We start from the raw sequence: 60,948 nt of genomic DNA, 5'->3' as shown, positions 1-60,948 counted from the left end.
TTTTTAGTCTATCCAACGTGATATTTATAGCATGTCTCTTCTCTAGAGCATAGTCTTAAGTTCAGCATTTAAATTCTCAGCATTAGAAAAATTATTTCTCAGTGCACTAATGTGCTCAGCCAATTTTGGATTCCTGCTAATCAAACTTTTTTCCAGGTGTATCATACTTGCTCATGACTTAACATCAGATAAATCAGAACCAGGGCTTTTCTAGACTGTAAAATGGATAGTGGCACTGTTTGCAATAGTCAAAAATAGAACATTTTGCATAGGATAGGATAGGAGAGGGACAGGCCTGACTTCCTAGGCCACACATATCTAAGGAAGAGGGAAGACTACGCTTGTCTGAAACTCCAGTTTGACCAGGACAATCAGCTTCTGCTGTAAGATACTAAAAAAAAAATAATTTATTGCTGTGTCAAATCTTTCCCATCCAGGTAAGCCTGGAAGCATTTAGCCTCTTTACAGAAAGAGTATGACAGATATTATCTCTCTGCCTGCTCCATAGTTGTGACTAATCTGCTTAACTGAAAGACTGCACTGTTTTGTGAATTGGAAAATTAATTCTAAAATGTTTGCTTGCCATTGAGGATTTAGATCAGATTAGGCCAATGCTTTGACTAAGCAGCTGCAGTCTTAGGTCTTCCTTCTCCTCACTCATAAAAGGAGTGACTCTTTACCACTCCTGTCCAGTCTTACAGCTGCCACTGACTTCTGGGTATATTCCCTTGGAACTCTATACCTTGTTTCTCTATTGGTGTGTTTCCCACAGAAATTATATTGTGAAGAATTACCAGTTTCCCTGTCCTTGAACCCTTTTTATTAAGTAAAAACCTTTCTAGTGTTCCTTTTTGCATTTACCAACCCCTGCCAGCACATAGGTCAGGTTTACAGAAGAGGGACAATTTTGCATGGAGCTTGGTGGGAACTACCAATGCATTTGGTGCTCACACAGCACCACACACCTTGTGGGGTTTGAGGAGTAATTCACTTCCTCCTTCTGAAAGCCCCAGAGATGGCCCCTGCAGCTGGCAGGGCTCATACCTTCATCAAGTCATCAAGCACTTGCTGCCAGTGACTTCACACACTCAGCACCTTCCAGACAGCCCTGGAGAGCCCAAATGCCAGCCCCGGACTCTTAAGTGACTACCCAGATCTGTTGCTGCTGCCTGCAGGTGGATTTTAGCCTATGCTAAAGCTGTGTTGAACCCAGCAGCCCTCTGAGACTTGATGCTGCCTAACCATGCACAGAGCAGCTGAACACTTCAACAATATCAGGCCTCAGAGAGCTGGATTTCTGCCTCCAAAGAAACTTTAAACTAATAGAACTTGGGGTAGACAGTCCCTTTCCTCTTCTCAGGGATGTCACCTATAGGGAAAAATACTAAATTGTCATCTACCTTCATCTAGGCACATTGCCTGTGCCCTTATACTTTGCATATGAACCAACACCTTTACAGGCCCAAGCCGCATTTTCTAATTTTGTGATTCGAATACTTCAGTAAAGGAAAGGAGCTGAAATTGCTCTTGAGGTCAATTCAGATTAAGGATCACCCTTATATTGGTAGTTCATCTATTCCCCCTTCTTTGCCTCAGGGTGAAGTTTGGCTGCTGGAAGATACTATTTGCAAACTGGGCTCCATCTTCTCCTACTGGAAAATGACACCGAACATCTGCTAATTTCCTGACCGTGTATGTTACTAGATCTATGGCTTAGACCTCAGAGGATAATGAAGTTCTTCCACCCAAACCACTGGGAATGCTTCATATCCAAACCTCACTGCCTCTGCTCCAGCACGTGTGTCACAGCTGCTAAACGGGACAGAGCATTGCTAAGAGGAGGGACTCTCTGCTCATCTCTGATGTCACCAAGGACCAGGCTCTGAAACGCCCGTGTCTTCTGAGCATTGCAAGACCAAAACCAGCTGTCATCTAACACAGCTTGTGTTCTCACTAAAGCATATGCCCGTTGTCACGGCATCTTCAATAATGAGGCATTTCTCCTCATGCCTTGACCTGGATTAAACACGAACCAGTCACTGCATTGTGCTGTGGAGAAATGAAGTCTGCCCCAAGTCGAAGAAAATGCTGCAGGACATTTGGCTACAGCTGACATTCTCTCACCAGCACTTTGCAAATTCTGCTCCCACTCATTTTGAGAGGGTGCCCAGCACCTTACAGCTGCCTACCAAGGAGGAGCCGATGCCAAGGCTCTCCTGCGTCCATCCACACCAAGTAAAGCAGAGACCAAACCCATGCTTCTTACAAACAGATTTATTTGCATTTTGACTGGAGCACAGATTCTAGATACAGATTTCTTCTGCACAACAGTACAAGAGCCAGTGCAAAATATGCTTTTTTCTTTTTTTTTTTTTTTTTAATTCATGTACAAAAAAACCCAAAAACAAAACAAAAAAAGACAAAGAGTGTGGCAGTATTTACTCACAACTGGTAACGCCTCAGCCTCCCATCGACCCACCTCCACTCGCCCTTGCCCGTCATGCCAACTTTGTGGTCAGCATCGCCTGCCTCGAACGGCTGCACTGTCAGTGAAGAGAGGTAACTCCCCGGCCCTTTGAAAGATAAACACTCACTCCAAGCAAACTGGGACAACACCAGGCTACTTAAAGAAGTTGAATACACCATCTACTCACCAGGGAGCAGAATTTTGAGGGAATGGCAAAAAAAAAAAAAAAAAAAAAAAAGGTATAAATCAAAAATGCAAAAAAAATTTAGGCACTAGCTTAACCCATTTGTTAGAGAAAAGCAAGGATGTCAGATACAGTCTGCCTTCTCATATTCACCCACGGTAGTGATGATCAAAGCCAAACACTCCCCACTCTGAGTACCCTGTGCTGTCAAACAGATTATAATCTTATGAAAATATTTCTATTAGTACCATAAAGTTAAACCATTTCATAACTGGAGGAGAAAGAGGAGCTACAGTCTGAATATAAGCATTTCTTTGAGAAGTCAAAAAAGCCCAAAACAGATACAGACAAAAAAACCTGTCCCAGTCACCCACGAGATGATTGTTAGAATTACAGCCAATGCTTAAGCAATACAACATCGAGCTAGGAAAAGTCATCGTATGGTTGTTGTGCTTAGGGAGTAGCCTTACTAGTTCACAAAGCGTTGGGCAATCTATTTCTCTGTTATTCTAACTAATTTTCAGAAGCTGCAATATAGAACTGCAGTGTTAGTGCAACAATATGCTCTTCTTCACCAAGGCCTGGGATTTATATTGCAGAAATTCACCAAATTTACATCACTCCAAGTGTACTGTGTCCAAATCACCTAGAGTCGCTATTATGGACTTTTACACTTCTACCCAAGGAATGGTTGGGTTTTGAAGCTTGGTCAACCAGTGTCTTTTACACTGAACTGCAGTTAAACAAAGCAGAGTACCAGTTAAAGCCAAAGAACACATGTACTCAGCACAAATATGTGTTGATACAGTACAGTATGTATGTGGATATATATATATATATATGCATATATATGTATATGTTACATTATAAGGAGAGTGCCATTCAGGGCTTCTCCACTGCAAGAATCCTTTTACCACATCCAAGCCTTGAAACTTCAGCCTGTTAAATTTCGCACTAAGACAATGAGAACTCCAATGTTTTCCAGATTGAATGATTATTTTAGCCAATTAACCATGCAGGGCCAGCTGAAAGAACAGCTTTCATTTTAAAAGCACCAGTCCTGACACCTCAGTCAGATGGCCAAATTTTTATCACCAGATTATTTGCCCCTTCGGTTGTGTATCATGGGCATTTCTGTGGGTTCTCAGGACATCACCAGAGTCATACTAACTGATCTGTATCAATTTACTCAGTTGATAGAGAAAATGCCACAATTCATGAAATCGTTTCGAACAGACAATACAGATCTGATGAGAACATGGGTTTATACTTTGTAGTACTGGCTGCAGTATTGGTATAAATCACATGATGATTCTGCCTTTTCATTCCTAGCAAACCCACTTCTACTCATAGTGGCTGTCATCATAAATACAACTGAAGAGCTGGACAGTTTGGGAAACCATATCATTCACTGTTATCCTAAAACCCAGTCCGTATAAAGGTCTGCTGTACAAATTTCACATATAGCTGAAAAAAGTCTCATTTAAACCACTTTGAGCAAGTTTCGTTTGTTGCTTTTTAAAAAAGAAATAGGAGCAACAGCAACAACAAAAAAGCAAAAATAAGTGTAACAGACACTTAGGAGCAAAGTAAATGCAGAACTCTTTTGGATGTTTAGATGAGCGGGAGCTACTCACCTCCCTTGCCTTTAACCTATCTAGAATTTAGGTGTCTATCCCAGACTAATCATTTGTGCTTCCTCCAGTCTTGAGGAAACAAAAGCTTCCTTCTGGAGCTTGTCACATCCACAAACAATTCAAAGGAGTTCGTCCAGGGGCAGCAGACCCTCTGCAGCCACAGGGAGGGTCTCACCTAGCACTTCCACAGGTGAGACAAGTCTCTCTCTCTCTCATTCCTCACATAAGCCACTAAAATAAATCCTGAAGGCTTTGTGTGGTTCCTGCATGGACAAACTCAGTTTCAACAGGGCAAGGGTTTGTTTTTATGATTTTGGGAAGCAGAGGGGAAGGTTCCTCAGCAGTCCAGTCTCACACCAACATTGCCCTGACCACGTGCACCAACCCCTCAGCCACAAGTGGCCAGTTTGCCCCTGTAAAACAACCGGCTGGTTACGCAGCATCATGGAAAAAGGGCAAAGGGTGCAACATGTTTTCCTGACACCCAGAGATATAACACATTCTGCACCTTCCTCAAGGGGGCAGTGAAGGGGGAGATCCTGATCTACTCAATCAGGACCAGCAATAGGATGTGAGGGAATGGAATGAAGCTGGAGTTCAGATTGGACACTGGAGAAAAGTTCTTCCCTGAGAGGGTGGTCAGTCACTAGAACAGTCTCCCCAGGGACTTTTCTTGCCCTTGATCATGGTACAAAGCCTGCCAGAGTCCAAGAAGCAAGTATGCTCTGGATACATGCGGTTTAGTTTTGGGTACTCCTGTAGGGAGCAGGGCATTGGACTCTATGATGCTTATGGGTCCCTTTCAACTCAAGATATTCTACAATTCTAAGTTGAAGTAATTCAACATCCTCCTAGACACCAAAACAGCTGTGCTATGTCTTCATGGGTGTGTATGTTACTTGACCACAAACCTTCAAATTTCTGCTGTGACTACAGAGGTTCAACAAGGACTAGAACTACCCTGTCAAGGGCATGTAGATATTACACACACATTAAAGCTATACAGCTTAACAAGAGGCTAACACAGATAAAACAGTAGAGCCCACCCAGTAGGACAGTGTTTATAATCTATGGGACTGTTTGCTCTGTTATACCTTCTTAGAGCATAGAAAGAAAAGCAAGATATATTGTCAAATTCACCCTCATATCAGTATAAAAGTTTATTTTTAAAAATCTAAATACAGCAAGGCCCTAACAGACTTATTTTTGTTCAAAATTGATCAAGCAAGTGCTAATGAAACACTATAAGGGCTTTTGCATATAATTCCTTAGGGAAAGAGGTTTTTTAAAAAGAATCAAGAGGTCAGACTTTTTAAAATAAGCAAAGAGATCTCAGTTTCTAACTCTGGGAGCAAAGCTACCTCTATCCTTTCTTCACTCTGCTGTGTTTCAGTATTGCTGTGTTCCCTCAATTACAGGGCTACCCCATCTAAGTGGATATGATACAGACTGCACTCCTGGCAACTTCAAGGTGTATTTTAAAGAGTTCTCATGAGGTCAGATTCACCTGAGTCACATGCCAATAACAGCCATAGCCTGTATTGGGCCAATATTACAGAACAGGATGAAAAAGCACAGCGAACAGACATCTTCAACAGCACTTTCTACAACATAAACCAAACAGCCTCTGGTACACGGGAGCACATTGGTCCTGTATACTCACAAAAACATCTGGAATTTATTCACTGTTTTGGAAGGCAGTTGTAACTGTGTGGCCACCACCTGGAAGCCCCAGTGTCCATGGCCAGGAGCTCCTCCTCACCTACACAACCTGGTCCTCAACCAAGATGCTTCGATTCCTTGACTTCAGAGGGAAGAATCACCATGTCCCAGAGCCTAGGCATAGTTTTTGGAGAAACACTACAATTCATGGAGCATCCAGGACAGCCAGTTTAGCAAGATCGTGCCTAAGTAGGCACTGTTACTCAATTAGCTGAGTTGGCTGAAGGTTTTCCCATTGTAACACGACTTTTCTATTCTAGTATTATTTTCGGTGCAAAAAAAAAAAAAAAAAAGAAAAAAATCAGTGGGGATGGGTGGGGGTTTTGCGCAAAAACTGTTGCTTTTAATGAAAAAAAGGTTGCTTTTCTCAATATTTTGCTGTTTATTTCTGTTGGGAAAACTTGAAACACATAATTTTTGTCAGAAAAATATCAGTTCACGTCTGTCCGAATTCCTCTAGTGTCAGTTGGGAGCTATAATTCAAGGGTTCCATGGTCCCCTCTTTCCCTGGGCACCTCTCCAGCCTTCATGACGCATTCTGTGTTTGACTAACCCATGGTAAGAGCATCATGGGATCTGTAATTCAGCCAAAGAGCTCATCCCCAAGGCGGACACAGCGCGCAAAACACTTGAATGAGAATTTCTGAGGGCTGCAACAGTAGCTCAAACTGATGCTGCTTTAAGGGCCAAATGGATTTAATTAAATGTTTCCATTTCAAAAGGCTGGAACATTTTATTCAGTGTTTTCCAGCTGACAATTTCTCATTTTTTGAAAAATTTCCATTCCAGGAAAATGTTTGGTATTTCAGCTTTCCATGTCAATTCAGGATGAAATTAAATATTCAAGAATATTCAAGATTTTGATGCTATATAGACATTCAGTTTGGGAAACAGCCTTATTACTTAGCTATCAAAAATGAAATGGCTTCATCCATGCAAGAAAGGTGTGATCCAGTTTGCCTCTGACATCAGTGGAAGCCACTTTTTTAGCTTAATGGAGCCTGGATAGCATCCCAAAAGGCCAAGGAAGGGTGAAGTTGATCATAGTTACATGTATTGGAAACAGGAGTCAAGAGTGAAAGAGCAAGGATATAAGAAGCAGCAACTAAGATGATCTGTTACCTGCACTTGATCAAAACTCAGTTTTACTTTAGTAAGTAATAGGAAGAAAATTCATTAAGATTATAAAACCTAATTCCCAGTTGCAGTAAAGACAGCAGTCGATCACTACCTTGTAGAGTAGAATAAATCCACAGTATGAATTTGTCATGAGCACTATAACTTTCAATGTTCAAAGCATTTCCTCAGAAAACATTCATAGACTCCATTCAGGGAGACTACTCTAAGATAATGGTATGCTACTGAACTGCTTGCCTCAGGTTGTCTGTGCTCCTTTGAAACCCCCCAAAACTGTTCTGTTGGATTGGCATTACAGAAGCTCTGTCAGGGGGGACCAGGGTCTCTGGACTTTGAGCACATCTGCAGGTGATCAGCTAAGTGTGGGCTTCCAGAGCTGACACTTTGGGTGAAGACTGTGCACCAAATCCATCCTCTGTATTGCCCAAACTGGTTTTGGATGTAGCCCCAAGCCTTCCACTTCACGGAGTTAAAGAGGACCCCCAGGGAGTCTACATCCATCAGCAACAGGGTGTATGTTGAAAGCAAGAGAGCACTCAGAACAGTAAGTAAATCAATTTGCTCAACCATGAGGGTTCTAGAGAATTGGGATTTGTTTATCTTTCATTTCCCTTACTACAAGGCAGATGTTTCTAAGTAATAAGCAGAAACCTCTACAACTTTTAAAACTGAAGAGGAAGGGAGGGAGGAAGAAACATGTACAAGCTTTAAGGATGTTCTCTGCTCCAGCTTAAAAAAAAAAAAGCAAAACCAAAATCACACACCACAAAAAATGTATATCTGTAAAAGCAAGTTTTTCCTTAAGCTGTTTGGTAATTCTTAGTTCACAGGAGCATTTATCCAGAAGGTTCTTCATGTTTCCAGTCTAGGTTGTAGCAATCTCAGTGAGGCACTAAAATTTTAGGCTGTTAAAGTCTCTCTGTGCAGCACGGTCATTTTAAAATGATGTGGTAGCCATCATTGCTTTCAGCTGTAACAAAGAAATGCAAAATGAGTTTTCATTGCTTTTAGGAAACATCAGAGGTACAGAACTTCAGATTTTCTTCCTAGGTAGTCAATACAATACAATAGTTTCTACTCTTGGTCCACAACCCACCCATGAAAATCAATGCTGAGCATCTAGGTCAAATAATTTACATTAAAAAACCCACATACTGTCATCTTTTATAATTTTACCATAAGTTTTTTTGCTTATTTATGTCAGTGGTATCAATGAATTTATGATATTTTTATAATACTAACTGAGAGGAAAGCATAAGATCAATCAGTCTATCATAATGCAGTCAACACCTCGACTTACACTAAATTAGATTATCTTTTCAGGATAACAGCACTGAGTTTGTGATAACATTTAGTGCAATTGAAAGCATGGATTATCTTTAGAGCCACAGGTAATAGCAGCAGCAATACATACCTTTTAATGTGCTGATAACAAAACAAGATTCATCTTGGAAGTTTTGCACCATCTGAAGGGCAGAAGCAAAAAAGCCAACACAACATATTTTTAGCAATTAAACTCAAGTTTCTTTCAGTATCAGTATAGACTTGGAGGAGAGGTATCAAACAGCATTTGGTGTCTAGTCCTACACAGTCCTGAGTAACCCTGCCCATGAGATTATTACAGTACACGGCTGATTAATTAAGGTCCTTGCAGTTGCTAGTGTGTTTAAGAGAAGCTCATGCTAGAAGTGCTTGCCTGAAGCTGATCTAGCTTATTCAGCATTTTACCACCCTCTTTGCAGCTCTTGATCCTGCAGGTTCTTATACCACTCCAGTTATTCTATTAAAGATCATGCTCTTAATTGCCTTCAGTGAAGCTGTTCTAGTTCAAACTGGATGAAGACAGACTCTTTCCTAAGATCTAACAGTGGTAATTACACATTCAGCTAAACTATGGAGCTCACCTGAGCTTACATTAGCATTTAAGTAACATGTAGAGGTGGGTAAGCTCCAGGAAATGGACTCCTTGCTGAATAAAGGAATTGCAACTGAAAAGCCATCTCAGCAGTGTCCACCTGGTTACTTTGACCAGACACTAGTACAGATGCTGTGCTTGCAGGAGCCATTTACTTGTTTGTATTTCATCAAGGAACAGGAATCTTAGTGAAACTACCATAAGAGGCAAGGCAAATCACAGGAAGAAAGATTAGAACCTAAAGCTATTTGAGTTATTCATGAGAAACAACTGGATTTTCAGAACAGGTGCAGGTTCTAGAGACGTCTCTAAATAAAGAGGTGAGTTAAGAAATTCAGATTACTTCAGATCCAACATGAAAAGCCCATTTAAGCTTCATCCTTAGTCAATGGTTCCTCCCATCTTAGAGTAGTCACACGGGACAGAGGACGTGAACTACCTTCAGGAGGTGTCTCATACAGTTGAAGCAGATGCTGGACACAACTTGAAAGGAGGGAGATGTGACCAGATCCTGTCTGATGAGCTCATAAAATCCAGCTTTAAGAAAAAGCCTTCTCCTAGATACTGAACAGCATTCAAGCAGTGCACTTTCCAGCTCTAAGTTCTCACACCAAAATACTGTTTTCAACTTAGACTAATCCCTCTGTTCTCTTTTGGGTTTAACATCCAGACCCTGCTCCTGCAAATCAAACTTCACTGGATAGTTTGTGTTTTTCTGCCTAACGATGCATGAAGTACACTCACAGAGTGCCTCACTCTTGCTGCTATAGTACTAAAACAAGAAAAAAAATATTTAAAAAGCCATAGACATTGTTAATAATTGACTTAAACAAATACTTTAAGCCTTATACCCAAGCTGGTTCATGCAATTCCCCTACCAAGTGTTGCCTCCAAGCACTTTGCATCCATAAAGCATCAAAGTTTCAGATTTAATCAGGCTGGAATAGCAAGGAGACTTCAGAAATAAGCATTACAGCCTTCAGTTTAGGCTCCAGTTGAGACCTATGCTCTGCTTCATTTGTTTTAACAATGCTTCTTATAAATGAAGTTCCTTAAGTGATTCTGGTGCATGAATAAGTAATTTAGTAGTGGGAAAAGAGGAAGAAGGGCAATTCACTATTAACCTCCAAGTTAATGGAATGGACTACATTAAGCCATCCTATAATGGGACACAAACAGCTAGCAGAGGTCCATTAAATTATAGCATGCACTTATATGGCACTGACTGACCCAGTGGCTGTAATCGCTGGCCAAGATGTAATACTAATTGCCCTACAGATTTTCAAACTTGCCTTAAGAAACTTAATTATTTAATTTTAAAGGTTGTTCTTACTTTAGATCCTCACTTCAAAATTTGTGTAAGTAGTAAAAATGAAAAGATATTCATAGAATCATTTAGGTTGGAAAAAACCTTTAAGACCATCAAGCCCAAATGTTGACCTAGTGCCAGCAAGTGCACCACTAGACCATGTCCATAAGTGCCACATCCACACATCTTTAACAGCCCCAGGGAGGGTGACACAGACACCTCCCTGGGCAGCCTGTTCCAATGCTTGACAACTCTTTCAGTGAACAGATTTTTTCCTAATATGCAATCTAAACTTGCCCTGGTGTAACTTGATGCCATTTCCTCTAATCCTGCCTCTTGTTACTTGGGAGAAGAGACTCGCCCCCACCTTGCTACAATCTCCTTTAAGGTAGTTGTAGAGAGCAACAAATGAGCAATTTTATTCTGCTTTGTTTTGCTTAAAAAAAAACCAAACAGAAAACCCAACCTCTTTTACAAAGCAAAGGTCTTGAAACCACACCAAAATCAATGCTATGCATGACTGATCCGCTCTAAGTATTTGCTTTAACTTGCTGGGATTAGTAACTTTGCAATGCTTGAAGATGCATTCCATAATCCGAAAGTTCATTCTAGCATCAAGAAGTCAGTCAATTGTTACAGCTCCAACAAAGTTTGCATTAACCCCTTACCTCATTGCTCACCAATACATGGATCCCTGTGGGTCCCTGCCGATAGATCCGGTTTATCTGCTGTGGAGAAATGCTGTACAAGTTTGCAATCTTCTCCATTAATTCCAGCGTGGTCAATTCTTCTAAGAAGATTGCATGATATACTGCAACAAATTGAAAGTACTTACAGAACAGCACATACAGATTGTACCAAGATCCTCAGCTTCAACAACCAAATGGTTAATTTAAAATGAAGCTTCAAAACTTGACAGTAGATAAACAAGCTTTGTTCCTTTAAAATATCTAGCTTGATGCAGAAAAAAAACCCCAGTACTTGGATGCAGCAGGCAATTAAAGAACACACAACTTTTACCTAGAGGAAAACACAGGTACTAATGACAATGTGCATCATGGGGCACTAAAAAAGCCCTCTCATAAAGATGCTAATATTTTTTGATAATCTACTTCTACTGATTTTGACATTTTTAAAAAATATGTCAAACTTATGATACTATGTAACACAAAAGCAGTATTTTATTAGATGCCATCCACTAATCCCATAGGCACAAACTAAAGCATACAATGTATAAGGTAACTACAGGTGACAGTATTGTTTTATAAATCCAAACCAAATTATAGGAACCAGGTAGGAAAGTTATGCCTGGTTATTACTAAGTGCAAGAATTAAGGACAATCTCTATTCTCATTTGATTGTACATCATGCCATGAGTCATGACAAGTCTCCAAAAGCTTTGAACTTTCAAGAATTAGAACCTCACTTTAGGGCCTAGTGACCTTCCACTTCCTGGAATTTTTTCAGACAAGACATAATCTGAAGTAAATTGTGGACAGAAGGATATTTTTTTAAGTGCTGTTTTCCCTACTAATAACTGAATAAAGATTTTGCTGTGGCATTCTGCAGCTAGGTTGTAAATTGGGTCTGTTCCCCAGACGGATGGTATCAGTTGGAATTTGTAGACCTGGAACTATAACCAAAGTGGCAGAAGTGGGATAAACAGGACCTCTTCAAACTCTTCAGGACACTACAGTGTCCCACACAGGACCTCAGGCATAAAGCAGCATTCTTACCAGGTAAGTATTTAATGAGATCCATACGTAAAAACTTACCACAAAGACTGCCATCTCCATTGTCTCTTTTTTGGTGGAGATGGGACCTGTTTTGCTCTGGTTCTTGACAGACATAAATTGTCATCTTGGGCCTTACATTTCTATGGATTAATAAAAAACAGCAGTAAGTTATTTAGTAGATGTAAAATTATTTCAAGTCAGCTACCAAACAATGAGAGATGGAATCATTCAGGCTGTGCATAAATAACAAACTAAGGGGCAGTCTTGATGCTGGTGACTACATGTCTTAGGACATCTATTTGGAGACCCCTGGGAGATAGTGCAGAGCACCTTAATCTTTTCAGGATCAGGTAAGACTAAACAGTTTACAGCAGTTGTCAAGCAGTTCATCACACCTGCCTCTACTGATTTAAATCCTGCCCAGCTGTAGAATTTCTGAGGTTACTGCAATGAAAGTACATTTAAGAGTCACTTGAGGCTCCAGGGGTTTGTTTTTTTGTTGTTTGTTACCTCTAATGGAGATTTAACATAGGGTATTGTAGACTGTGTCTCTCAGGAAATGGATGTAAGCTATCAGCTGGTAGCAAATAAACCATTGAAGATCCACATTATGCTGCTTCATATATTGGCAAAATTTCTGAGCTATGCTTGGATTTGAATACCATTGTGATCTCCAGCCTCTGAGACAAACTCTCTGAAGTATTAAAAGGAAGTCTAAATGCTACAGCTCCAGGATTAACTTCTAGTTAACACTGAAATTACCAAGGGATGCTGTCAAAAAAAAATAGGAAGGAAATAGTACAAACCTTCCTTTAATTGCATTAAAGAGCCGAATTCCATCAGCAGGTCCACAGATTTGAACAAAATCTTCTTTGGACATTTTCAGTAAGTCGGCACCTACATATTTCAAATTGATTTTTTTCAGAAGTTAAGCAAATCTTAGTATCCAAACTGTGTGTATGGGCAGCAGGAAAGGGCAGGGGGAGAGAATCCACAAAACTCAACCAGCTGGTTTGCATAGAGAAGTTGCAAATTCAGAGAGGTGTACACTTCAGATCACTCCTTGTGAAACAGAAAGCTAGAAGCTGCCAAAAGAGCAGTGCTACACTGGAAAATATTCTAGCCAACTCAGAAACAAGCTAGATATTTAACTGGCCATTAAATGACCCAATTTTCTCTAACTGTCACGTTCACTGGGTTATTTAATCATGTTGCAAGTCAGAGATAGGCTCCTCGTGGTTTCAACATCTCTAACAACTGCCCCTTCCACCATCCTTCTGGTTTGTACAACTACCTAATGGGAGGGTACATCGAAGATGAAAACAGATATTTCTCAAAACGTGCACAGGGACAGCATGAGAGACAGCAGACAGAAGATGGAAAATGCTGATTAGATATAAGAAAAACCATTTTTCACTGTGAGAGTAGTTAAGTATTTGAAGAGGTTGTTTAAAAAGACTGTGAAATTTCCAACCTTGGAGATAACTCAAAGGCAACTCCACAAGGTCCTGGACTTGCTTCAAGCAGACGGTTGCACTTAATGAACTCAAGAATTCCCTTCCATTTTAATTAATTCTCTTCCATCTTTACCTATTCTGTATGTCTACAAACTGTTCTGACAGATGCTAATTACTCTAAGAACAAAAGAACAACCACACTGGATCAGACCAGTGATCCCATCAACAGTGGCCAGCAGCAGATGCTACTGATATGAAGCATGAGCTGCACTTTTACAAAAGAGAACAAAAACCAAAATAATTGGACTGTTTAAACTCACCCGAAAAACTTGAGAAGAGTCTACAGAATGGAGAGAACCTATTACGATGAAGCCACTGCTGGGCATCTTGAATAGAAGCAGAAGGAAGGAGATGCTACATTGCAAAAAGAATAAGAAGGTCTTGAAATGAACTGTTCACCAGTGTCCTAAAAGAGAAAAGCACCACATTAACATGATCTCAAGTACTTACATCATTGCTGGGAGGCAGGAGCTCCATTTGGTGGGTTGGAGAACTGTTGCTAAAAGAAATTATATAAAAGTTGAAAGAGAAAAAAAAAACACATTACTTTAAATTCTACATTGCAGTGTCCATTCTCTTCCCCCTCTCCTCTATTTGACTCAACTTTCACAAGTTACACACCAATTTGGCTTTCTTTCTCTATCAGGTTTTTTAAAAGGTGTCCAAAATCTGGACCAAGAAAAGAATAAAAAAACCTTTTTTCTGCTTGAGCCTTTTGTTGGTCAGTTGAGGTCCTACTCAACACTCAACACAGAGGAAAAACTCACATTTACTGACCTCTTTCAAGCTTTTGTATACTGGTGACTCACTAATGTGACATAAGTAAGCAAGGAAATTGTAACCTAGAGGGTAGTTGAACTCAAAATTTTTATGAGCCAGAAATAACCTAATAATAATTCTTCACAAAAATTGAATAAAGGACCTTATAATTCAACCCTAGCATTATTTTAAACACAGTAAATAGAATTTAACTATATTACACAAAAACACATTTCTACTAAATCCTCCTAAACATAGACAGGACTTCTAAACATGTCAAGGATTTTATCAAAGAGCTAATAATCTACAACTGGAAGAAAATGCTCAACAGATCTCTCTACTAACTCAAAATTTTGTAATTTCAATGTTTCTCCTTATTTATAGGTTGAGGCCACTGATTGAAAATTTGTGATACAACATGGATTGATTAATAAACTGTGTGGGAAGGCAGTCAGTTGGCAGAGTCCTACCAGAATAAAAAGAAAGGCCTATGCCAAATTCCTAGGGGAAAGTATGCTGCAGGGAGGACTCAGAAGTACTGAAGGACCCTGCTGTACATTTCTGACATCAGTTATCATCTCAGGCATTTCAGGATTACTAGAACCGTTTCTTTATGATGGCTATATTAATGAATTAAACATGCCTCCACCAGTCCTTTGTTCTGAAATGGCTTCTCAAAACCCAGGCTGTTTTGCCCCAGGCAGGATATCTCTACATCCCATTCACCTGAGAATTCAGCACCCCAAACCACCTCAAGATAGAAGGTAAGGAAGAAATGACAACTCTAAAGAGGTGCTGAAAGCCTCAAACAAGCTTGTGAGAAGATACTGGGAATTGGTACAGGGTATGGTGTGTTCTCACCAGGAATTGCCCTGGTGGTCCTCTGATGCTCACCTTACAGTCACTACATAAACAGTGGACATACAAATTATAGGGAATTCCTGGACGAAAGGTCTTAAAAGGCTTTAGGGACATACTTTCCCCCTTCCTAGAAAGGGTGGTCCTTGACCTCTTCTTCCAGGGTATGAAATGCGTGGACACAAAGCTTATGCACCCAAAGGCTACCACATCAACAGGAAAGATAAAGCATTTATTTGTTACATACCCATCTCCGAGGTTGAAGCTGTTGGGAGAACTGTTGTAGCTTGGAGATGGAGCATTGTTCATTTGATAAGGCACATCTGGCCAGGGAGAGCACTGTTGGAAGAAGGGCAGCAGGGATACTTTCATAAGGATGGAAATAAAGGATTCGATTCTCCTCTAATACCACATTCATGCTGTTGCCACGCCACTAACTTCAGCTCATCACTCCTGCTGGGAGGAGGAGATGGGCCATGGATTTTCTACACTGCTCTCCAAGCGGGCTGTCAGGGGGCCAGATTGATTCCAGTTGTGCATTCCACATTTCTTTCTCCCATTTCACAAAGCCTGTCCCCAAATAACACTGGGCCAAAGTGTGCACAGCTGTAAGTCAGAGCAACGCCAGTAAGTCAACTCAGACTGGAGGCAGCAACGATACAGAAATACCCCTGGTCTCAATTATTAATCCCTAATTAAATCCAGGCAAGAGCGACGAATACGGTCCAGTGGCATTGCTTCAGGTTTATACCAGTGAAAAAGCAGAATCTGAACCAGCCTGCTAAAGCCTCTGGCGATCAGTCAAATAGCTCCAGCCATAAATGGATACTACATGGAGAAATAGACAGACAGACACAGAGCTACTAAAAGCCTTCACAAATATAGGTCAGACTCCACATTCCATTACAGTAGCATAAAACCAGAGTAACCCAGCTAGAATTGGTGACTCTGTTCTGAATTTAAGCCAGTGTAATCAGTAGGAGAATCTACCCCTTTGGAGCCCCCTGCCATCAAGAGCTCAAGAAAATGCTCCGTAGTATCCTTGTTTGCAATGATAAAAAGACGACAAGTGTAGCTTTGCAGCTTTATCATCTCCACAAACACTAGCAAATGCTTTATCATCTCCACAAGCACTGGCAAATATTTAACTCTTTGGCAACTCACATTTCCCCATGCAATATGTCAAAGTGCAGCAGAGCTCATAGGAGAGTTTGGGATCTGCCAACTCAATGGAATTAGGTCTATCAATTAGGAAACATGTTGGTTGCTCCTGGCAACGTGAGGAAAATTGAGTGGGAGGGACTGGATCTCACAAACAGGAAGTTGATTTAAATTAAAAATAAATTAATGTAATTTTTGAAAGTCCAGCAAGCCACTTGAAAAAAACCAAGAACTAAACCTAATGACAAGACGTTCCCATAGGGAGACTGAACTGCACTTTTAAATGCCTTCCATGAGCCCTGTTGCTTAGTAATTCTGCAGCCTAGGGTAAATTTATACATCAATCTTAGTAATGACAGGGAGGGGTAGAAACATATACAACTCTACACCAGATGCATCAGAAAATAAGACATTCAAGATACTCCTAGAGTAAAACCCAGAATCTTCTCAGATGTTGTATGTAACAGTAGCTTCATAGGCACATTCATAGAAAAACATATTAATCATTTCATCAGACAGGTCTATTCATCTGCTCAAGTGCCCCATCACCGACATGAACTTTTGCCAGACAGTTCTAAAAAACAACAACAAAAAAATACCTCTTACAACTGGCACCCGAGGGCCATGACAAGTGCCCAGGAGCACAGAAGACTATTGAGAAAATAATTTCTTTTAGAGCTAGTTGTTAAGGGTTGGTTTATACCCTGAAACATAAGAAGTTTTGGCATCTTTCATAAATTTCAACAGTGAGAGTCATTTTATAATTTCACTCTGCTCTCAATTTCAATCAGATTTGAGCATACATGTTTCCACAAGACAATCTCCAGGGCTCAGTTAGATGATGCTTTCTCTCAAATTTATCTCCCAACATGATGTAGTATCTCCCAATGTGTCTAAAATGCTTTACCTCTGTGAGAATAGTTGTCTCATAGGAAGGCTGATACTTCTCCTTCTCTTGGGTGGTCTTCTTTTCCATTTTTTCCCTGTCAGTCTTCTGTTTTCTGTCTGCTCCTTTAGGCTATAAGCACAAGCACAGGCTCTCCCTTACACCAAGTACTACAAGTTTGGAGACAAAGGCCAACAGATTTATCTAATCTGCTCACAAAAGCTTCCTTAAGATTGATGGGGACTTTACATATGAAACAAGATCAGATCTGTATTTTCTAGACAAAAAAAAAAAAATTACTCAAGGATCTCTACTGTTTCTACACATCACCCATGAATGACTACTGCAATTCTAAAATAGGCTGATCACAGTCCTGAGATGTGATTTCAATCATTTCAGCATGAGCCCCAGCAGTTATGCATCTCAACTGGTGTTTGTACCATCTTTCCAGGAACAAGAAAGACACTGCTCACAGGAGCAAAACTGGAGCAGTAGATCCTTTGAGAAAACAGGCCTCTGGAAAGTTTGTTGTTAAGTAGCTACAGGTCTACCATGCCCAGATTAGGAGCTTCAGAGATGCTTTCTCTCTGAATTTCTCTGTGGTAGCATGGAGAGGAACTCTGCTGAAAAAAAACCCAACAAAAAAAAGACCAAACCACCCCCCCACAAAACAAAAAAAAAACAAAACAAAACAAAAAAACAAACAAAAACCAAAAACAACAACAACAACCAAAAAAACCCCCAAAACCCACACAAACACAACCCCTCTCCCCCACCAAAACTACAGTGTATTTAAGATCTCCAGGATACACTCTTATTGTTCAGGGAGGATTAAATCAAAGCAACTTGAGATGCCATAATGTCTTGATTGCCTACGAGCATCAAAACACTGTGGATACCCTAAATATCTCAGTATTTGTATAGTGTTTGAGGCACAACAGACTGGCCTAGGTCTTGGTGCAGCACTTGGATCATTTGAATTCAACTAGAATTGCTGTGTAGTTCAGTGTTTATGCCACCTTGTGCACAACGGTCCTGTTTAAGATCTCAAGCACACCCAGCTAAAAGTCTGTTCTTTTACTCCACTATTTGCATCACTCCTACACAATTTAAAATCTTGGCATGTTCCTGTGCCTTAATCTAGTTGATGACAAAGCCAAAACTACCTCATACCTTGAACACTTTGATCTGGCAGCTTGCAGAATGCAAGTGTTCTGTGTATTCACCATTTTCATTCTGCTTAAAGGTGTCGATTTGCACCCGGAAGGGCACCCCCTTCTCTCCTCCATGTTTCCGTGGAGTAAATTCTGTGCTGATGCAATGTACCTGGCAAAATAGAAGCTGTGCTCATCTCTGGAGACTGTTGGAACCCGTGCAAATCTGAATTTCAGAAATTGCCTGAATATGACATTTTGGCTCCTCCCAAAAAACTAAGAAAGGCAGAAGAGTTCATACGTTTTCATTTCTGTTCCTCAGGACAAAACAATTAGAAGAACAAGCAGTTCAGAAAGAAACAGGGCATCAGGAAAAGCATCCTTTGAACCCTTCATACAAGCTTAAAAACAGGGTTGGTGTTCAGAATGAGAAATACTCATGAAGGAGGAAACCAAGCAAAACCAAGATTATGAAGTTTCCTCCAGACAAAACTCACACTTGGAAAGCAACATCAGTGTCACATGAGTTCGTATATTATCATTAATATCTTTGTCTCTCCTTCATCTCCTGGCTACTCTAACCCTTCAGGTCTTTTTAAGATATCCACCCACTGTATTGACCCCAGAAATATCACTTCTCTCTTACCTGAATGAATGCTGAGGCTCTCTTTGACGGATCCCAGAGAAATTCAACAGTGTTCAACTGGGTTGGGCTAGCCCTGGGATCCAAGATACCAACTGACAGCGGAATATCTGTAGAAGAAAACCCCTAAAATTTTAAAAATATTAAATTCAAGAAAAGAAAGCATTTCCAATTACAATTACAAGATGCATGTGAAAAATGAAGCCACCAATGAGATATCTATTTTGGACCTATGGTGCTAGATCTCCTTCCCACTCAAAGACATACAGGATTCCTATGACAGTAGGATATAAAAAAAAAAAACTAAACACAGATGCAAACACTCCATACACATGATTCAGCTTCCAAACACTGCCCAGGTACTGCAATGAAATAGTCTCACCTATATCAAGGATGCGGTCCCCGGGCCGACTCCACCTCCAGCCCTCGAGCTGCTGGTGCTCCGTGTACTGCAGGCGTCGGTCGTGGAAAACTACACGAATTATGCTCTGTTAAGAAAAGACAGCAATATCAACACTGTGATCCAGAAGCCCCTTCTCTTGAGATGACTTCTGTTTTCCAGAGTAGAAGCAAAAGCTGATCTGTTATGTTTCTCACCCCCATTCGTGAGGAGAGTTGAGGGTCCACCTAAGAGACCCATCACCATGTTTATCAATTCCTAAGGGACCCCTGAGTGAGAGAGAAACACACTTCCCCCTTCACAGGTCACATCTATACTGCATAACACAGCCCTGTACAGCTTTCTGGGATTCACTCTGGAATTACTATAGGCAGCTCATCTTAGGTGTCATGCCATGTAAACATCACTATACTGCCTCCACTCAAAAAGGCTCATATGGGGGTAATACTTAATGTGTCTGTACCATGTCCCAACCCCAATATACCCCATTCTGATTAGCAAACGTGGAAGCCAGCTCACCTGTCCCTGCACCAGTGGAGCTGACATGTCCAGACACCTTGTCAGTGGGAATTAAAACTTGATTCCAGCCATTAACAGCCAGTCACTGATTTGCCCAGGTGTAGTTAAACAAGTCTAGAATAGGAAAGCATCTGTAACAGCAAGCTGGCCTGCAATGGTGCAGCCATGTCAATAACTGGAGAAAAAAGGCTGGAATAAAGGCAATCCCCAGGGCAGACAAGTCCTAAGTACTCCTAACTAACATATCCTTTTGTATACTCAGAGTGGTACACTTATACGAGTTAATGACCCCTAACATCCCAGTTTCTCAAGCCCATACTCCTGCTGGGGACTTCTGTATCAAATGAGTGGGCAATTTTTGCCAATGAACCTGAGAAATGCCCAAGAAGCAAGCAAGCCACAGTGGGAACACCTGCAAAACTGGAATCCCAATCCACACACTACCTGAAATGGGCCAAGAGACAAATAGGGAACTGCCTGAACTTGGACAACATTTGAAATCTAGCTTGGAATACAAATTTTGCAACTGGTCCCCACCTCTCAAAAGAAATCCTGAGGCAGAACAGTCAAGAATTGAAGGTTGGATCCAGAACCAAGGTCCGGACCAAAGTTTTTGAATTTGAACTGTTTTGGGAGTGGGGGAAACAAAAAAAGAAAATCCTCCCCCAAACCAAATGATCAAGTTCTGTATGTTCATAAATATGCCCATTACCAAAGTAAACTGGAGCTATGCAGAGTCTGCCTGGCAGAATGATATAAACACCTGGGCCCTCCATGTGACATGTAATAGCCCAGGCATGTTGCTGGGGTTAAGTAGGGAGACAAGTCTGCCTCTCAGCAGCTTTGACCATGTTCACCACTGAACTTTGGGATTCCCCTGAACCCAATATTCACTGTGAAACTCTGGGGTCATGATCACAAACAGAATAAAGGTTCCCCTGAAGCCCTGCAAAGCCAAGCTGCATAGTCCCGTGAAACTAGCACTCAGCAACTTCATCAGCCCTACTCCCACTAAAAACAATGGCAAAGTGTTTTCCATTGTCTTAGTGTGAGCAAGGTCAGGCCCTTCATTAAAGGCTGTATGTAGTAGCAGGAAGAAAAGAAATCTATATTTCTCCTTACCTTTACATATTTTGTGTTTAAATCTTGAAACTCTCCCAATTTCCTATTCTCAAGTAGACGGATTTCATAAGACTGACCTAGAGTTTAAGGAAACATTTCCAAGGTGTTTAATATGTTGTAGCAATGAGAGAGTCATGCTGGCATTTATGTGGCTGATAAAGCATACGTTTGATCAGGGAAAGCTTATTTTTGCTAACATAATGCATTTGCCCCAGTAATCATTAGGCACTAAAGCACAGCAGCAATCTGAGGGGAAGGTTTTGCCTTTTGGCAACTAAAATCTCTCCATTAGGGCATCAATTATAGCTGTCTCCCAGGGCTGCTACACTTTTCTGGTCGCCCTCCAGAAAGTCACCAAGGTGTTCAAGGCAGTTGTCCACCCATGTCACACGGCTGTGACAGCACTGTCTTTGTCTGTCCCTTCTGCTAAAGCAACTCTGCTAAAGCAGTCATTGTGTGAAGAGATGCTGGCACAACACATCTAGGCACTATTTTGCAGAGGATAGAAACCTGGGCAAAATCTTCCCTTTTCCAGAGAGCAGTCAGGCCTGTAAGGTGTTTTGGTGAACCAGAAATACAAAATTTGTTCCATAAGGCCTGGGAAGTTGCTGCCCAGGGCATAAACACTCCTTTAGATATGTGTGTGGAGGCAGTGGGGTATTACAGCATTTGCAAGGACCAATTCTGGGAAGGGAATTCATACTCCAGCACCCCACAACCACCCTCAGAATAAGGAATTTAGCCAGTTCAATAGAAATTAGCTAACTGGTTTATGAAACAACATCTCTCTCCAAGGCTGACAGCAGACAAATGAGACTGATGTCTCAATACCTTATGCACAAATTGCTACAACAGTACAAAAGCTCATTGTTTTATAGCAAGTCTTTACAATAAACCTGCAGCCAGTACCAATGCAGGACATGATCATTAGGATTAATGGAGTACATGTATACCTTATTTCTTGGTTTTCTTGCTATCCTCTCTTTTCCTGAAAAATGTACAGGGTATGACAGGGCACCAATAAGATCAGTTTAGGTTTTCTGGCCCAACTAGTATCTCTGCAGAACTGGCCCTGCAGAAAACTGCAAAGCAGATATATCTCCCTTCAAGCAGCTCCTATCGACAGAGACAAATCCACTACATTTCTGGATCCAGATCTAGAAATGGAAGACTTATGACAGCAGATGTATCAGAAAGGCACTGCGTTACACGGAGATTCCCTTTTGAGAATCCCACCTGCATGAGTACAGAACATATCAAACAGAGCACATGGATAACTGTGCTTATTCAGCTGGTTTACAGGTAGTAAAAAAAAAAGGGGGGGGGCAAGAGAGGCCATACTGAATCCCCAAATGTTTGCACAACACTCCTACAGATGTTAATAGGAATTCTGCAAACAGGAAGTGACCCTTAAATCCAGCCAGTGGCTTAGGGCACAGGCAGAGGGGAGAATAAACCATATGAAGTACCAAAATAAGCACTGGAAAGATGCATAGATCTTTACCATCTCTTTGCACATGAGTAAAACAAAATGACAACAGTCACCTGCCTTTGAAGGCTGCTGGACAACAAAAGTGGATTTTGTAAACTGCAGTCCTGAAACTGAGGTCTTCCACACTTTAACTCAAGAGACTTTCTAGCATTCCCACTGATACATGTTAATATTGTTCACTCGGCAAATTTTAGACAGATGTACATACTACCCTACATAATCCATGCTGTTGCATTAGCATAAAAAGATCAGGGTCAGGTTAAAAAAACGCGTTTTCTCTCATAGAATTATAGAAAAGATCAAGTCTAACCATTGACCTTGGACTGCCAAGTCCACCACTAAACCATGTCTCTAAGTGCCATGTCTGTTGTACTACGTACTTTTATGTGCTGTACCTGTTTATCCATGAAGTACTGCTCAATGGTTCAGTTTGGGGATAGATTTCACCAGCTATGGAGTGATACAGTTCATCATCTCAAACCAATTTACGCAGCCAAGCAACTCTTGCACTTACAGTTCATTCCAACGCAAATATGAGGCTAATTAATCGTTACAGAAAATTAATTTAGGTTTTGAGACCATGAGCGCCCAAAAGACAGTATCTATGACTGTACTCAGATGCAATAACAGGGACAGGGAAATTTAGTGGTATGAGCTGTGCTACAGAGGAAGGCAATGGTCAAACCAGAAGCACTGCCAGCCATTCAGCAAATATCTCAGGAATGAGCAGGTTTTTGGGACACCTTCACATACTGATACACTCTTACTCTTTTGTCAGCCCGATTCACTTATTTGTGGTTCCAATGAGACAAAAGAAAATAATGGGCATAAAAAACATTGGCCATGTTCCTTTCACAGTACCATCAAGCACTCAAAAACTCTGCAGCTTGCATCTTCCACCCCTTAATGGGATAGGAACAGTAGTGCAACCTGGCAGCCAGCAGGCACTACACATCTCCCTCCACCTGATAGGACTGATTCATCTTGGATGGAGCTAGAAACACATTCTGCTGCCTAGAAAAAAAAGAAACTGCAGTGTAGACAGAGTTAATATTAAACAGAAAGCCAAAGAGGAAATAAAATGGTTTGATGAAAGATATATGGGTCATCTGATGGAGGCCCTGGAACGCAATTTATGCCAGGAAAAACCTCAAGCAAAATGGTATTTTATGCTAACTGCTTTCCCCTTGAACTCAGAATCTTTAACTCTAGTTGCTACACAGAACGATTATCAAACAAGACTGCTCCCAGTAAACCTTCAGAACACATGCAGTTTGTTTCCCTCTCTGTGAAACTCTGTCAGTGAGAATTCAGTCCTAATTTCTCAAAGTTCCTTTATGTATCAATCTTTTGGTACTGATTTTGAATTTATTCCCCTTAGAGCTTTCCAGCAAATTCATTGCTTCGTGGCTCATGGTACATATAATTCATTAGCATAGACAGCATTCAGATCCTTGTACTTTTGTAGCACCAAACTGCTGGGATTATACCTTTTCCTTGAAAAATATGTTCCAAACCTTGTTCAGTCTATGTCTTCCACCATCACTATCAACAAAACTCCTGAAATGGTGAATTACAATCTCAGCCCTGCAACTATAACTGCAGGGAAAAAAAAAAAAAAACTAAAGAATGACCACTTGGACATTAGAAAACAAAATCATTTTTTAAAATAAAGTGAACAATAGCGACCTAACCTGAAGAAAGTTGAACTCCCCCTGGCGTCAAAGAGGACAAAGAATTCACATAAGGCTCAGATACACAGATCATCTATGAGTCCTCTATCACTGACTCACCAGCACTGGCAGGCACAGACTGACAATTTTCTGCTAAAACTCAATCAGTAATAGATCATTCTTAGTCAGGTATCTAAATCTGTAAAGAAGCATGTCAGCAAGTGTGACTAAAGCAACCCGTATTCCCAGTTCCCAAGACAGACTGCAAGTAGCTAAGCCCAAAACATAATGCTGAAATACAGAGTTTTCCCATACTGAATTTTTCCATCTGTCTGAGATGGAAATACAGATTAATACAGATCAGACTACAACCTTCCAAGTCAATACTTGGTGGTAAAAGCTGGAGACAGGGGCAGAGGGTACCAATGCTGAAACTGCAGTGATTTGATTGAATGGCCCAGGTCCAGAACCTGGGCAATATCTGGTCCTCAGCTGACATGGGTTCAACATCCAGTGGGCTCAGACAGAAGAAAGAGCCTGAAAAAAACAATTGTGGCAATGGAGGGCAGTGGTGGTTGCATTAGATCAGTCCCCCTTTAGCAGGATGATAGTCATTACCCAGTGCTAAAGGCCAGCCACGAGCTGAAACCTTTTCCTACCACACTCTCAACACTGGCCACAGCTGCACCACCATAGGCAATGCAGGTTTGAGATCACTCCACCACAGCCTGGCCACTGGTCATGGTGTAATACTGGACACATGGGGCACCTAAAGCATCTGTCACCACCTGAAATGAAGAAAACACTCTGCAAGCAAATCCCCAGCACAGTTGATGCCAAAGCAGCCTCTGCATGTCTGTACCACCCAGTGCTCCCCTCACTCACCACAGCCCTCCTTTCCTACCTTAGGCAAAGAACAGAACAGCAATAAGAATTTAGAAAACCACAGTAAATTCCTGAGACGCAATTTGTCTCCCATCTTCATTGAAAGCTTCAGGGGCACCAGTAAAAACCTGGGTGGGTGATGATATACTTTCATTTGTATTTTAAAGAGACATTCCCTGAGCAACAGCAAATTTATGCAATCTCCTCCTAAATGAGAGTTTGAGCAACTCGCTTTACAAACAAGAGTAGTATCCAGCAAAGTAGTAACCATCCAGGTTCAGAAAGTTTCTGGTTGGTAATTCATAAAGAAATTGCATCTATCTGAAGGAGGATTTATAGACTGCTGATTTTTTTTAATTTGTATTTTGGTAATTAATGCACATCAAATGCAGGTATGACCACTTAATTTGGGGACAAAAGAACTGAAAGTCAACAATTTACTACAGATGAAAAATAATTTAGTTCAACACAGGAATGCTTTGACCTGCTCAAAAGGTACAAGTTTTAACAGCTTACTGATCTCCATGGAATTTGGTCAGCCATCAGGAATTCTAGGTAATTTCTGGTTAAAAAGGATTATCACCATTGTGAGTTTGAAGTTACGTTTTGTTCAAAAAGTACCTGCTACACAACTAAAATATCGTTCTTGCTTTTCCTTGTTTTGGTGTTACGTTTCAAGGGCCACTTGCACTATGCATTTTGTGGTTTTCTGCACAATACACCGACACGATACACTAATTTCCAATTAGGATGCTGATGTTCCAGGCTGATATGACTCAGGCCTTACTTAATCTAGCAAAGTAGTCTGCTTGCCTTTCCAGCAATTAATTAAACCCTAACCTTCGACTAAGCAATATAACCCCTACAAAAGTCTGTGGAAAGATAAAAAAAAAAAAACAAACAACTGAGACTCCTCTTTTTCAGAATGGATCCACACAGCACTGGACAGAACCAGCCTGGAAACTGTTTGATTATTAAGCCAAGCTGGCCAATAAAAATTCCATGTAGCAACTTTATATGGACATCCTCAAGAGCGCACAGATAAAGGCAAAGGAATGCTGACAGTAAAATGCAGCATGTAGAAGGAGGGGGAGGGAAAAAAAGCAAGCATTTATCGTCCCAAACCGAAGCACATCCAGCAGGCAGGAGGATCACCTTTGAAACAGCCAAACACAACTATTCAGGGCATCAGGCACATACAAAGATTTTTCTGACAAGAAAGATTAATGAACCCCCAGGGTAAACAGACAAGAGTGACAGAGTTGGCATCTGAACTTGCATGCTTGATTACCCACACCTCTTTAGCCAGTCACAAGCAAAAATAAAAATTAGCATGACTTGCTCAAGCGTCCCATGTGTGGAAACTGCAGAAAAAGCAGCAAAAGCAGAACCCTCAATCCCTGAGCCACAAATGGCAGTGGATATTCTGCAGTTGCTTACTGTAGCCTCATTTGACAAGATGCTGTAGATGTTTATCCAGTGGATATTATGAATTCACCAGCTACACAATAGGCCACCCTGAAAGTTCCCACTACGCTAGGAACATGGAAATCCTGCAAAGGAGGACAAGCTGTGGGCCAGGAAATGCAAAAGGATCACTAGAGACAACCTCATACTGCAAGCTCATCTTGCCCCACATCCTATCTTCAACACAGCACCCAGAGATGGAGCACAGTGAATGCTGTCAGCCTTTTCCTTGTCATATGGTCCCAGTTTCTGATATTCAGTATCCAGATTGCATCCACATTAAACTGCCCAGTCAGAATCAATGCTCATTAACTCCTGTGTGGTCTCCTTCTGAACTTGCTCATACTATGGCAATCAGAACCACAATTTACACATCTTGCTTTAGTATTCAGAGTCTTGCCCTTCACCTGCCTCCTGCCTGTTTCCTCCTGCAGATAAGCTGCCTTAGCTCCACCATGTTCTGGTACCCATCCGAGTTCAGCACCGAGGATACCTGCCCTACTTCCCACTGCCACCAGGGCAGCAAGACTACAGGAACACAGAAGAGCAGTTAAACTACTTATTCTACTACCACACCATAGAGCTTCACTGCCATCATGTTTATGTTTTTCCTCCTTTTACAACCTGCCCCAAATCAAGGGGGTTTCTTTGTCCCCCTCTTTCTCTTTTCCTACCTCTTTCTTGAGGGAAAGCCAACACATGCCTCAGAGCCAAGTTTGCTGCAGGAAAATTTCACTGCTCATTTACTATATGAACATTTGATAGAGCCCTACTCTCCCCAGACTTTTGAAGATGGTCTGTTTTACAGTGGTGACTCTTCATAGCTAACAGGCACTAACAGAAATACTCATTTACAGTGGTTTCCACTCAAAAGAGGGGGAGGTACATTTAAATCCCTGAAGACTACAGTCCAGCTTTGAATCAAGGACACAAAACAAGCCAGAAGACACAGAAACACCCCAATTGCTAAACTCACTGTGTGCACTTGGGCTTCTCTTGCATAGACCCCATCTACTTTACTGGATCCCACCTAATCTAAGCCATGTTATAAACTTTGACTTTTAATATAAATTAATCAGTGAAGAAATTATAGACTTCCAATTGAAAGCTGAAAAAATATCTACCCTGTGAAAACAATTTCTTCCTGTATTTCCACTTCTCTAGCATGTACTTGAAACACTCAGGATTATCTTAGTCACATCTGTCCAGCTCAGAAAACCTCAGCCCCCTCTGTGTAAGTAAAAAATACAGGCTTTTTCTGGTTTCAACCCGTTCTAAGTCAGTTTGGACAACAGGTTTTATAGCTCTGTAAGAGTAACTTTGTGTGTAATATTTACTTGAGTTTCAGATAACTAAAAAGAATGGTCCTGGGTGAGGGTGCTGAGGAGGGATGCAGAAAAGCTGAGTATGTTTCCTGACCCCACCTAGCAGCTCCCTCAGATGCCCTTAGGTAAGTCACTTCCTTTACCACATTTCTGCAGTTAATAAACTGGAAGAAGCAAGACCCAGTCCTGCATGTGGCTGCTCAATCAGTGCCTACCACAGGGAAGGGGAGGACATATAATTGGCAACTGCCCTATCAAAGCAGACCGTACCTTCCACACTGCTCACAAGTGTGGCACCAAGCTAGGACAAGAGCACTGCTCCAGTGCTTGCTGTCTAGTTCCAGGAACACATATTAAATTCTTGGTAGGAAGCAAATGGGAGAAAAAGTGGGGTTTTTCCTACCTCTTTAGGGGGAAAAAAAAAAAGCATATTCTCCTATAAAAAAGTATATTATTTCTATAAAAACAGCTAATCACGTCAAACCTCCAGCATTTCTCAAGCTTTTTACTGCTACCTAAAATGTGAGCTTTTAGGACACTGCAAATTAGAGGAAGCTAATTGGAAAATTTCCAAATCTTCTCAGATTGGTAGGTACATTGATACAAACATCAGAGCCTGTAAAATTACAGGCAAAAATTTCATTATCATAATTAAAGGAATCTCAAAGTAAATATGAGTAATGGAGTAAAGTAAAAAAATTACGTGGCATACAAGGGAAAAATCTTCCAGTTATTCTCACATTTCTCACCACAGTCAGAGGAACTTCTGAGCACTCCCTTCCTTCACAGATATTTAAGATTTATGGGAGAACAAAATGCAGTCTAGGGGCTTCCAGTAGGAGTTGTGCACAGGCTACAGTCCAGCAAGTTCATAGTCCCATTTGAATTTTATCCAGATGTTAGCAACAGAAGAAAGGATTACAAAAAGAATAGAAAACAGCCTCTTGGTTAAAAGACAACTGAGATTCTAGCTTCCTAGGGACAACAGAAGTCAGATGCTCTACTTACGCAGAGGTGCCTTGTCATCTGAAGTAAGATTCATAGTGAGCTTAGGGATGGTGTGGTTTGGAGACAGGGTTGTTTACCCTGGGCTGCCAAGTGAAGACAGAGCTGCCAAACATATGGGGAAATTGCTTCTAGCACAATTAATGGCTTCAGTTGAGACACTAGAACCTACTCAGAGCTGTCTTCAAAGTCAGGCAGGAGACAAATTCCTTTTCTGAACATGAAGTGCACCACAAGAACCAAAACCACCAAGTAGCCAGTCTCAGATATGGGAAAGACAAACCAGCTTCATTAGGCATTTTTTAAGCTATCCAAAACCAGGAACAGAGTGGAAAGGGGTCAAGGAGCAGCATGGCAGCTCACAATGATCAGGGAACAAGGATGCCGAGGAGGGGAGCCACCAGGGAGTACCTGGTGCTCAGTCTCAACAACACAAGTCATTGTTGCGCCTGTGATCTCAGGCAAGGGTGGAGTGCATGTCCACAGGGAGAAGCCACCAGCAGCAGAGCTCCTACAAATGCCCAGGGCCTGGTCAGTGGTGGCAGTGACTAGCATGGGACAAAGCAAAAATATCCCCACAAGCAAAGCTATAATTAAAGCAGAAGCACACCCAGCTAGAACTCAGCCTTCTCTACACTTCATTTAGGCAAATAAAGAATTGTTCCAGGAAAAGTACAAACATCCAGGCAGTTGTGACCCCATAAAAACTCAATTACGTAGGAGTTAACGTCAATACAAAACAGCTTTTTTTCATTTACTGTAAATCCCAGTGTTTAAAACTGGGTTCTCTGGCTGTAGAAGATTAGACAACCAAATTTGAACTTTAGACTTTTTAAGGGAGGCAAAGGTTCTCTTTTGCCTTCTGTTGTAAGCAGTTTCATCTCCTACCCAAACAATTAGCAATTGACTCCAAAGTGTCCTCTTCAGCTTCTCCTTGCCCAGGGCTTTCTACACCTTTCTTTGGAGAAGAAACCAGAACACATCTGCAGTGAGCTGAGGCAGGACAACACCCAGCAGGTTTTAAATGCAGCACTGTTTAAAGTGCACCAGCTTATGCACATGTGTCTTGAACCTGGATATATGCCTTTGCAGCCTGGGATTGAAATGTGGGGCTTTTGCTTAGGTGCGATCCAGACTCACACTAAGTCCATCTTTAGCTCCATGAGGCAGCTGTTGCTCATGCACCTCTACAGCAACACTCCCAATATCATCACAGGTTTCCTCAGGTGTTACTGGTTTATTCTCATGGTTTTTGTTTTGGGCTTGTTTCTTTTCTGAACCATCTAGGACTGGCAATAAGGCCGACTCCTGGAAGATACAGCACAGCAGAGACGGCCAGCCTTCCAAACCCTAACCAGCTGTATACTAAAATCCTCACATGGCCAAGAACCTCAAGTCACACACTGCAGATCTGCAGAGCTGAACAGAGCCCAGGAAAACTTTACAGGCAAGTGACGGCCAGTTACTCTTAAGTACCACTGGGGGACTGGGCTGGATTTGTCACACAGCCTGCTCTCAGTGACCCTCTGCCATCAACCTTAACCACGCTCTATTTGAAGTAATTGAGACCCGAGGCTCTGAGCCAGCCTAATGCTGGTCATGAAACAAAATCATGACTTGAACAGCTCAAAGTCCACATGTGGTTCTGGCACTACAAGCTGATTCCCTTGAGCAATGACTTTCAGGTTTTTGTGATTTTTGGCATTTTGTTTTTTAAAGGAATGATTTTATTTCCTCATATTTATTAGCACTCAGATCTACTGTACACAGTGCTTGTTTCCTCTACATTCCTCCTGCTGCAATTTCTGGAACCACCTTTCATTGCTCCCATTTCTCTCCATGTTTGAAACTGGTTTCAACCAGCCATGGTCAAACCACACCCCATATGACTGCAGACCATGGAATATGCACTGCATCAAGCTGTCTTGCTAAAGCAGTGGTTTGTAACATGGTTGCTGGTTGATTGTTTTTCTGAAAATCCCTATCCACAAGAGACACTGAAATAGTGCTAAAAGGCAGGCTAGTTCCAGAAATGTTAGGCCATGTTTGTGCTGCAGACTTCTGGACAGTGTAGCTCTGTTGACAGATGTGATTCCCGACCAAAGGAGAAGTGCCAGCAGCAGCTTCTAATGTGAGGAGAGCACCTTTACCAGTTTTGCAGACTGAAGGTGGAGCGGTGTTGAGACACCATACTAATAAGCCTATACTTTGTCCCATCGGATGAGTAATCCTCCCGAGATCCAGTAAAGACCTCTTAATGAAGGAACTGCCCTAAAGAATAGCAAACTAAGCCTGTGTTCAATTTGGCTCCAGTTTCCCAAGGAATGTGGGAAGGCAGGGGGGTAAGAGATCAGGAAAGACAAGTGTAATGAGTCAGTCTTTGGAAACCAAGCTAAGGATTTGACTCTAGTTACTTCATTTACAGGCTGGTTCTCGAGCTGTGGCCAGCAAGCACTCATGGTTTCAAACTGGAGTAGACAAGCTTGGGACTCTGCCACTGCCGAACGTCCCCAAGTCAACTTAACACTACAGCTAAACTCATTCCCTTGTGCTCCCTCACAAATAGTTCCCCTGCCTTTGCTGAAAACACTGGTCTCTGCTCTCCAGCTCAGGAGTCCTCTCAGCCTCCACTCTTGTGGAGAGCCCAGGCCAGAGACCTCCTCCTCCTCAGCGCCACTGGCCATCTCTCTGGGTCTATCCAGCAAGAAGCAAGGCTCATGAGAAGTAATTATGTTCCACAAGCCTGGAGCCCTCTCCCATCTGTACACAAATATAGCCACTGGATAGCCCTTCTTCTCAGCGCTTATGAAATCCTTTCAGATCTCACTTGAAATTCTCCACTGGTTCCTCTTCTATCTCTGCTATGTAACTTGGCCTTCAAGTTGCCACCCAGTATTTTCAGCTTTCCACATTTCATAGATCTGTCAGGCCTGACCTTTATTCCATCCTGCCTGTGAACTCCCTCCTGAGCTGGTCCACTCACCACCATTGAACCAGTCACGTGCAGAGAACGTGTTTCAGGGCAATAAGCAGAGCTGCTTCACGGTGACAAAAGGTCAGTTACTGTGTGGTGAAGAGCTCAAGTTCAGAAGGAACATCTGAAGAGCAAGTGCCAAGAGTCACCTAGCAACCAGAATGCCCCATACCCTTTACTCACAGTTTGGGAGTTACCACATTGGATGTGAATTGCTTTGTTGGTGCTGGGACAGTCACTGTGTCTTTGTATCTGCCTTACTAGGAACTATGACTGACACACAGGCAGGGTGGAGGGACATTCATTAATGAAGTTACCCATTTGCTAAAGCAATCCATCCCAACACCCAAGCATACAAGGAAGAAGGGAAGTTTTATGTAAGTGTTTGGCCAAGCCATGAGAAACACAGAGAGAGGGTAAGGTGCAAGAGGTGTCCCTTTGCTTACAGTCAGTATAAGGGGATAAGGTGTAGGGAATGGTCTAAATTGCTTCATGAGACGCCTGTGGCATTGCAGCTGGATCACAGTGCTCTGGAGTCAGTCAGCTCCTCTGTTGTGCCAGGAGTATTGATTCCAGAAACCTCGGCTGCCCCAAGGTCCCCTTCACATACCTCCTCAAGCTCATACAACGTAATTCTATTAATGGGATTAGTTTTCTGACAGAGCCTTTAAATCCTCATCTCTTTTTAACCCAAGGCAATGTTCTCACCAATATCCCACCAACAGCAATTAGACACCCCAGCTCTGACCACAGCTGGTTGGAAGGTGGGTCCACCATCGTTGTCTCCTCATATCTGTAGTTACCTCTAGTGAACCCACGAGTTTCTCACAGCAGCTCATATCCACATGTGACCATACTCCATTCCCCTTTTACTAACTAGCACAGGCAAGGGATTTTGGTCTAATGGATTTAGTATCAAGGCAAACTACATGTCAGACAAATTTACAGTTAAGGTCTGGCCTTGCTACAGGCGAGGGTCAGTGCTGGGAGCCAGAGTGCACCCAATGGTGTGGACTCTGAAACGGCCTTTTGGAGTAGAGCAGAACAGCTTTTAAAGCAAGTACATTGCAAGATCACCAAAAAAAAAAAAAAAAGTCAATCTACATACAGAGAGCCTTGAATTTCAAGAGGTTTTTCAAAACACCCAGAGCAATTCAGTGTAAGGAGGAAGACAAAATGCTTGGGAGCTTAAATAAGTGAGGTGTGGATGCTCATGAGAAGGTAGCAGGCAGATACAAAGTTCCTGCCAAGGGGAACAGAAACCAGTGAGCCAGTCAACTATCAGAAGATGCACCACCTTTTTCTACTAATCACCCCTCGAGGAGAAAGTGCTGTTTCCATGCACTGTGGCAAGCCAACAGAATTATGGGGTGCCCACTTCTTCCCCCAGCAGCTTCCCAACTCTGCCCCATTGCACAGCTCCTGCCAGCCTCATCTCTGCTTTGGTCCTCCAGGCCTGTCCAGCCTCATATTCTCCGGGGTACATTCTACAGGGACACATCCCACCTTTCTCCTTGAGGGATGAAAGACAGATGACACCCAAGAAATGCCAAGGAAACAGGTCAGTACTGTGTCAAGCCATAGCAGAAGACAACTCCTTGCAATAGTAAGCAGGACAAAGCCAAACACAGCATGGTCTATCTGAAAGGCAGTAACAGTCTTACTTTGCATAGGAAAACATAGACTATTCCAGTCAGAGTTTTTTAAAACTCATGGAATTGTGTAAAGAGTTGTCTAGCTTTTTCTTTACCAAGGTAAAACAGCAGGCACTGCTTCATGTATGCTAAAATATTTGGCCATTGCCTGCTTTTCATAAAAAAATCTTTTATCCCAATACAGGAAAGAATTGCATTTCACAGGAAGATTCATCTCAATCTCACCCTTGATATGCCCCATATCACCTCCTGGGGTCTGCTGTGTTTAGATGGATAAACTGGGAAGCATCTAAAGCATTTTTTGATCCTGGGAGACAGAACAGTGCCAGCTGATGTGACAGGAAACACCTGGCTCCTTGGGTAGAGCCTGCAGTACTCAGCTGATCCTTCTGTAGGGCTCCATGGGTCTACCAGCTACCACCACAGATCCAGCAGCCAGCTGCACCTGAGGTCAGACTCCAAAGGAGATCAGGGCTCTGATTTCTACCAGCATTGAGAGAAACCTATGCAGGGAGGCACTCAATTGAGCATCCTACTCAGTGCATGAAGCTTAAAGAGCTGGGAGAGTGTCCTGAAGCAGAAGAGGATCTCAGCAACAGTGCAGACACCCTCCAGGTTGTTGTTGTCAGGCTAATGCCCTTGTTTACAGCCCAGCAGAAAATAAGCATACTATGTTAGCATAATATGTGCCTGGAGAGGTCTGATCCCTTCCAGACCCACATGCAGGAGGTGCTGCAAAGTGACAGCCAAACACCAACCAGAGATGTGTCTGCATGAATTCTGCCAAATGGAGGGGGGCGGGGGGAAAGTGTAGAGAAATACACAGTGCTTGTTTATCCAGGAGTAAAAACTAGCCTATGAGGTCAGTTATAGAGGACTTTGATGCACTGAACCCTGGCAACTTGTCAAGTTAGGCACTGAGCAGAGCCATATCTCAAAGCCAGTGTGAATGATGTCATGCTCTGCCCAGACCACAGAGCAGCCCTTGGATACCTGTTAACTCATCCTCTGGCAATGCCTTCCAGCATCCAACTTTGCCAAAGTTTGCCCATCCGCTTATCAATCTGGCCTTGTGGCTGCAGTTTAAGTTGTCTGTGATCTAGCCAGTACTTGGCCACAGGGAACTGTACATGCTACAACACTGCTTTAAGCCGACAGTTAAATCAGTGGTACTTCATTATTTTATAATAGTTGATAATCTGGTATCTAAATATGAAAAATTAAATACTCCTCCTTTCCTCCACCCCCTCCCCATCTCTATCCCTCTTTTCCCATCCCGCTGCCCTCCCAGTGAGACAAGTATGGGGTTAAATCTCTCATCAACTGTTCCCAGGAAATGTGCTCTTCTTCAGTGTAGTGCAAACCCTACCTTGGTTGAGGTAGGTCAGGGTTTCTTCGTGCAGTTTCACGGCAGGTGATGTGGCTGTGCAGAGGACGTACTGAAAGGGTGGCAGTTTGGCATCATTCTCAGGAGACAGCTGCGGTTCTTCCTGCTTGAAAATCGGCAGCGCAAGGACATCTCTGCAACACACAATTCACAGACATTTAGTTACAAAGAGTTTATGGAATATCCTAGCCTAAATCTGCACTTGGTTCTCATGATCTGGTATAATGGAGATGGTCTCTGAAGAAACAGAGTTAAAATGGCTAAAAGAGAAAGAATCCTGCCTGTATAAAGTAACCAGGCAACTTCTGCCTCTAGGACATCAGCACTGCACAAAAAAAAGAACACACCACTGGCAATACAGAATGTCTGAGAATTAATTTATGTTTTTAAAAATTAAATCAGATTTACTTTTCAGTTAAGCAGTTTTCTTGATGAGGACCAAAATTACCAAAAATAGATTCTTCATCCTTGTGGAAGTACATATGTTTAAGAGTTCTTGGGTTCTCAGATGAAAGCCTTTCAGGGAAAAAAAAAAAAAAAGCAAGAAAGGGCACTTTGACAGTTGAATCTCTGGTTAGTAAAATGTCTACAAGTAGCAACCAAGGGCAAGGAACAGACACAGCTCTGGTGTAAAAAGGAGACATTCAGGTAAATAATGGCATGAATCCTGCTGGATTAATTGACTCATGAGATCTCCGTACACTCTAAATAAGCCTGGTCCCAAGTAATCACATAGCTCTTAAGTCAGTACTGGGCCATCTTCATAAATGCACACAAAGGTGCTCAGAAGCAGCTTCACCAGGACCTGCACATAGTCCCTGTCCTCACTTCTTTACAAGATGTTGATGCTGACCTGCCTGCTGATTTAGTGTCAGGCTGATCCCAACCCACACTAATCCCCAAGCAGAACTGGTATTAGCAAGGCTGAGAGCTCGACAAATGATTAGTTGATTAGTACAAAATGAGATGACAGGAATAAGCATCCTTGTCTCAGCCTGTCTGATGCTGAAGAACCACATTAGCCCTACCCATGTCACAAACATTTCTGATCATTGTGTCCACCTACTTAAGACATTAATATCCTTCCAAATTAGGAGGATTATGTTGAACATGGAGACAATTCAGAATAAGATTCTTTTTCTCCTGCATTTCCTCCAGATGTGTGAAGACTTGAGATTCCCATTACAGAGGCTGCAGTTCTGCTCCTTTTGATAATCTCATATACAAAAAGCTTTAAGAAAAAACATCCAGGAACATACCAGCATGTACAGGCATGCACCCTAAAAGGGCATTAAGAATTTTTGCCTTGCCTGTTCAGTTAATGATCCACTCGTAGCACCCACAACCTTGAAGGCTACCCAGGTCATGAGTGAAACAGTGCAGCAGTTTAGAGCAAACTGCTGAAGTGCCTGGTTCAACCACAGGTACTCTTATTTATGGCAAAATAAAGCCAAAGAGCAAAATGTGCCATTTCAGACACAAACAGGAGAAAAGAAACACCCATCTCTGTTTCCATTCTCTCTTCCAACCCCACGCCCTCCGTGTTATCACCCACTCAAAGGCATCCAGCCCCATTTGCTTACTGGCATTACTGACATAATCACGGCTCTTGCCTAACTGCTGCCACAGAGAGGATTTTTTTCCTTAGTGATGATTTACTACAGTAACGAAGTGACAGAAATGCCTGCAGTAGATTTCTGAAATAGATAGCATTGCTCCACACACATGCAGGATCTGATACTGCTCCAGAGTCATCTTGTTCACAGATGCCAACATTTGCTCTTAACACACTCGTCTGCACAATGCCATTGGAATGTGTGCGGCTTTACAGACGAGAACAGGTCAAAAACTCCAAAGCCCAAAACTTCTGCAGTTCAGCAGAAATGGTGCACAAAGTCTGGCCCAGGTTTAACAGTTAGTGATGAGGAATTTGTACACCTACTCACCTGAAACAACTGAGAAATTTAGGCAAGAGGATATCAAAATTCCACCAATACCATATTTCACATCAGGCTCTTAGCACCCCTGCACTTGCCAGAACAGCTGTCTGATTGCTGAAGACTGTAAGCATGGAGGAATCCACGATTTGGTTACTAAAGCCCCAGTGAAGCCACACAATTCAATCACATTTTTATTCTTGGAGCATTTGAACTAATGGCCTGTGGTATCCGTGGCTTTGGGTCAAGACCTTCTAAAACATTCCACCTTACTAAAAATGTTTGGAAGTTAGGAGGTGAAGACTTAAAAGAATTTTTAAGTTAAGTGTATAAGCCATTGCAATATTCAACTCTTAAAAAAAAAAAAAAAAAAAGGGGAACTTCTTAAAACTCTCACAAGTTTCACCTTTTTGCTAAAACTTTCCAGTTCTGGTCTTAACCAACACTTAGACCTGAGAACAAAGTTATTTGAGAGTTCAGTCAGCTGACAGAACAGAAAGTAAAACATGTACTTGGTTTTTATAAAAACTGAATGAAGATTTACAAGGATTTTTCTGTAATATCATCTTGCTTTAACTACAAATGCCACTGAGGTATGGTAGAACTTACACAGATGCCTCAGATACACAGAAAGTCTTTGATTTCTGCAAAGTATAATTTATATAAACTTTTCTTACAGCAAAATTGTATTGTTTCTTACTTCAAAAATTGTACTATTTCAGGTTTCCGTGCAGAGTCGCTACAAGGGGGTATGGAAAGCCTTCAGAAAGGCACAGCTCAGCAGAAAAATGCCCCTCTTAGAAATGCATATCTTGACACATTCTCATGGAAAGTGAATTGGCCAGAATTAAGAGGTCTCTACACAAAAAATGAGGGGTTTGTTCAACCAACCTTCCCTGAAACACCCGAGGGCATTGTTGCCATAAAACTGATTTTAGGGCTTTTAGTCCCAGATCAAAAACACCATGGTCACAGTAGCAGATACTCACTAAAGCTGAAGTTTGTTCCTAAAACACTGACAGGTCACTGCCATACCAGCAGCCTTCCTGACAGAAAGGTATCCTTTATCCCCCAGCTAGCATCAAGCCAGCAAAAATAAGCAAATGTGTTTTCTGGCCAATTAGACAAAATTGAAATTGTGGACTCAAGCCTGACCCAGACCTGATGATCTTGAAGCACTGTGCTACAAACCCATTATGAAGCAGTTAATGAAGCAGCCTGAGCACCATAAACACTCTCTAATGCTGAGAATACACACAAGTAGCAATGCTGATGCTCCTCTGCTACTGCCGTCCTCACTGTCCTAAACTAATCAGATCTGCAAGCACAAAGCAAGAGAACAAGACTTTTGCCACAAACATGTTGTGAAACTGACTTATTGAAACAGAGGGACAACATGAAGAATCTTGTATGAAGAAGTGGAGAAACTGCCAGAAAGTAAGAATCTTACAGTACCATATCATTTGATAATGGGCAAAATAGAGCAAAAAAAAAAATCCTTTGTAAATACACTGATAGGGAGTAGGAATAGACCAGATAACGTGTCTCCTTGAAAAGGAAGTATTATCTGTGTTGGAAGTGCTTCCCCAGACAAACTCAATGTTCTCTCAAGAGGGGCTGTTTAGGGGTACATTTGAAAGTCAGGCTCTTGGGCCACGGCCAGGTTCTCCACTGCCATAATTCAGCAAAATTCCCCTTTGGCGGAGCAGCAGCAGCAATCGACACCAGCTGACGGCTCAGCTTTACATCTTCAGAAAACAAATAATTCACAAGCAACCAGCAAAAAGGAAACTCCCAAAGTTGCCTGCTTTCACATCGGTTAGAGGGAGGAAACACGGGTTTGTGTTACACATGTTACAGACTATTGTTTAGCAGCCCTTGTACTTAAATTAGGCGCATTTAATTAAACGCAACTGTGCGGAGGCAGGAAAAAGCTGGTTTAGGCAAGCTCAGAAAGTGAAATTCTGAGCTTTACATACACTGTCCCAAAAAGCAGAGAAAGAAATCCCGTCCCCAGAAAACTGCGTGCCTTCTCAGTTTGCCAGAAGGCGTTTTCCACAGACTTTTGACAGCGCCGCAGCCGCACCTCCTCCCTTCGAGCCGCGCTACCTCAGCGCGGAGGAGAGGGAACCCGGCAGCGGTAACGCAAAGCTGCACAGAGCTGTCTAACGAGGCGCTAAAGAAAAAAAAGAAGGAAAAAAAGAAGGGGAAAAACAAGAAAAAAGAACCCGCGGTCTCTCAGACGGAGGGAGCGGCGCTAACCCCGGTTAGGGCACCACGGAGGGCCGAGGGTACCGGGGGTGCCGCCGGGCAGCCGAGCGGGCGGCGGCGGGACGGAGCACCCGACCCCCAAACACCACACAGACCGCTGTGCCAGGCGCAGGGGCTCCCGCCGCCCGGCGACTCACCGCAGGTAGCTGCCGGTCGAGTGCTGGTTTGTAGTGCTCGGGCTGCGGTGTGCCAAAAACAGCATCTTGGGGCGGGCCGGCGGCGGTCCCTGGGGCTGCGGAGGGGCGGCCGCGCTGCCCACTCCAGCGTGCCGGGCACGGCTGCCGCCAACTGGAGCCGCGGCCCGCGGCTCCCGCCGCTTTTATGGCTCAGCCGCGGCGGCCGCGGTTGGCCGGGCCGGGGCTCCGGAGCCCGGCGAGCCCTTCCCCCGGCCCGCCCCGCCGCCAGCCCCGGCCCCCGGCGGGCACGGGGCCGCCAACCCCGGGGCGGGCGCCCGCCCCTGAGGGCAGGCGGGGGCGGGCCCGGCCCGGAGCGGGGTTTGACGGGCCGTGGCGAGGGAAGGAGTGGATGGGTACGGTGAGCCTGGCGACCCCTGGCTCTGCTGGACCTGCCCTGGACTCGGAATTGCCCGTGTTTTAAGCGGAGCCGCGGGAGTGACCTGGCAGCTCCATCCGACATCTGTATGAAATCTCTGCTCAGGTTCCGCTGAGGTCCCTGCTTGAGTGAATGACGCTGGTTGCTTTTACGCCGGCCTGTGCCTCATGTTAATGTGACCTTTGTGTCGGGGTATTTTCCGAGTGGGACAGCAAGAGGCAAAATTTGCCAGAGGAGGTGCAGTAACTAGAGAACAGTGTCAGAAACTAAAGTCACCCCTAACCGTTCAAAACGCTCCTGCCTTTCCTATCTCAACTCCCCTTCTCAGTTAGGAGAAATCTGTTTCTTTGCCATTTCAGATTGCAGATCCTGATCCTCACACACAAAGCTACCCATACCCATCATTTTCCTAACCCCCTGCTTTCAGGGCACCTTCCTGTCCCATCAATCCTTTTCTGGTCTGACAGTTTGTGGAGGGGAAACAAAAGGGTAGAAGGGTTCCCTGTTTGGTCATTTTCTATTGTGTATCCACCAGCAGAAATGGAAACAGACCCTTAATTACTCTGAGTCATTAAACATATTTCAGTCAGTTTTCAGGAGAAGACTTCTTATCTGTGAGGTTTCTGGTCAACTTTCAACTGAGAAAAAAGGTAGTTTACTCAACTACTCAAAGGTAGTTGTTGGCATTTGCTGTCAGATTTCACTGTCAGGTGAGTTTTTTCAGACAGGTGATTTTTCTATTCTCCTGCCATTATTATAGAATAGTGATATTATCACAGCACTTATAGATCATTTTTAGGTCAAGTCAAATAGAGTCAGACACAGTATAGGCATTGGTTGTTTGTATCTTGAAATGAAGAAAAAGGTAACCTGAAAGGTAACAGCAGCTTCATAGAGATGCTATGAATCTGCTTGTCTCAGTTTCAGATTAAGAAATAGCGCAAATCCAATGTGCCTTTAAGGTAGTTTCTCTTTCCTCTGTTACTACACAGCTAGACAAACACCTGGTTCTAACAAAGCCAAATGGTTGGAGTTATCTTGTTGCTTTTTTATACTCTTAAAAATATTTAGCTCTGCTCACACAACATCTGAGACCTTGACTGAGCAAAGCCTATATATAGTTCTTGTACAGAGAAACAAGACAAAGTTTGCTGAACTGTCCAAGGACTTCTCTAAACAGTAAATATCCTCCCACAGTTTGAGTAGTTTGCTGCACCAACTGGAGAAATATGAAGTCCAATGTAAGAGTAAATTGCCACACCACATGAAACAAAGGATCCCATCAAGACTGGCATGTCAGTATTTTCTTTAGTGTCTTTCTGGAAAGTAAATATGTTGGAGTGAAAATTACTTTAAAATAGTCTGATTTGTTTCCTCTCTGGCCTGTTGCTGAATGAAGAAAATAAGGTGAGATCGGCTAATTAATTTTACAGATAGTCTGGCAACAGCTTTGTCATCCAGATGTTTCTGTCCCTGCCATTCCTTGCTCAGCCAAATCTGAGGAAGAAAAAGACATCTTTGTTCCTTGTCTACCTCTCATGAAAGAAATTTCAGCCATCTTCTGGTCTAATTCCTGCTCTTCCCCCAGCATGGAAACATGTACCACAGCATCAGATACCCTCTCCTGATCTTCCAAATCCACGACATCATACAGACCAAGTCCTCCTCTGCTCCCCTCTGGGGCTCCCTTGATCATCCAGCATCTGCTCTTCCTGTTACCCTAACACAGCCCCTCAGTGAAGAATTCTTCTCCTCTACAGCTTTCTCACCCAAACCTCTCTTTGCTCTCCTACTCCCTTCCAGATCAAAGTAATTTCTTTCCCTCTGCTTTGCTCATTGCTCTTCATCTCTCTTTTTAGATGCTTGTTCAATTTGCCATGGTAAAATACTTTGATCATATGATTAAAAGGGATTGAGTGAATATTTTGTTTGCTGGATTTTTCTGCTAGAGGTAATGTTACGAAGGACCTGGAGATACTTTTTGTGTGAAAAAGAGGTATTTTAAGAATAAGTATCTTTTTCTGTGGCTATTTGTGCCTGGACACAAAAGTACTGTGCCAGTGGGTTCAAGCTGGTATGAAGAGAAAAAATATTTTAAATGTGTAAGTTCTTTTGATTAAAAAAAAAAAAAGCAAAACAACAGTAAAAGACCCCAAACACACATACAAAAAAACCCCAAACAAAACACAAAACCTTCAAGCATTAGTATATGCACTTTCAGTTTAAGATGTTATTGCTTCAAAAGTTTGTTCTGCCGCTTCACTGGTCATTGCAATCCCTTTAGCTAAGCACTGAGTGGGAGACATGTATGACCTTCATCTGCTTCACTGGAGAGTCAAGAAGTTTTGATCAGATTCTCAGCACTTAGAGCCAAACTAGTAGAACTTGCACTGAAGTGACCGAGACACAGTCACATATTCTAGAAAAAAGGTGTTCTCACTAGCCAGAGGCCTGAAGGGAAGTGAGCATGGGAGCATTAGAACACTGTAGAGATGGCTAAGTAAAAATTTAGATCTGTAAAAGAAATTAAACACTTAAGTCTCATCACACTGAAAAGAAACAAAGCATCTCTATACCTTTAGGGCTCCCATCACAAACATCTGAATTGCTTCTGAAAAGTCTAACAGGAACTTCTATGTCAGTTAAGCAATTCTGTGTTCATGAAGACCCAGATAAACTCAAAGGATCAAGGCTGAACATTATACTGTATCGAAGAGCTTCCAGAAGTTGCCATTAGTTCATTATGGCATTAGTCAAGGTTACTGAGGGATTACTGCACTTCTCTCCTGATGCATGGACCACAGAGTTACGGCCTGTCTGGATAAACTGCAGGGATCTGAAATGAGCTCCAGAGTCTTGGGAAGGCTTACTGAGATGGTCACCCAAGCACTGAATATGCTCTAAGGAAAAAAAGTCAGCATGATGCCTTTTGTGTTCCCTCTGTGTGTATTTCAGCTCACAGGTTGCTGGCTTTCAACTGGGGAATTCTTGGGGAAACTATATTTAAGTAGGCTCTGCAAGATAACTAAGAAAAGTGACTGAACTGTGACAGCCTAATTTGCTCTACCTTCCCTGGGCTGAAACTAGAAAGGACTGAAAACTGGAGGTTTTAATAAATTGCAAAATTATGAATGAAGAAAGGAACAGCTTTTATACAGCTCTTTTTGTTCTAAAAGCTGGAAAAACATTGCTTTGCCTTTGACAGGGTTTGGGAGACCTTCCAGTGGCAAGTACAAGCTCTCACAGGTAGCCCACTGATTCCTGAGTTCTCCTCATCTATTCCATCTAAGGTCCACTTTTCAGATGAAAACCAGCCTAGATGGGTTCCCATTGCCCTCTACTGAACAGCACCTCAGGGCGTAGCAGGTCGCCAGCAGCTCTGGGCAGTGGCTACCACCAGGAGTAGGAATGTGTTACAGCTGAGAAGGAGGACACTGAACTGGAAAAACTGAGAATGAGCAAGCTCTTGAAAGCGTGCCTTATAGTGACAGAAACATGGAGCTTAGTTTGGTTTTACCCAGAGAAAGATTAAGAGGTGACTCAAACACAGTCTATAAATAGTCAGATGGGAACTCAACATTTCATAAGAATGCTCCTAAACATCACAACAAAGATAAAAGAGCCACGGAATAAACACTGCAATTTCATAAAGTGAGGCTAAGAACACACTGCAGTGAACATAATCAACCATGAGTGTAACTTTCCCAAATTTTGTGGTTAAAGCCCCCTCCCCCCATATCCATTTTTCAGATGTAATTCCAGACTAAATTTTCCTCACAAATAAAAAAAAAAAGAAGGTAAACAGAAAGGAATTCATTTAGGTTCTGTGGCCAGTTTGACAGAGGAGAGCAAAGATGATCTGCAGAACACTTTCTATCTTTACGATCTCTGACATTTTCTACCAAGGGCTTCCAAATGCTCTCCTATTACAGTTACCTCCCTGTTCTACCTTGTGAGTTTGAGGCAATGAATCCCCTTCCCTGACAGTCAAACAGCCACAAAGCTCATATGTCGTGATCTGCTGTCAGCACGATCACCATGACACAGTGAGAACCACATTAACCAAACTTAATAGCAAAACAAATATCTTGAAGAATACCACACAGACTGGCTTATTTATTTTCTTATTCAAGTCATTCATTAAAACCCTCACCATTTTCTCGTTTATCAGAGGTCACCATCAAATTTCCAGCTGCCACTAAATTTCCAGGCACAACATAGCACTGGTGTATCCACGAGGTCTTTTTGCCACAGAAATTAGGCGTTGTTTGCAAGCTTTCCCTGATGTCATATTAATCACTTTGACTGTCCTGATTTTATCACCAGAATCAATTTTATTTTTCTTCCTGGTGAACATTTCTTTTAAAGTCATTTTGTTGTGGAAACAAAAAAAAAATATTTACACAATGAGGATGATCGATGATTGGATGACAAAATAAGTGCTTTTTAAATGCTCATTATACATCTATTGGCATTGGCTGCCTCATTGTGAGCTACGGGCTGCAATCGCAGGGACGCACAGTAGCCATGTTTACATCGCTGCAAGAGAGACCTCCGGAGCTGACAGCACTAGTGGGAAAGGAGCACATGACTTTAAAAAAAAAAAAAAAAAGAAGAAGAAAGAACAACAACAGAGAAAGATCATGTACTTTTTGGCTGCAGCAGACACTGAATCCACAAACATCTGTGCCCGGTACGTGTCTGGGGGTTAGTTACGGTTCCTCTGCCCGAGGTCACCATGTGTGCTGCCAACTCCAGCAGCCTCGGCTGTCCTGGCTGGAACAGCATGAATACATCACCCCCTCACACACACCAGGTTGGCAGAGCATGTAGACCATCACCACTCAGTGCTTTGTGGGGAGCAGTGGCAGAAGCCGAAGCATCGTCACCCAGAGATGACAACAGCCCAGCTCTGCTCACAGCTCTGCTGTCTGAGAGAGCTTTGCTTCCACAGCTGAAAAATTGTAGCTGGTACAAAAATATCTGTGATGGCTGCGAGTATCCCACATCTGCTCACCAGCGTGGTCTGCCACCCTGCCCCAAACACTGGTGTCAGCACAAGCAGGGAAAGCAAAGGGGAGAAAGGAGTGGCCAGGAGCTCGGCTGCAGCAAGAACTGACTGCTTTGACCAGCTTTGCCAGAGGTGGGTGTGGGAAAGCAGAAAAGGTGCCAGAAGATGTCTAGTCCATAGATCCCACAGACCAAGGCTGTGTCCTCTCTTCCCATGGAAAGAGAGTTCTAAAAGCCTGAACAAGAGGCAGAAGTCACCCTCTGCAGATATGCAGACAACACCAAACTGGATTGGGTGGTTGGCATACTGAGCACTAGTACTTTGATCCAGCAGGACCTTGGGAAACTTGAGGCCAAGAGAAACCTCATTAAGCTTTGTAGAGCCATGCAAAGCCCTGCACCAAGCTGGAATAACCCCATGTGTCAGTTCTGGCTGGGAACCAACTAACTGAAGAGCAGCCCTACTGAGGAGGACCCATGTGTTAGTTTGAAAGACAGATTAAATGGGAAACAACAGTTCTCTCTTGCCACAAATGAGGCAAACCACTCCTTGTAGTGCAGGACATTAAGGGAAGTTATTGCCCCTTCTCCTCAGTGCTGCTGGGACTGCACGTGTTTGAGCCTCTTGTTCAAGATGGAGGTGGAGAATTTGAACAGGATCCAGCAAGTGAACTGCTAAAACACTCAGGGCATAGAGTACTTTTGTGAGGAGAACTTGAAGGCATTAGTCTTGCTGAGTCTGATGATGATGAAGTCAAGACAGGACCTAGTAACAGCCCACTATGTAAAGGCATTAAAAAAGATGATGAAGCCAAACCCTTCTCAGTAGTAGCAGTGATTAAGCCAATGTCCACAAGCTATGACTTGGAAGTTAGACTGAGCACTAACAAAAACTTCTCCACTAGAGGACTGGAACTGGTTACCAGACAGGATGTGGCATCTCCATTCTAGGAGGTGTTCAAGATTCCAGCAGCAGAGCCATAGTTGATGCAATCCAGTGTAGGCTCCAGCCCTATTTTGAGGTGAAGTTTAGATTAGAGACATTCAGAGGTTACTTTCCATCAGCATTTCTCAAGTCTATGAAATCTTGCAAGGGATACTGTGACCGTGACACAGGTTTTAGTGGATACGCCCACAGTCCCCTTCCTGCTCAAGGCAATGTCCAGGTCTTTACCACATGTGTAACACCTCATGGATGTCCACAGCTTCACAAATTCTGAAGAGACTCATAGTGAAATGTCTACATGCTGTTCTACTGCATATGCTGTCCTGCCCTGGTGAGACTTCTGCGCAAAAAGCTGCTGAAAAGTGGTTATTTCTAACTCTAGAGGAAAGGTGTTTTTATAAGTGGGACCTGGCAAAGTAACAGTGTCAAGTAGACCCATCCTCTCCAATGTAAACTCCTCAGATATGAAATTATTCCAGGATAATTACTGGACACAGTTGAGCATGTAGAAAGATCTAAAATGCTCCACCCCGGGGCATTTATCTGTTGCAGGACAGTACAAAGCATGAAGTACATTACAGAGTCTTTCATCTCCCCTTAAACACTTTAGAGACATTTAAAATTCCTTGAAAGGAAAACATTTTAAGATCCTTCATGTACTCAAAATGCCTTTCAGTAGTCCCTCAGTGAATACTTTGTACCTTAGCAGAATCACAATTTACAGCTATAAGACCACTAGTCCTTCACAAACACTGTGACTTTTAAAAACTCAAAATATGAGAAAAGAATGACCATTATTATAATTATTATTAGATTTCTTCTTTCCTTCAAAGCAAAGCTTTCATCAAATGAGGTTTTCCTTATAGAAATGCTCTAGGTAGATGATTCACACAACAAATTCATAACTAAGAAGAAGATAGACTGGAAAAGGGAGTGTGGTTTTCTTGTATTAGCTACACGTAGTCTGACTGTAATTATTCTCAACTGGAATATCCATACATAAAAGCAATTTTGAAATTATATTAATTTGTACAATTATTCTAATAACATGTTATTTTCTTAGTTTTTATAAACCAATTTTAGGACTCTTTTTTATTGCATTTGCACAGCAATTTCTAAGTCAAATAATGAAGCCTCCCAAGTTTTCTGCAAGGTAAGGTAAGGTGAGGTCAGTGGAGACTGATCTCTACTGCTAGTTACAAATGCATTTATTTCCTCAGTGTTTCTTTCTTCAGGATATCCCAGACTTCCTGCTTATACAAGGTGTCACCTCTCATCTCTGTAAGCCTTGTGCGGTAAGTTAACACATTTGTATTAACAAGTAAATACATTTGTACTAACTTCCTGTGATGCACAGAGTGTGGATGCACCTTAGATGTGCAAATATCTCGTCACCATGAGGTAATGAGCAAGTAACCTTACCTTATAGGAAATTTAAGGGCAAACTGACATTACTAAGACAGTGATGGATGTGTGAATTAAATTCTAGAGTGATGAATCCCAGTCTAGCTCTCCTTTACAGCCATACAGTTAGACCAGGAATCCATCTCTTTCACTGTACTGAGTCTGAGATTTCAATTTCTTCTTATGCATATAGGGATAAATTTAAGAATTGTTTGACAAAAAATAGCGGAGTTACAGAAATGTCAAAACCATATAGGTGGAAGAAAGATCAAAGAATCACAGAATATCCTGAGTTGGAAGGGATCCACAAGACTCATCGAGGTCTAACTCCTTGTCCTGTGCAGGACAGCCCCAAGAATCACACCATGTGCCTGAGAGTGTTATCCAAATACCCCTTGAACTCTGTCAGGCTTGGTGCTGTGACCACTTCTCTTGGGAGCCTGTTCCAGTGCCCAACCACCCTCTGGGCAAAGAATCTTTTTTTCTAACATCCTATTATCTAACCTAGACCCTTTATCTTTCCATATGAACAGTGTGGTATATTGATATGTCTTTTACAATAATCTTAGTGGGATCAATAGAAATGTGACAGTTTTAGTACATCACCACACAATTTAGGGCAGTGATTTACAACACTGTTGTGTCCAAATTTTTTAAGACAAATCCACACCAATTTCAAGTCTCTTTAATATACAAATCATCTGGCCACTGAGATACCCTTGTGCTGCTCCTAAAGACTTCTCAGAGCAGGATGGGATAGCATCTGAGGGCATGAACAGTAATAAATATCCTCAGATAATATGATCCAAGTGACCAAAGCACAGAACTGCTACTTCTTCACTTCCAAAAGAAGGCTTTTTGGTTTGTTTTCATAGTGAAATAACTAACCTCACTGTCCAACCCTCCTGGGGACCATTACTTTAACTTTTCCCATGATGTAGTTAGGGAAGGTCAGCAGCAGTTCAGATGCACAGTATTTGGTACTGCTGGCTATAGCACGGCAAAAATTACCTATTTCTTGCCACCTTTAGGTTTGATTGTTGAACAGCTGTTGGACTGGAGAGACAACAAACACCGAGGATATAATCAAAGCTCACAGGACCAAGCAGAAACTGTTGTCTTCAGCAGGATTTTATCTCAGGCTAGAAGCACTCCAATATTTCACAGTAAAGACAAGCCTCAGACTTCCAGAAGAAGTTTTCCTTTGTTCTACTTTAATCAATCAGTGATAATTAACCAACATTTAGTTTCAGCTCGAGGAAGGAATGACAGAAATAATTATGTCCTGAGACAGACATCCCATCAGCTTCTCCAAACCTATTAACTGCCTCAGATGAATTCGCAATCAATTAAATGAGATTAAAAAGTATAAAACACAAACCATCTCCATTTCCATCTCTAGAGCCAGGATGACACAAAATTACTACCCAACTGCTGCATATGTTCCTATAAACGCACCATTATTCTGTCCATAAAACAGTTTTGCTGGTTCATCCCAGGACATGAGTTCCTCTGACACTGAAATACAATGTGGACTTGCTCCTAACTGATCCTGAGCAGGGAATGGAATAACCACTCCTGACATGTCTGTTTATAAGGCATCAGCTAAACAACTGTGTTATCACAAAATAACTCAATCAGGAGTTTCGTACTATAGGTACAGGTGGCCCATTGTAAAAGAAATTTGCAGTCTTGAAGAGAGGTTATTGTAGACAGATTAAAGATATGAAATATATAAATACTAGTGTGAAATAGGAGAATAAGGCTGTGGTAGTTTTAGTTACTTACAAGGTGTAGCTCTGCCCTCCTTGTTTGACTTAACGTAAACATTTGTTTAGGATAGGATGCACAGCATCCTAGACTCCCTGAACTGTGCCAGTGCAATCCCACTGTCTATAAACACTGGAGAGGAATCAGATGAATCCTGCCAAACATCTGCTTTCATTTATCAAAACAAGGTTAAGAAACTTGATCACAATTTATAAACATCTCTTGGGAAGGGACTTAACACAAACAGAAGGGAGGTGGTAGCACTGAAGGGGAAGCTGAGCCCCTCCAGCAGTGTCCAGCTCATAACATCTGGTGTGAGCAGTAGCAGTCACCGAGATTATTATTGATGAGACAGCACCGTTATTTTTATGATGAATAAACAGACTAAACCCAAAGTGACATAAGCCACTTGGTAGTGGCAAGCAGTCAGATTTATATCTAATCTTCATAGCTGCTTTTCAATAGTCTCCATTTATTTGGAGCTCCTAGTATTTTGATTTTATCATTATACATGCCTTCTGTGCTTTTTTTCTTCAAAAGCATAAATGAAATTATTCTTGAGTTCTTCTTCCTGCAGGTTTCTTGTTTGGACTTTTCTAACCTTAGCAGTGAGTAAAATTTCGTGGTCTTAATCCAGCAATTCAAGCATAAACTGTATTGGAGAACAGACTTTACCATTGGTGCCAATGTTCAGTGTGACTTGGAATCCACGAGGAATTCCAGAAAAACCCCCACATTGTGATAATATTTACGAAACAGGAGTAGCTTGCTCAAATCTGAGGAATCCAACAGACTGGCACCTTTTAGTCAGAAGAAATGTGCTTTTAGTAAAGGTAACTTCTTAGCCAGACTTCTCAGTTGCAAATATTATTACCTTTACCACCACAAGTCTCTCTAGCAGCACTCAAAAAAATTTCAATTTTTATTAACTATAAGAACATACAAAGATTGCCTGAGTGATACAGACTGGGAAGACACGTGAGAGATGCTAAATCTCCAAGCTCAGAGTAAAAAACCAACAAAACAAAAAACCAACCAACCAAACAGAAAACCCAAACAAACAACCAAAAAAAAAAAAAAGCAAACACAAAACCCCCCAGAGTGTTTCAATACAACCAAACAGGAGCACAGGGCATGGGTAAGGACAGAGAGCATCAGCATTACTCACAGTGGGAAATCTGCAGAGGGACTATAGGAAATACTCAAATGCTCATCTGCTAGTTCATGGTGACAAGCAAGTCTCAAGATGAGATTTTGGAGGACAGGAAGAGGATTTTATTTTAAAAACAAACCCATTTTCATTCACACCTGTCATACACACCACACACCCACATACTCACAACCAGAAGAAATGTGTGTGTCCATCATCCAGGCACCAAAGCATGTATATCCAGGGCCTGCTCAGGATCCCTCACAGTGAAACAGAATGGAAGGGACACAGCTCTGTAGTCCTTATCCTGGTCTCCTTCCATGGCTGGTGACCACTCACTGCTTTGGGATGTGCTTTTTGAACCCTGGAGCTGACAGCAACTGCCTTTTTCCATCTCTCCATCCCACCCTGCCTCTGTGGGTCATCAGGGTGCCTCTCTCTGAGTGCAAGGCTCCAGTTTTGACCTTTATTCTCCTGCTATCACCCCTTTGATGGTCTGAGGCTTTGTTTCAACCTAAATGTAGGTTGTCCTTTGCTGTAGATCATCCCTTGTTTGTCTGATCCAGCCTGATGGTGTATCTCTGTCAGCTCCAGCTCAGCTAGGCATGTATAAATGTGACCAAAGGAGTGTCTTTGCAGCCTCTCACCTCTGGTGATTGAGATGCCAGCAGATGCAATCCCCTGGATTCTCCTGGATGGCAGGGTCATGCTGCAGCAGACTTCAGTCAGTGACCTGGAGACTCTGTAAGAGCCCAGGTTGCTCCTGGTGTTATTTCCACTCCTGTGAAAAGTGATTGCACTTAGCAGGTCAGCTGGCTATAGATGTGACTTTTTGGGGATTCCCATCTCTACTGGAAATAAAAATAAAAATAATGGTTGAAAACCACTGAACTAGATAATGCAAGAGCCTTCCAGTGGCCTTGAATATGCTATTCATTGAGGTCGGAAGCTGCTATGGAATTTTTCAATACATGATTTAATCTAGGCAGCCTGAGCTCCAGAAGCAGAGGGAGGAAACCCAGCGACTCTGGAGCCAGGGGCCCTCAGGCAAGGAAAGGGAACATTTTCAATGGCTTTTAGAGGACGCATTGGCCAAGTCACACATGTTACAGCAGTTCACTGGTGGCATTATAAAGCTAGAAAAGCAGTGTCAGGTGAGCTGCCTAAAAGGACAAAGATTGCTTCCTACTCTGCAGCATGCTAACATTTGGGCATTTCTGGGTTTTAACTGCCTCACAGTCAGACAGCAAGCTCTTAGCATAGGGATTTTTTGGCCATGGTAAACACAGCAGCAGCTCCTCGGCAGGCAGAAACTGCTGTGGCACTGAATTCTCAGCAACTGTGGTTTCCAGAGTGACATAGTCTTGCCCTGGTAGCTGCAATGCCCTACCCTGTGCACTTCCATCCACCCACTGCAGGACATGCAGCACTTCTCCCTTCACCTGCACCAGGAGTGCCAGGAGACAAAAGGCTTCCACTGGGAACTGTTCTTTCTTCGTAAGAAAAAAAAAAAGGCTTGAGTTTGCTTCTCAGATGGATCAGTCCTAGATCTAAGTCCCAGTGTGGCCATGCAACTGGTGGTGCCAGCACAGTGCAGGAAGCAGGGAGGGAAGGAGCCAAGGGAGGTCTGGGGATGGATTCTGCCATCACCCCAGTGAGGTGTGACTACCACTGAGGGTACAGCATAGTCTCAACTCCAAAAAGATCAGTGTCTGAACAGCTTTCCATGAACCACTTCCACATCTTTCTGCCTCAATGGTATTCCTTCCCTTCTTCTTCCTGGAATAGTTTGCTGATGTTTTCTGCGGACAGCATTTTCTTTTCTATTCCAGAAAATCTGGAACTTTATCAATAAAGCAAACAGACCTGTGAGTCCTAACCTTCACTGTTTTCTTTTGTTAATTTCCAGTATTCTAGGGGAAAATAAAACAATATATTCACTGACTGGTTCCTGCAGGGTGTGGGAGCAGCTCACAGTGGGGAGAGGTGACCCAGAGCCAGGGAGCGCCGGAGGACACTGTGACTGTCTCTCCTCACCCTACACCACACCGCCCTTCCCGGGACCTCTGATAAATGTGCGTTGTGACAGAGCTTCAAGGGTGATGTCCTCAAGTCAAGGGACCAACATCACCAAAGAGGAGCCTATTAAACTTTTTGTCCTTCAAATGACAGTAGCCTTTTGGTGAGTGTCTTTGATTTCAAAGACTGGTCGAACCCAGGAAATTATACTTCACACTCAAATACATCCAACTGTTTTTAAAGCAGAAAGCATTGCCAGCCCAAGAAATATAATCCTATCCCAAGGCCTTGAGAAATTCGGTGGCTGTTTTTAAGTGTCTTACTCCATTACAGGCAGCTCTTTGTCAAGGGCACCCAACGCTAACCGACACTGATAAGAGGATCACATCCCCCACTGCTGCAAATGGTCCTACTGCCCAAAGGGGATCAGACTCCAAAGAAAGAAACACCACTGGCCACTGAAAGGCATCATGCAGGCAGGGGTTGAGGCAGAGCTTCCTTCCCATCACCACATACACTTGACAGAGACATCAGTTCAGGCTCTAAAACCTGCACACTGGCTTTAATCCCAAAGGAAGGGGCATCACTCCACACAGGCAAGGACCATCAGTTGCATTACTCATCTCAGGGCCAATTAATCTTGGAGAGCCAAGGGAAGGGGAGAACAGCAATGCTCCCCCTGGCAAAGGTGCATTCTGCAGCATCAGTGAGATGGGGTGAACCTGGGCATAAGCAAGGTTAGAAAACAAACCCTAACACAAGCAGAGATGAAGGGATAGTTGGATATAATTTAAACATGTTTTAACAGTAGAGGCAGCCCATATGTGAACATGTGTTTTAACTCCCTGCAGATATGTAACAGCTGTGGAGGGATCCTGGAAGTGTGGAGAAACAGCACCCCCTTGATAACATGAGCCTTGAAGGAAGATGTGCTCCATGTCCCCAAAAAACCTCCCAGTGGTCATAAATGCTTTGCTAATTTTTTTTACTGGGTGCCTGGTTTGCATGGCCTTCTCCTGAAAGGGACTGTGCTAGAGTACCATCCCGTGCCTTGGTTTCTTCACCTGCACAGCCAGGGTAACTGGGCTGTCCCCACAGGAGCACTGGGAAGATGGATTGGTTAATATTTGCTTAGTGTTCTGGAGATAGCACTATATAAGTCTAATTACATTTTATGCCCTCATGCGATAAGGATGTCATCTTGGATTAGAGGGGATTAGTTGTTAATGCCATTCCTGTACATACCGGTCCCCTCCAGGGCTTTGATCTCTGCTGAGAATGTTTTTTGCTCTGCTTTCAAATCAGTAAGGTCCTCCTAGTTATGCTAATCAAGGAAATCAAAGATTTTTGGTGGATGAAAACAACACTTGGTGGATACCTGACTAAGCCTTCAGACAAGCATAGGTGTGTGCTCAATGAACGATGGTGTGCACTCAGTGACTCTCTTGCTTTGACATCGCTAAACCTTTGGCAAGGCCAGGGAAGGGGGGTTGAGTGTGTCCCCTCCCTGTGCACTGAGCTCCAAACACACTACCAAGTTATTAAGTACAAATCTAAGTTAATGTTTAACAGTTGCCCAAAATATGGCAATTGACGAAAGCCAAAGAAAATGGAGTGAGAAGCCACGTGCTGGTAACAATTGCAGGGCAAAATGCTACTGAGAGGACATTCCCACATCCTAGGAGTGCTGCTCTCAAGGGAGTACTCCAGTCTGCATGTCCCAGAGCAATGAGAGGGGATTCTGGCTTCCCAGGTGACTAAGAGGAAATTTGATTTTCTAAACTAGCAACAGTGAAGCTTCCATCCCTTCACCACAGTGACCCTGACTCTCAGAAGACAGACTGGAGAGCCAAAGCACTCTGCCCTGGTTGCAGAGGTATCAGGAATTAAGCCAAGATCCCTTTTGGGGATCCCTTTCCAGCACTCCCACTTGCTCCAAGCATTTGCTTGCCTCTGGCACAGGTTTGGATTTCAGCTGCTGACTTGGAACAAAAAAGGGCTGTCCTGTCCCCACCTCCCACTAGTGAAGGTTTGTCCAGAGGAAACCCTGGATCTGTCACCTATTGCTGAACACCCAGGATTAGCCAGGAGTAGAACCCAGGCTCCTCTCAGCAGCAGGAGAGGAAGGATACAATCTCCTGGTTCTCAGCCTCCAGCTGACAGGAGCAGTTTTGGCTTACCAGCATGTTGAAGAAGCTCATTGTCAGGGACTTCTAAAGCTGCATTAAACTTCCAGAGACAGATCCCACCATGATCCTTCAGTGGGGACCATCTGCAGTCAGGTATAAAACAGGGAGCTGCAACAAGAATTGTGGGAACCGGTGAACAGCAGAAGTCTTGCAAACACCCCTAAATTGTGAAACCAGTATTCACCCAGGCTGCATGATGATGGCCAGGGTCACACAGGCTGGCAGAAGCACCTACCAAAATCCTGTGAGGAGATGGCCTTCCCTACAGCTAAAACTGGGAGCAGAGGCCAACAGCCTGGACTTGTTGCAGCAGCATCCGAGTGGAGAAGTGCTCCCAGAGCAAAGGGGGCCCCATTGCAGCAGATACTGGAGATGTCAGAAGGGGTTTTGGAGAATGATGAAATCTCAGCAGCAGTGGAGCTGGGCATTTCCTGGGTCCAGCTGTGATTGAACAGCCTGCTCCAGGTGCCTGGTTTGAAGTTTTCACAAGGATGTTGGAGGCAGCACTCAGGAATTAGATGCCTAATTATGCTTTTTTCACTGGGGTTGAACAAAGACTGACCAGTGACATATAAGAGGCACCAGGAGCCCTTTATGGTCCCAGGAGGACACACGACAGAGCTGAGAGGGTGCAACTGAGAGAGGAAGAGGGTGGCCAAAGCTTCAGCCCCAGCTGTGGAGAGCCTGGGAGGGTTCAGACGAGCACAGTGCAGGCTGAGCCTGCTGGGAGCCAAGCTGGGTTGGTGGTGCTCCTCCAGCATCAATGGAATGCAAAAGCAACCGGAGTTTTCTGTTTACCTGGGTTGGCTCTGCATGAGAAATAACTACCTCCATTTATTTTTTGTTCACCAGAAGAGCTGGTCTGTTGCAAGACAGGGACTAAATTACTACCGCTATCACTCTGGGTAGGTGCTCCCCATCCTCCCAGGGCAAGAAGAGCTGGGGTGCAGATGGGGGCAAACTGTTTAACTGTCTCCAGTACAGCATCCTTAGCTCAGGCCAGTCTGCAAGGCAGAGCTGAAGCTGGTCAAGAGGCTGAATTGTCACTCTTAAAAAAATACTAAATAATTAAAAAAAATCAATATTTTGAGGAAAAAAGGTAGTTTAGGGTCTGAAACAAGACACGTTCCATGGAGGATAACCCATGGCACAAGAGGCACTAGGGGCTGTTGCAAGGCAGGGTGCTGGGGGATGTGGGGCTGCAGATGCCAGCAGGATGTCCTGGCTTGGCACAGCCCATCCAGAGCCTCAGCAGAGCTATCACCCTGGGAGCCCCGAGCATCACACTTATTCAGCTGCAAGGATTAACCTCCCTCCCAGCACCTACTCCAAATGCAGGGCGTGGAGCCAAGCTGTCAGGGAAGCCAGCAGGATCCCATTAGCAATTTTATCAAACTCAACATTTTTTGGTAAAACATTTCCATTTCAGTGACTCAGCAGCCTTGGAAAGTTTCTGTCTGCAGCACTGAAGCTCGAGGTGGGCACACAGGGAAAGCCCCCTGGGATATGCACCTGACCTGGCTGTGTGGCTGCTCAGAAGGAGCCATGCAATGAACCACCCCACTTTTTTGTCAGTTCCACTCCAGTCTATTCACTGACCATCAACAGAAGAGCTTGTATAACAGAAGAGCTTGTCCAAGCTGAGTTTTCAGGTTAAGTGGACCAACATGCAACAGGTCAACACAACAGAAGGATTCAAGCACTGGCTCCCTTTTATTCACATGCTTCATTAAATCATCCATTTGTCAAAATTAGACCTGGAAAAAAGTTAACTTTATCACTCTAACTATTAAAGAGTTTTCATCGTCTAAATTTGTCTTGCTAAGCCCAAAATGTCTTGCCCCATCGGCAGAGAAGAGATTATCCCCTCTCTGCATTTCTCTCTTGCGTATTTGGGGGATGCTCTCATGTCTCCCTGAGCCCCTTCTTTTGCCTGTCATCCAGCCCAGGTCAAGCTTGCTGGGAGCCATCATGTCCTCACTAATCTCTGGCCACACTCCAACTTGTCCATGTCTTCCCCATCCCCGCGGGAAGCTGGCTTTTCTTTGCAAACCTTCTCTGCAAACCTCCAGTCCCTTCTTCAAGCAAGCCCTCACACCCTTCTCAAGGACTTACAGCCTGTCCCTCGGCAGGGATGGAGCTGTTTGTGCTGTTGGAGAGATGGAGAAGATAGGGCAGGGGATCCAGGCTCAGGGGTAGCCAGCAGATGGGAGACTTGCCAAGAGACCAAAAATGCTGTCAGTCACTACTCCCGGCTCCCTCTCCAGCAGGATCTTTCACTCAGGGAGCAGAACTGGGTCTTCCACATCACCTTGCAGCACTTGAACCAGGGCTTCGCCTGTCCCAAAAAGGGGATGTCTCTGAGGGGTCTCTGGAGGGGCAAGGCAAGGAGTCAAACTGGGCTGGGGACTCAGCACAGACCAGGATTGTGGAGCCCCTGCCAGAGAAAGGCTTGGTTTCTCTCCTCTCTTTTTTTTTTTTTTTTTTTTTTGTCTTTTGACCAGTCTGGTTAGAGGACAACTTGCAGATGAGTCTCATCAGGCAGGACTCAGCTACTTCTCTCCCTCTCCCAGCAGTGTCTGCAGGGCTGCAAACTGTAGCAGTTGCAGGTACCTCCTTGCAGGAAAAAGCAGGAAAAAACTGGCAGGGAGTGGAAACGAGTGGCAAGTAGATTAGAAACCCAGCTCCTATTTATAGACCGGCAGTCAAAAAACTGCCCCTGTGACAGGGTGATTCGTTTAACCCTTTTGGCCCCAAGCACCAACCCACCCAGAAATGCTGAGCCAGCCCCAGCCTGTGTCATGAGGGAACATTTTGGCACGGGGGAAGCAGGAGACACCCGGTGCCAGGGCACCCAAGGAGGGAGCACGAGACAGGTCCAGGCACAACATAACTTACAGGGGTTACACCTCAGCAAGGGAGGGAGATGGGGGTTATGGATTTTAAGAAGTTGGGTCACCAGGACAAGGAAAAGAATATCCCAGCCTCCTGCTGCATGGCAGACAGAGAGACACAAAAATATTTCTTCTAATAGTGAGGTAATGAACCTGGTTTAGGAGCAGCTCCAGTGTTTTCAGCCTCTTTTGTCTCCCCTGAGTTTTGATAGGTCTGAAGGTGATGGGGGCCATTGCTTTGAGGGCCACTGCATATCCATTGCCCAGTAGTGGTTGCTGATGCTCATGGAGGGCTGCTGCATCCCACAGGAGTGGATTGTGATCCCTACCTCCTGCTGCTCCCCACCATGGTCTCCCCAGAGCTCATCAGCAAGAGGACAGACAGACACTGCCATCAGCCCCCTGCCACATTCACAGTATCTGTTAAATGTATTCTGAAGCTCCCCTTTGTCTGCTCTCTACCTGCTGTCACTTATGGGTGTCTTTATGCCATTCACAGTTGTTTTATACACTGCCATGGAAAGACTTTCCAGCTGTTTTCCCGCTTGCTTGTGTCAATAGCTATTTTTACAAGTTTGCTTTTCTTCTTAATTGATCTAAATCCTTTCCCTTAGCTTTCTTGTTAAAGGTGGATTTAAAGAAAAGGAGTTCATTATCTTGGACATTTTTGAGTCATTATGAATTTCATCCCTCTCCTCATTAATTACTCATTACCCCTCAGCTCTGGAGGGCTGCTTTGTCCCCGATGTGTTTGTGAGCAGCTTCCCTGGCACCCTGTAATCCCCCCGGCCCTGCGTTAGCTCGGTCTGGTTTACACTGCCCTTGCTGTCCTCTCTGCTGTCTGCTCAGCTTCTCCCAGTCTCCTCTGTTCCCAGACAAGCTCTTGCCTTTTCACTGCACCCCAGAACTGTCTCCTGCTGAGCCCTCTGGCCCTGGGTCCCTCAGTGGGTTGAACCCCTTGTGCATCTTGCCTGCCCCGAGGGACTGGCAACCATTCCCACTGGCTTTGTGCCATGCAGCAAGAGAAGTAACTGGCTCCTGGTTAATAGGTTGGCACTGGAGTTTGGATATAAATAGCCATTTTTTGGAAAGCAATAGCTTTGCTGGGCCTGTTTTGGTACATGCTAAATTATGACAAAGTGGCATGGAGAGTGGAGTAATGTTGTGTAAGGGCCTTGGGATTAACAGGCCAGTATTTCCCAAGCCTTTGGCTGCAGTTAGATCCCCAGAGAGAACCTGAAACCTATAAGCATGTCCTGTGCTGCAGCGGCCCAGGGGGGCACAACAGATGCAGTGGTGTCATCATCCTCCCATTGTCCTGGCAGAGGAAAGTTGTGCACAGCTGGGCACTCAGATACTGACCCTGCTACTGAAACAACCTTCTTCAGCCCATGTCACATGCATATATTGGCTATAATCCTGTGTTATCCACAGATGGATCCATGACTGGAGATCACAATGAGTGATGGCCTTTCTCTGGACCTAAACAAGCACACAGACATCCAATCTCTGCTGGCAAGAGACCCCCTCCATCCCAGCCTCATGCTCAGGTTGACTTCCATGCCCCTGCTGCCCCAGCAGCTTCCCTAAAGCTTTGCAGGACTTTTTTTACCATCACAGCAGGGGATGGCAACTTACTGTCTGCCTTCTCCTCCACGAGGTCAGTGCTAATGCATTTCTGTGCTGAGCCTCCTCCCACCAGGCTCCTGCTAGGGCTGGGGTGTGGTCACTGAGGATGGCCCTTCCCATACTTCATGGAAGCCTATGAAAAGGCAAAGCAGGAAAAATGCGTTGGGTTGGTAAAGGGAAGAGAGCGGTGTGTGATATTTGCTTGGGGAGGGTAAACGAGGGTTGCACAAGCAAGCAGTTGGGTTGCACAGTCAGAAGCAGTGGAATTATTTAACTTAAGTTCCAGTGATCAACTGAGCTGCACTTTCTCAGGAGGTTTTACCCAAAACATCTTACTCTTTAATTGGGGCAAACTGGGAAAAGGCACCTGGTCCAGGAGTGCAACTCTGCTGACGTGCCCTGAGCTGTGCCTTGGCTCATCCTTCAGTGGGAGGGAAGGGGGTCGCAAAATCATTTGAGGGGGATTGAAGTGGTGTGTTGTGAAGAAATCAGTAGCAGCTCAAACTCTTCAGGACAGAGAAATAAATTGAGAACAGGCTGCAAGTGCTTCGAACAAACCTTCAGACTTGCCAGGAATCTGCTAACTACCTTTAATGGCTGGCAGCAGCTCCAGTCCACTGTAGAGGTGAGCCCAAAACCCTCTGAGCCAAGGATTACAGCCATTCCTCATTCTCCATCTGCAAAGCAATCATGTGGCTGAGGACACCAAGGGACTTATTGACAAAGTAGCTACAAGGAACAGATACTTTCAGGTGGCTCAATAAACAAGCACCCCCTTGTCGATGCGCTGCAGTCTCACCCTTAAAGAACACATCAAAATCTGTAGAATCATTTAGGTTGGAAAAGACCCCTAATATCATAAAGTCCAACTGCTAACCCAGCACTGCCAAGTCCACCACAAAACTATGTCCATAAGTGACACATCTATGTATTTTAAATACCTCCAGTGTGACTCAGCCACTTCCTTGGGTAGCCTGTTCCAATGCTTGACAAACCTTTCCATGAAAGTGTTTTTCCTAATCTCTTATGTAAACCTCTCTTGGTGTAACCTAAGGCCCTTGTCCCATCACTTGTTACTTGGGAGAACGCCTCACTACAACCTCCTTTCAGCTGGTCGTAGAGAGCGACAAGGCCTCCCCTGAGCCTTTTTTCTCCAGACTGAATACTCACAGCTCCCTCAGCCACTCCATGTAGTACTTATGTTCCAGAGTCTTCACCAGCTCCATTGCCCATCTCTGGACACACTCCAGCACCTCAATGTCCTTCCTGGGGGCAGAGGTCCAAAACACAGGATTCAAGGTGTAGCCTCACCCATGCTTGGTACAGGGGAACAATCAGTGCCCTGGTCCTGCTGGTCACACTATTGCTGATACAAGCCACGATGACATTGGCCTTCTTGGCCACCTGGGCACACTGGTGGCTCAGCTGGATGTTTACCAGCACTCCCAGGTCCTTTTCTGCTCTGCAGTTTTCCAGCCTGCTCTCAGCCTGTAGTGCTGCCTCCTCTGGCTGTTGTTTATTGTCTTGTACAGCAGTAGCCAGATTAAGTTCTAGCTGGGGTTTGGCCCCACAAATTTTCTCCCTGCATAACCTTACAACATCTCTGTAGTTCTCCTGAGTTGCTGCTCCTTTTTCCAAAGGTCACAAACTCTCCTCTTTTTCCTGAGCTCCAGCCCAAAGCTCTGTCCAGCCAAGTCAGTCTTCTTCCCCACTGGCTCCTCTTTCGGCACACAGGGACAGCCTATTCCTGTGCCGGTAAGATTTCCTTCTCGAAGCATGTCCAGCCCTCCTGGACTCCTTTACCCCTCAGAACTGCCTCCCAAAGGACTCTGTCAGTCAGTCTCCTGAGGAGATCAAAGTCTGCCCTCTGGAAGACCAAGGCAGCCATTCTGCTGACTCCCCTCCTTACTTCTCTGAGACTCCATTATTTCGTGATTGCTGTGCCCAAGACAACCATCGCATCACCCACAAGTTCCCCACCACAGGAGCCAGGAGACTGAGAACATTATTTTCTTCTGCTCCTGTATTTCAATTGCATTCCCCAAAACTTTTGCCTTCTGCCATGCTCCTCCCTGCAGCAAAGTGCAGTGGCCTGTGTTGGCACTCCCAAATGTGCAAGTCTTGGCACCAAGGCCCATATTTGTGTATTTTCCAAGGAGATCAACAGGTGGTCAGATCTGGACAGTGA

At 43.4% G+C, this 60,948-nt stretch overlaps 1 protein-coding gene and 1 long non-coding RNA gene across 2 annotated transcripts; one reads left to right on the top strand and one right to left on the bottom strand.

The window, feature by feature from the left end:
• Positions 1-2,256: 2,256 nt before the first annotated feature.
• Positions 2,257-39,399, bottom strand: TFCP2L1 (transcription factor CP2 like 1). Its single transcript, XM_018072626.2, has 15 exons — positions 39,335-39,399; positions 34,972-35,123; positions 21,127-21,203; positions 19,468-19,573; positions 19,089-19,195; positions 18,462-18,614; positions 17,310-17,420; positions 15,489-15,580; positions 14,075-14,123; positions 13,885-13,978; positions 12,914-13,004; positions 12,147-12,247; positions 11,040-11,182; positions 8,562-8,613; positions 2,257-8,117 (listed from the first exon to the last, which is right to left on the bottom strand). The coding sequence occupies exons 1-15, from the start codon at positions 39,397-39,399 to the stop codon at positions 8,080-8,082; spliced, it is 1,431 nt and encodes a 476-aa protein (XP_017928115.1). The 3' UTR covers positions 2,257-8,079.
• Positions 39,400-39,727: 328 nt separating this feature from the next.
• On the top strand, positions 39,728-46,961 carry LOC108639640. The gene is made up of 4 exons (XR_001920633.1): positions 39,728-39,835; positions 40,340-40,459; positions 46,789-46,858; positions 46,941-46,961. It is a non-coding gene; the product is annotated as an uncharacterized LOC108639640 (long non-coding RNA).
• The last annotated feature ends 13,987 nt before the right edge of the window (positions 46,962-60,948 follow it).

The sequence above is a fragment of the Manacus vitellinus genome, unplaced genomic scaffold, assembly GCF_001715985.3.
Source record: "Manacus vitellinus isolate BGI_N305 unplaced genomic scaffold, ASM171598v3 scaffold_22_pilon, whole genome shotgun sequence".
In the NCBI taxonomy this organism is placed as follows: domain Eukaryota; kingdom Metazoa; phylum Chordata; class Aves; order Passeriformes; family Pipridae; genus Manacus; species Manacus vitellinus.
This window is presented reverse-complemented; position numbering and strand designations above follow the sequence as displayed.

Coding starts and splice junctions, on each gene's coding strand:
- TFCP2L1 (XM_018072626.2), bottom strand. CDS start 39,399: ATGCTGTTTTTGGCACACCGCAGCCCGAGCACTACAAACCAGCACTCG. Junction 15,581..17,309: donor AGACAACTATTCTCACAGAG/GTAAAGCATTTT, acceptor TTCTTCCAACAG/TGCTCTCCCTGGCCAGATGT. Junction 8,614..11,039: donor ATGTATTGGTGAGCAATGAG/GTAAGGGGTTAA, acceptor TCTGCCCTTCAG/ATGGTGCAAAACTTCCAAGA.